The sequence below is a fragment of the Lepisma saccharinum genome, chromosome 10, assembly GCF_977018435.1.
Source record: "Lepisma saccharinum chromosome 10, izLepSacc3.1, whole genome shotgun sequence".
Taxonomy (NCBI): Eukaryota; Metazoa; Arthropoda; class Insecta; order Zygentoma; family Lepismatidae; genus Lepisma; species Lepisma saccharinum.
In genome coordinates, this window is record NC_139238.1 from 27,668,444 (window position 1) to 27,740,532 (window position 72,089).

Consider the following 72,089-nt stretch of genomic DNA (forward strand, 5'->3'; position numbering starts at 1 on the left):
TATTACCAAAATTAAAGAAGTGACAAAATATGATGAAACAATATACCGAATATTGTAAAAAATGACGGGTAAATGCCGAAAATCCGGGAAAATGACCTAAAACCTGACAAATGGCAACAAATGCAAAACAAATGCACTTTAAAATTACCTTTTTTGGGTTCTAGATGAAGTGTAATATTGTGTATATTTAATGGGCATCGTGTCCGAGATGTCAGAAAAAAGATGACATTTCATCAACTTCCGCTCCCTATTTATAAGCTGTATTAAGCGAAATTCTCCATTTTTATTCTTTCCATGTATGATATCAGTATCACATTTCAAACAGTTTTTAATGGTTTGAATGTCATTTGTTGGGAACAAAGTTTCGTATTACTTTAGATTCGAACATGCAAACGCAAGTATCAAAGTATTACTTTAGACAGCGCTCATGATTTTGAAACGTGGAAACGTAATCATTTTACGGGAAACGTGAAAGTTGGTGTGTGTTGACAGACTGCAGTTACTGCCATATTAGCACCGACAACTAGGAAGCGTTCTCAATGATCACGTGGCTGCATGTTTTTCGTTAATAAATAACTGCGTTTTTTCAACACATACACAAATACATCGTCGCTTCGAAACATCAAATTTTCATCTTTGATGCTTTCAGATTACCAACATACGAAGTGGCATGCAATTCAAAAGGTTTTGCAGATACTTTAGTTTTATAAATAAGGTTGGATGAAATTAGACAAAAAAAAAACTTGCCTTTCGCTGGGCTCGAACTCGGGTTGCCCGGATGCTAGTCCGACACGATAACCAACACTCCAAACGAGACAACACGAAACTCTTTCGCATGTAGTTGATTGAAACGCAAGTTAATTTTCAGATTGCTAATTCCCAAGGTATAACATGCCTAGGCAGATGTGTCTTGCATTTTCTGTACTTTTGTTATTTCAGTCGCTTTGGTCTCTCCCTAGGTTAATCACGGCAATAATGAGGAATATTTTTTTGACAAAGATGATAAACAGACACACAAGAATAATCACCCTCGCAAAAAAAAAAAAAGCCAGAACTCGAGTCTGGAACCTTCGACGCGAGGTGTGTTTCTTGTTCTAACTATATCTGTGCGTTTTCGTTAGATATGAAATGAAGTAAATAAATAAGACAAGTGGGTGTAAGGGACTGGAGAATCGCAGCTACGTAACCATTGAGAAGATATCCATCGCCTAGATAGAGAATCTCTATATCCCATTGCGATAGAGAACTTATTAGAATAATGAAAATACAGATTAAACGAACAAATTTGATGCGTATCCTTTCGTCAAAATGCCTAGAAAACAAGATTACATACTTCTTCACTAATAGAAAAGAATAAAAATAGATGTCCTTGGTGGGGATCGAACCTAGACCTCACTGATGAAAGCTCTGTACGCTAACCAACAGCCTATCAATAGCACCATGCTTTCTTTTTTCCAGTCAGTCTGTTTCCTTCCTCAGCACCTGAAGACGAAAATGCATGTTAATTTCTCTCATAATTGTTTCATTGCCTATTAATAGAAACCACAAATAGACGCATTCTTTCTGTGAAAAATCCCATGTTTCGCACATCGTGCTTCTCCATTTACTGTTATTTGGACATTCACTTGGAAGTTAAAACTTAGCTTTGTGTGTTTGTTTTCACGTGCATGTGTGTGAGAACAATGGTGTGAACGTGTGTTCGATTATTTTCGTTCAAAGCATTAATATAATTGTAAAATATGAAGATATGCAAGGATTGAAAATATAAACCTAGTCCGTCAGGTTCATTCCCAAACAACATTAAATAATGGAACGTAACGTGGACCGAGTATTATTCCATGTCGAGAACACGAGACATTACGATCGACAATCTTCATCTCGTATTTCTCTTTGGCATCACTACTCAATTTACAGAGATGTATACCCGTGACTGGTATACAAGCCGCAAAATTGCAATGCTGTTTGGGTTGTCTAGTCACAAGGCGCTTGGTGGTCAGACACCGAGGGCTTGCTTCACTGCTTCTTCAATAGGGTCGTTACAAGCCAGCTGTGTCCAAGACTGTACAAGAGGGCTCCACAAAGTACTTGATGTTGGCAAAAATATGATTATAAACTGAGTGCACACCCAAGGGTGCCCGCAGGATTTTTTCTCTGGAGGGCAGAGTCATAGAAACGTTAATTATTATTATTATTAGTTACTACTACTACTACTACTTTACAAATCATAAATTTCAAATTGAATTGATAATTCTTTGGCGTTGTACCTAGTCTGGTCATAAATACTGTTACAAACTTTCGGCTTGGACTGTACATCCAGTAGTCAGGCTCATGAACCATGCTTGTGCTGAAGTTCACTCCTGACTATTGTGTGTTCAGCTGTGAAAGAGCAAGCGTGTATCTTCTTGTGCTTAGCATGGAGTGGGGCGAATATGAAAACAGAGTAGCCGTAATTGCTCTGCATATGGTTGGGAAGTCACTCATTGAGATTTTCCAGCCCCTAAAAATCCCAAAGATCAGGAAAAAGTTTGTATATCAGACAATGCAGAGATTTATTGATACTGGTAGCATGAAAGATCGCCCAAGAGTTGGTCTACTTCACACCGTATGAACACTGTTAAAGCAGTGATGGATCGCATCTGCCGAAATCCCATCCGGAAGCAAGTGATAATGGCACAGGAGCTGAACATTTCACAACAATCAATGTTCATGGTACTTAATGAAGACCTTGGAATTGGAGCTTACCGGTGGAGTACTGCAAATTCCCTCACGACACAAGTGAAGAAGCAGAGGGAACTGAAATCTAGACGGCTCCTGCAGCGGTACGTTGCCAATGGGCATTGCAGGATTCTCTTCACTGATAAGAAATTGTTCACCACTGAATAAAGTTTTAACCGCCAAAATGAAAGGGTGTATGCTTCAAACTCTCAAGAAGTTTGTGAGAGAGTTCCCAAAAATCAGAGATGTCATAAGACAAGGATGACGTGACGGTGACGGTGTACTCGATTTCATCTCCACTTTTGATTGGCCATCTGATAGCCATGATCTCAGTACCTTGGACTACAAACTGTGCCAAGAGCTAGAGGAGACTGTCTGCAAGAAGAGACACGCTATGATTGAAAGTTAAAAGCGCTCCTTGATAGCAGCAGGGGCGGACTTTCCCATGAAGACCATCCGTGCTGCAATAGATGCCTGGCCAGGGAGTCTTCGAGCCTGTGTGAGTGCGAAAAGTGAACATTTTGAAAACTGATTGGTGCTATTTGTGTGCAATATATGTAAGTGTAACATACTAAAATATATAAAAAAAGGTGAAGTGCTCCCCTGTGCATAGCACCACGCCATGAAGGCGTATAGGGGGTGTGGGGGTAACGCCCCACACTTTCTTGATCCGGTCGTTGTTGGGGGTAATGTGATCGAACCCGGGACCTTGAGCATGGTAGTCAGAATCGTTACCGACTGAGCCACCGCGGCCAATACTAAAAGAACATTTAAAAATCTGAAACCAAAATCAATTCATTCACAAAATAATGTGTAACAGTATTTATGGCCAGACTAGGTTTACTATTTAGATAGAAACTGGATTCGCCTCGCTTCCTTTCCATAAACATCTCTCGCTTTGCTGATGAGCAGTTCTTTGTCTTTTTGTACATTTCACAATGAACGGATATCAATCAGTCAAAGACCACTTAATCTACTGCCCTTCATGGTACACCCAACGGCAATAGGAACAGTAGGCGAATTGTCCACCACCATTTTCATTCGGCCTGAATTACACAGTGTGCTGACAATGAATTGAAATAATGACGTCAAAGCAGAGAACAATGCCTGCTTCGAACCAACATACTTTCATTCCTCAAAACAAGAAAGGATATAGAATTTAAAGAGTAATGAAAATAGCGGTGGACAATTTGCTTACAATTATCTTTGCCGCTGACTGTACTGCTGCTCAATTTTTTTACGTCCCAAAGGGTACTTACGGTACCACAGAAAACAATAGCTTTTTGTTATAAAATATCGCTACAATTTCAGCATTCGAGTTACATTAACTCTGTGTAGATATCTCACGCGGGTCAAGTGCCCCCTTGCGAGCGTCCTTGTGCACACCCCTGCAAGTAATTCTGCCGGTGCCCCTGCTTATGGTCCCATGAAGTGTAATATCCTTAGGGGCCTCCCCCATGGCGCAGTGGTAGCGTCATTGCCTTGTAATCGAGGGGTCCCGGGTTCGATACCCGGTGGAGGCACAAGTGGTTCGGATCCCACTTTAAACTGTAGGTCCAGTCCCGATTAGACTTACTGTCCATAGAGTGGACTTAAAACAACAACTCTGTATTGATATGCATTCGTAGCGTTCCTCTGGACGCGGGGATCTTAAATAGGGATGTACTATTAGTACTAGTTGATGGTAGAGACAGCCCTGAACGGGCAGGTACAAATATCTAACTATTCATTAAAATAGACTCATGATTCGTTTCTAGACTGAAGTGAGCAATGCAAATGGCAGAATGGGTGTAGACTAGCTTACCCTGTTCGGTTTAGAAATAAGACCAGTAGTTCCTGCTTCTCCGATGATTCCAGATTAAAAGACCTCGTGTCGCTCTCATGCGCACGTATTTAAACCCTCGCTTGGCCTCTCGTCACCTCTTGCCAAAGGCCAGTGTTCTTACCATTTCCTGTAGAAAGCTTATCCATCACATTTCTGAACAGGAGCTGACAAGGTCTGCCAGGGTCAATATTTCTTAATCGAACAGGGTATGGTACGACACTCCCTCTTGCGAGACAATTTCCCAAAATTGAAATTGTAATCATTAAAAGTTTAAATTGAACCTTCTGCCATTCACCAAAATTTAAAAGGTTTTTGTTTATTACATGAGAAAAAGGTTACATAAAATAAAATAATAAAAAAAATGTCGGAGACCCTTCACCGAAAATTAAATGGAACAGAATTAAGCTCAAGCTTGAATGCTGAAAGAAAGTCTTTTGTTTTCATTAGCCACACGCTGGAAGAGTCTTTCGTAATCAACAATGCTGACGGTTGGTCAACATGCGATATAAAGTGTTGTTCGCAGGTCCGTGGAGTCAGCGGAAAGTTCAACACACTGCATCGTAACGCGATACATGCGAATGGCTTCTGAACAAGTGCTATCTAAGCACCGAACGTAATCCGTGAGAAAAATTAAGGCCGCATGCTCGCAATCTTCCGCCTCATCAGGATGACAGTTCGAGGCGAGAGCAAAAAGACCGTGGTAAACACCAAACTCCACTGGACTGCGCACAACCACACGAAGATTTAAAAAATAGTTGAAGATTATGTTTTCACTTGCCAGTGACGTTCGTAGCACACTATGTGTGCACACTATGACCTGAGAAATCAGAAGGCAGGGCAATCCAAATACACTCAAACCCCGGAGTCCTGGGGTACGAAGCACTGTTCCGGGACATACACGGACCTTGACCGATCACAATTGCACTGAGGGACCGGATTCGAATCCCGGTGTGGAAAGTTCCGGAATATTGTTCAGCAAAGGTCAGATGAAAAGACGTTGACCGTGGAGCGGGCGAACACAGGGTAGTCCATGGGAAGCCACTCCAAGTAGCGTTTCCAAGCCCCAAAATATGCGTTGTCCAATGGCGAACACACGGGGGGGTATTTATGATAGGCCCCCGAAAGTTCACAGCAGACGCCATTGCATATTTGCGGCACACATCGAATGCCGACACATTTCGTACGCTGGTTGCATGTGAAAACGGAAGGTGTACCGTGCTGCGAACACTCCAAGAAGGGGAACAGTAAATATGGCCACTGGTAGGATGAAACTGTTCACAGGTGGCCTGGCAGGTTGCTGATCCACAGGGGTCGGTCTCAACACATTTGGGTCGTTGACTGTACCCGGAAAGTTCCAATATGTGGTGAAGTACACTGCCTGGCCTTACAGAGCAAAAGGGTACGATGTACATGAAACATGTTCATGCTTCTTCTTAAGGGGGGTTAGAGTCGTGGGGGGGGGGGTTTGCTCTGTAAGATGACATTTCTTCTGATGTTTCTGACGCTGTTCCGATCCTGGGATGTCACTTGGAATAGGATTTTCGGTGCTGCTACGTGACATACACCGCTGAAAACCAAAGGAGGCTGGTGAGCTCCAAAGCCTTCAGGAATGCGTTCTTCTTCCGGCCTCAAAAAATCGCTGGACTACTTTCGAAATTCCTTGAACTCGTGGAATTCCCGAACAGGGGAGGAAACAGGTTGGACATGGGAAAAACTACATTGCTCTCAGTCATTCAATATTGAAAATATATAAAAAAAATTGTAAAGTAATCGTCTTCTATAGGCAAGTGAAAATCATGAGTAAAAATAAGTAAACTAAAATAAAATAAACTGCCCAATAAGTGATATAAAGTATAAAACAAAGTTTGAATGAAGGCTAAAGAAAATAAAAGGCGGAAAATGTCATTTGACGCCTTAACACTGGAACACCATTAAAATGAAAATCTGACTTCATCAAAAGTAATATATGTATATTTTGACTAAATTATATATATATATATAGGCCCTGGCTTCTCCCAAAATATAAAATAATGTGCAATATAAAACTAAAGTTATGACATGGCACTATAAAATAAACGAAAATATGTAGGATTAAATATTGATAAATATATAAAAGTAATATGTAGATGGTATCAAATATATCCCCTGGTATCAGAAAGTTAACCCGACGAAGTCCATTAATATCATGTCAGAAGTGTAAAAAATGAGGAACTGACGAAAAAAAATAATTAACCCAAAATTTGGTAACGTCACAGCTGTTAAAACGGACCTAGCCACAAGTAAATTCGGGATCACTAAGATATAATAAAAGAGTAAATGACATGGCTCCAATGACGTTAAGATCATTAATTACGAAAATACATAAAAATGGAGGAATAAATCAAGGCGACATAGTGACGCACTGTTAACGCTCACTAGTCAAGGTTGGTTTGCGCTTGCATACGCCTGACGTATAGCATAAATAAACAGTTAAAATGAAGTTCCAAATTAGTAATAGGATAATAGGAACGGGAAAATAGGACAAAAATATTTCATGAAATAAATTGATCTAAATAAACGGAGAAAAATGGAAAAAACGGTTTAGAATACTAACCAACTAAAAAAAAATCAAATTAAAATTGCTCAAAGCAAACCATAAACATCCCGGGTGTGACCCTAGGAGGTTGCCTTGACCTGTCTGAAACCGTCGGCAAAATAGGGGGAGGGGGCGCATTTGTCTCTCTTAGGTAAAAATGTAAATTCAAAACTGAAACTAATCTGGGTTATTGATTTAGAAAACATTTCGTGGCTATCACGTTCCTTTCGTATGATATTACTTCAACTAAAGTCTATGACATGTGGGAAATTAAGATATAAGCACAATTACTCGCTATTACCTACTTTACGAAGATTAACATGAAATTAATCTGTAAGAAGTAATTAAATTTCATTCGGGAAACTTTTGAAAATTCTGAAGAAACGAGAAAAAAAATCGCATAAATAAGCGCCCTTGAAGAGACTCTTATTCTCACCTCGTTGGGAGGCTAGGAATTTCAGTGTTAACGCCACCTGAGTGTAAAGGTCATTTACAACAAAGAAAGGTGTCATCAAATTCTCTCTCTCCGAGACTGAAATAAGATATGTTTCTTCCCCTAACTCGAATGTGAAAATTTCCGCACGGAAATCTGGCGACTTACATGGTAGGAAAATCCTGGACTTGAGTCTTGCGACTGCACATATCCTGAGTTCGAAGGAACAAAAGGAAAACAACGAATGAATCGTGCTTTCGGTGCAGAGATTAAACTTGCGTGTTTAAACCTATCGTAAGCTGACGGAATGTAAACGTGATTATACCTAAGGGGAGGGCTTGATTGATTATACTATTCGCAATACTTGATCGTTATTTAATGAAAAAAAAGACAACCAGTTTTGCCTTAATTTAAACAACCTTTTTAACTTTTATCGCTATTTAGTGATTTAGTGATTTGCGATGCGATTAAATAACCACACGAAATCTGTTGAATAATGCTGAAGAGTGTTTATTTAAACATTAAGGAATGCCGTAACTTGAAATATAAATATCATAATATAAATACACATGAAATTTAAGGTATTTAAAATTCAAAGCTAGAAAACGCAAAAGGAAGAATATTAAGCTATCCTTTAATAAATAGCTGAAGGAGACAATAAATATATGGATAATAACAAAAAAATCTCGTTAATATGTGAAATACTCCACGCCTTGAATACCGCTTACGTCTCGTTCTACTTTTCATTACAAGTTGGCTTACGCCTAACTATGGTGTTTTAACAAACTAACAGTCATGCAGACTAAGTCATTCTTATGTCATTGCGCTACAATGACAGTGTCATTCCTCTTGCAACGGGTACCTCTGTGTACACAATTAATTCGTAGGGGAAGACATAACCTTAAAACTAATGGAAGAGAGCGTCACACTTACTACCTTTAGTAGCGGACATCATTGCTCCTCTATTCCTTAAAACATATATATAAACACTTGCGCACTCTTTTATATTTCACTACCGGTATTTCTGCGCGTACAACTAAAAACACCTATTATTAATCCTTAGCTAGAACATTGAATCAACGAGCGGGTTATACTCTAACCGAATGGTAGCGTCACTCTTACTACTTACGCCAGCGTATAGTAGCGGACATATAATTGCTCCTCTATTCCTAGAAATATAATTAGCGTTTCGTTTTTTCACATATTAACTTTACTTTAGTAAAAAAAAAAATATTCCTTAAACAAGGTAAAAATAAAAATGCTCTGCGACTGACTCGTGTATTCTCTCGACTATCTCCTTATCAATTTGCACTACAATTATTAGTACCAAGGCTCCCATCTTCGGGGCGAGGAGATTTCAGTCATTTTAAATTACGAGTGAGTCGACCACTGATCCTTGTGCATTTCAAAACTATACGTGATAAAATTAAATATCCTCCTTGCGATAATCTTTAACGTAAAACACATAAACACAAACGGCGTTACTTTTCGGATCATTAACAAGTTACGGTCTGTTTTAAAAATATATATGAAATTGAAACTTTAAATGACTTTAATTAATTAAAAACACAATTAACTTCAGCAATACTCTCTGCTGTAACCCACTAAGTACACACACCATGGTGTGATTAAGTCGTATCGTTTATAGCCGAAATATCATAAGTTACGCACCAAATTTACGTTAAAAAAAATACCAAATTGTTCAAGAGACTACTGCAAAAACAAGGGTCATCAAAATCAAGTGCCACTTTCAAAATTTAGATAAAATCCTGGGAATTGATGAAAATTTCCCAGGTGGTAGTTTTGTCATAGCCATCAGGGCCTGACCGAAGGTACCGGGTTCGAGCGAACCACGGCGTTACTAGGAGCGGAATGACAAGGGCTCGTCGGTAGACGTGCCCGGGCTGGCCAAATTCTGGGCGGAATATGACACTCGAATGTCCGACATCGAACCTTCCGGCGCGCGGAATGACGGACGTACCTTATGCCACATCGCATCGACGCGGAAAACCGCGACGAAGCAAGGGCGCAGAGCTGTTGCCTCATTGCTCGTGGCTACCAAAGGAAACATTCTATTTTCGTTTTCTCCGCATTGTAATGTGCTTTAATGCAGCGGGTGATTAGCCTATTGGGTGGGTGTGGTGGGTAAGGACTGAATTAAAGCTGATTATCGACATTAACCATCATTAACATTAAAACTGCGTGCTACGCAGCTTGCCCCAAAAATAAAGATTCGCGGAGAAAAACAATTCTGACATGTCACTATTTAACAAATTTCAATTTTCATTTATTTCGAATGATATAAATGAAAAATTCCGCAACTCGAACACGTAGCTCTAAATTTCATCACATTTCCGTAAAATGGATGAAAAGCCCAAGCATCTCACCACGTAGCGATGCCTATCCTTTCAATTTTCATGTCTGTTTAGGAAAACAAGGCATGACGCTTTTCATTTCCAAAAGAAAATTAAAATGACCGCATCAATCCACCACGTAGCGTTCCTCTGGACGCGGGGATCTTAAATAGGGATGTACTATTAGTACTAGTTGATGGTAGAGACAGCCCTGAACGGGCAGGTACAAATATCTAACTATTCATTAAAATAGACTCATGATTCGTTTCTAGACTGAAGTGAGCAATGCAAATGGCAGAATGGGTGTAGACTAGCTTACCCTGTTCGGTTTAGAAATAAGACCAGTAGTTCCTGCTTCTCCGATGATTCCAGATTAAAAGACCTCGTGTCGCTCTCATGCGCACGTATTTAAACCCTCGCTTGGCCTCTCGTCACCTCTTGCCAAAGGCCAGTGTTCTTACCATTTCCTGTAGAAAGCTTATCCATCACATTTCTGAACAGGAGCTGACAAGGTCTGCAAGGGTCAATATTTCTTAATCGAACAGGGTATGGTACGCATTAAGCAAAAGCCTATCTAGGTTGAGTCTGCAACTTTCGAAACTTTAGTGTAATGTGAGACGTATACATACATACATCATACATACCACTAATGCAGAAATGGAAAATTTACTCCAAGCAGAGTAAATATTCTAGGGAGGGGCAACTCGGGCACTGGCCCAAGGCCCGCACTTCAGGGGGCCCCGCACCAGATACAATAATTGTTTGTGTACGACTTCTTACAAGTTGATTGGACACTGGTGCTTACAATTAAGCAACTAATTTGATTTTTACTGACTTTATGGATTATTTTCACATACTTATAAATATCCAAAATTAGTTAAATCATATACTACATATTTCAATCATAAATAGTTCATATGCACTATTCGTTTAATTGCAGAATGAAATCATGTAGGTTAGTGAAAATATCATATTATATGGAACAATGTAAATTCACTACAGTGTCAAAATTTAATTAAAGGAAAGAAGAGAGGAATTATGATAGAGAACGTTATAAATATACAAATTAATTATAATCTTGTTCAAATTGTGATGCTACAGAGAGCCTGTACTTCGTATTAAGGAAGAGAAATCTCTCTAATAATTTTTCTGACATCTGAAAAGGTTTGGTTACAGGCCCCGCATATATTATTTGCCTAACGAATCTAAACAAAATGCACGACTCTTCTTAAAATTTCACTACACAAACGTTTTGCGAATTAAATGCACATATATTTACAAGTACAGAATACAGTATGAGACACTGTCGATCGAATATTAAAATGAACTTCTGCAGTACAATGGTTTTAAACACCTTAACTTTTTCTTTGACATAAACCTCAAAACAACCCAAATATTAGGGTAGGACAACTGTTTCCCTTGCTCCCCGTATGTACGCCAATGATTTAAATACTAGTATGATCGCCTGATCGCCTGATCGCCTGCGCGAATTATTATTATCATTGTCCTCCTCTGTGGCCGTGCTGTTTAAGGCGCTGTGCTTGGGACTCCGACTGCAGGAAGGCATGGGTTCGAGTCCGCCTAGTTTCAGTCTCTGGGTTTTCGGCCCGTGTATAGGACCGGTGGCAACCCACCATCGTGAGGAAATTGGGAAGCTACGAGTGAGTAGCGTAACTCGGTCATAAAAATCTCCTATAATGGCTGGGGGTTCGACGTGCTGACCCCCACGTCACCCCATTACCAGTTGAAGAACTCCACACCTCTAGGTAGGATTGTGGGAGGGAGACTGGCAGTCGAGAGATAGGCCAAGGCCCTTTCTAGCTGTAGAGCCACGGGTTATTATTATTATTAATATTACTGCTATTATTATTGTTTTCTTTTTGTTGTTGCTATTATTATATTACTACTACTAATGTTTTTCTTAAAAAATTACATACATTTGTAATTCCCATACTCTGTATATCTATATACAATTTGCATAACTTTATACTTAGCATTAATTCATGTAGGACAAAAAAGCTGTCTTTTATAGTTAGATAATCAGTGTATAATAGACTGTAAGCTTAAATGTAACCCTACTTCAAATAATTATAATAATAGTTGCTGTAACTTACGGCCTATAAGTCAAAGAAAACAATACTTTTTGTTATAAAATATCTCTACAATTCACCATTCGAATTAAATTAACTCCTTCCAGAAATCTCATGGGGGCAAGAGCCCCCCTGGCCCATCCCTGCGGGTGCGCATGGCTACAGTCTCCTCTCAAATTGTAAGATAATCAAAATTTTGAAATGAAAGCAGTCTAGAATTCTTAACGTGGTGAAGCAAACTCCTTCCTTAAAAGGACCCCCATTTGCCAATTTTGTCTTTATACGAAGGTTAAAAAATTGAATTACGAAATTTTTAATTGTGCATCCACCTCTGGGATGAAGCTATGCAATATCCACCTTTACATTTACAGCCTCCTGCAAAAAAAATCTGCGCACGCTAGTGACTTCCATCTATTCCCAATTCAGAAACTAGGGAAATTCCAATGAAAACAGGGCCATTTCAGAAACTGTTCGATATCTGTGAAATGTCTTCCCAACTCAGGACGTCCTACTAATTGCCTGCGGGAGGATGAATTAGCGTTTGAAAGAGTTGACATTACGTACACCTGTGTAACTGCTAACCTAACATACAAGCAAAAGATCTGCAATATACTCAAAATATATTAGAGGAAAGAAGAGACTCTCCGTAAAGCACAACCCTTTTTTTTTACAAATGGATATATAGGTACGTGCTAGTTCCTGAATTGGGAACTTTCGTCATAGTTCCTGATTTGGAAACGTTCGTCATAGCTCCTGATTTGGGAACTTTCGTCATAGTTCCTGATTTGGGAACTTTCGTCATAGATCCTGAATTGGGAACTTTCGTCATAGTTCCTGATTTGGGAACTTTCGTCATAGATCCTGAATTGGGAACTTTCGTCATAGTTCCTGAATTGGGAACTTTCGTCATACTACCTGAATTGAGAACTTTCCTCGTAGTTTCTGAGTAGGGAACTTTCATCATTGTGCCTGAATTGAAAACTTCCGTCATAGTTCCTGAATTTGAAATTTTCGTCGTAGTTCCTGAATTTGAAACTTTCGTCATAGTTCCTTATTTGGGAACTTCCGTCATAGTTCCTGATTTGGGAACTTTCGTCATAGATCATGAATTGGGAACTTCCGTCACAGTTGAGACATCACCGTGCCTGCACGATGGCGCAATCTCAGAATATTTCCTAAGGGGGAGAGGGGCTCAAATTCGACATGTAAATATGTAAACAGGTGAGATAGTAAAGAAATTGTAAATAAAAAAGAACAAGAGAAGAGTTTTAATGGTGGAACATTACAGAACATTTACAATAACATGAAAATTAGTATGAGATTCCAATCGGAGGGTATCACCTCTAGTTACTTCCTCAGACCTAGCTTCAGTTCTTATCTTTGTAATACTTTCCTTAGATGGCAGAATGAATTTTAATCACTACACATGGGAACATGAAATGAGACGTCTGGCAGAATTTGCGATGTTGCCACATCGTTGCTTATGACTGGTTTTATTCAGAGTTCTTCGAGTGTATGTACGCTTTCTGCAGCCTATCTTTATGATAGACGACATAGGATACAAAAATAGCGCCAGAATTAGTGATGGGAAGAACTGTGATTGTTCCATCAGAGGTTATACTGTCATTGCTATTGTGATTTCTGTGATTTTGTTTTTTGTAACTGTCACGTCGTTTCTCGCACCTTGAATTGTTCGGAGGTTTACTACAATACATGTGCCCGTTCTCTTGTCCGTCTTTCTAATAGGCGTGGTATAAAAAATGGGATCAATATTGTTATTGGCATACGCCGAGAGGAGCTGATGGGGCTACAGCCCGCTCCAAAATTTTGAGAAAATCAAAATTTTCAAATGAAAACACTAACTCTTCTCAAGATGACACGTGATTACTATTTGTGTTTTTGAACCACTGTTAAAACGAATGTTAAAAATGGTAATTAATTAATATTTTATTGCGTATGCTGACCCCTTCCCTAAACATGTAATACCCATCTTTACAATTCAACCCCCTCCCAAAATATCCTGCGTACGCTAGTGAATAATAGTAATGGAATAAACTGTGATTTTTCTATCACAGGTTACTCTGTGATTGCATATCACAGTTGGATATCTGTGACTGGCATATCGTTGGTCACAACTGAATTTTTTTGGATGTTTTCGAGATCAGGTATGTTCAAGTCCTGCGTTAGGGGTTTGCAATATAATAAGTAATACAAAAATACCATTTCCTGGAAATATGAGGAACAACAACAGTTTCTTCCATAGAGATATCGCTAGGCAACACTGCGTTCTGAATCCTGTACGTAACGGAAGCGTATTTACAAGACCTATGTGGATATTGTGGCGTGTCTTATGGTAACAGCCAATAAGAGCATGTTCCTTACATGACGCAACGGTCCTCCAGCTACTGGTCTCACTTCTCGCACACCGTATTGAGCACATTCGTCTACTGACGTCACTATATATGACGATTATATAAATACACGATAAATACACTGTATATTTTTTTCGGGAATTGACCAAAAAGGCATTATTTATGCTATTGGCTCTAAAGCACCTAACCTAACAACGAGAACATTGATCGTGACGTCAGAAGACGAAGGTGCTCAATATCGTGTGCGATAAGCGAGACCCTCCAATTACTCGCCTGCTGCATGAAGGAAGTCAAATGAGAGAATAGGGGTCCCATGTTCAAATCCCGGCCTGGGCATGGATGCTTGTGAGTGTCCATTCATCAATTTCATCATGTCATTACTCATTGCCATCTTAGCAAAGTAGCCAAAAGTGACACAAGACCCGAAGTAAAATAAAGCAAATCAATCAATCAATCAAACAAACCAGGAAATAAATTACTCTCGCGACTGTAACATCTTTCTATCTTTCTATTTCCTTTATTTTACGTCGTTTTGTATCTCTTAGGTTCATCGCGACGAACAATAACAAACTCCCTAACCCACGAACACTTTTATGCAAGTGTTCTGTCCCGCTACAAGAATCAATCAGTTGATTACACGTTGCGTCGTGAAAGAAACGCGTTACCATTGGTTGTCGCCTGCAGCCACGCCTACGGTTGCTATTTCCACATACATTTTGTAAATATGCTGCCAGAAACCAGCGATTTCTGGTGTCAGCTCGCTTGGAACTTGACTGATGTGGCAACACCGCACTAGTGTGGGGTGATGTATGGCTATGAAAGGGAATCACAGTCCGGAAAACAACTTCTTGTAAGGAATTTGCTCAAACAGTCTCTTGGTGAGTCCTAAATGAAGCTGACTGAAGGTTTCCTCAATTGTTGGCCTCAGCTCACCAATCACGTCTTTGTTGTTCTCGTTTAAGAAGTTGTTCATTGTTGCCCCTGAAACAAAACGAACAAAAAGTAACAATGGGTAGAGAAATACCAAACTAAGCCAACAGAAATATTAAATAGTAACGAGCATTCAATATTCATAAATTCACAAAAATATCAATAGATGGCAGAGCATATAAGTAATAATCTAATTGTTTATCAACCCACAATGTAAGAAAGTTACAGCAATTGTAACATCTTCGTTTATGTGTCTGCAGTTTGCTAAATGAAATACCTATTACAATTCGGTTTTCCATGTTTTCCATGGACATGAATGTAAGTTGTTTGCTCTTACAATATTTTAAATTAATAGCTATTTTTTTCATTATATTGTGCACAGGTGCAATTAGAGCACGTTTAGTTCCTACCAAAGTATAATAAAGCAAAACCTTTTGAGATGTACCCTGAAAGTTCCCAAGATTTCTAGCTTAGGAAATATCCGGTAGAGATACATTGCACAGTGGTTAGGTTCCCACTTTAATCAGTAGGTCCTGTCCCGATTAACCTATCTGTGCATAATGTGGACTTAAGAAACATATTCAAATTCAAACGATCTCAGGTAATTTTTAATTTTCCGTAGTATATTCTGACATTGCTGTCTTTAAAAGAAAGCTTTGAATGGCGCCAAAGGCTTCAGCCAGTGATGTGCCGTAGACTATAAGTTTACGTCTACATGAGTTGTCTACACGTAATTTACGCGTAGGTTACATTGGGTTGTAGTTTACATAGACTACGTAGACAATCTAAAGTGTACTAAAATCAATTGTCAAGGGTTTCATGAAAGGAAAGTGGCATATTCAACAGGGACGGCGACAGGGGTGGGCACGGCTGGGCAATTGCCCACCCAAAAATTGCTGTGCCCACCCGATTGCCCACCCAATCAAATTCAATAAATATATACACTTGGGAAAATGTGAATGGTTCAATAAATAAATAAGTTTATTATGGTGTTCACTCCATGTATATTTTACTTGTGAATATTATCTATATTTCAGACAAGTTTACATATTATCATTCAATAGAAAGCTTTGTTGTCCTTTGCCGAAACACTGATTTAGTGAATAGGTTTACGAAAGTCAGAGTAAATAATAAGTTGAATGGAATTAATTTAAGCTTTTTCTTTCAACTTCCTTAACTTTAGCATTGGAAAGCGAAAGGGATTTTCCTAAGCTTTTGAAACAGAAACTGTCATCTAATGCCTTGTATGCTTAAGCAGCCAGTAAGTTTAGGAGGCTTTATGAGAGGCGCAAAATTGTGCAGAATATCACCAAGATTAGAACAGGATTATGGGCCAGGGGCTGCAGCTCCTGGCTTCACAGGAACGATGCATCAAATTGTTTTGAAAATGTGCTACGCAATGAAAATAAATAGATATTGAAATGTGGCAAAAATATAGAAATATAATACATAAAATGTTATTTATTTATTTATTACTTTTCGGTGATATTTTGCCAAAATGTCCTTCTTTAGCCTAGGTAAATATTATGCAGAATGAACTAAGAATTTGATTTATAACCAGGTTCTTGCTTTTTTAAAATTTTGCTAATAAGACATTATCCATACTTACGTCAAACGCTGAGCTGTATTGGGCGCTCGGAATGCACACGTGATGTAGTGACACTTTTACCTAGGTCTGATTGATTTTAGTTATTATGTATTAGTTTTAATGTGTGAATTAATTAATGTTTAAACAATGTTTTTCATTTTATTGCAAGAGCTTTTACTATTCATTCTTTTCAGTAAGGGGTTTACCCCCGTATTATGTGAGGGACTCGATTAGCCATTTAGAAATAAATAAATAACTGTCTGCGTGTGAAACAAGGTGGCGAACACACTATGTTTGCATTTCTCAGTTCGTCGATTTCATCAACATGTCGTACGTGAATCTCACGATTCACGATTATTGGTACTGCAAAACACGAAATACGATGGGGACATTTTAGAATGAAGAGTCTTGAATTTCAGTCCGCATTTGTTGGATTTGTTTGTCTTGGCCAGTTTGTAAATGCTTTAAATACTTCTTACAGCCATAGGTGTGCGCACGGGTGTGGCAAAGGTATCTGACTACCCCAAATGCCTTCTCAAAAAATAAAAAAATATGTTGAACTACCATTAAAATAATGAAAATAATATCCGTGGTAAAAATGTAAGGAATTTCATTTCATTTGAGATGCCACGCTCTCTTTCTCCCTCTCTACAAAACAATGTGATATTCCTTTACTATAGTAATCAGTAATCACGTAGTAAAGAAATTATTTTTACCTTTATAAATCGCAGAGCCTCTTCACATATCGGCCCGTACTTATTATTTTCCCGAGGACCGACTTGTTTGTTAATGCAGCCTTCCAACATTTCCAATAAGACTTTCATGTTCAGACTTTCATGAATGCTCTCTTTCCCTTCTCTTTCAATGACAAGCGTATCAAATTTCAGATTTTTGCTTGCATCTGAATTCTACGGTTTAAAATGATATAGGAACACATGGCATTAACTATCGAGTGACCAGGTACAGCAATATGAAGTAATGTGCATTATAAAACATGGTAGAACTGAACCTACAGATGTATTTCATGATAGTGATTCAGCTGATAGTACCTGTAGAAATATAGCCTTGTATTTATCATTTCAATTGTTTACTTTCATTACTATAAATATCGACACAGTGATAGTAAAACCTGTGCTAAAGTGATAACAAATGCTCATTCTATAATGTTAAAATTTCAAGTTCATATACCTAATAGTTTCTGTGAAAAGGAACGTGAAGTTACGACAATTAGGTTCGCCTTGTCCAGATAGGTAACTGAAACGTCCCTTAAGGCACCCCAAAATAAATTAGTCTGCGCACACCTATGCTTACAACATCGCAAGTATAAATATTATTTTGTATTTTGCCAGATAAGACTCAAAAGTTGTTTTCAATTCAAGTCCTTGCTACGCGTCCCTGGAAGTTTCGTCAGAGCGATCGTTTGGTGAGTTTATGTATATACAGGTTTGATTTTCAGTGCTCATAGATCAGAAACTAAGCACTTTCGAGGTTATGTGTATGAAAAAAGTGCCTTGTTATTTTTATATATCTATCAGCATCGAACCATTTTTGAAGTTGTTTTAGGACACCCTGTATATGTTGGAGGGGGATAGTTATGTGCATGTAAAACTCATATAAGATCTTACATGCCCACCGTAATTTATGAATATACTGCTTCTGCCCACCCGGTGGAAAATTTCTGGGGCCGCCCCTGATATTCAACAATATTGGTTCCTAACGAACTGAAAATAATCCTATTTAAAACAAAATTTCTCTTCTCTTCTATCATGAACTATGGAAGAAGATAAGTAGTATGCCAAAAACAACAACAGATGCCAGTCGTGAGGCAAAAGTGGTCTTTTCCCCATAAAACACTAGAATATTTCCTATATTAGGTTTCTTCCTAGGTGAGAAATTGTTCAAATTTAGAAGAAAGAGTATGAAAAGTTCCCTTCACACATCAGTAACTGATACGCAGTATAATTTTCTTTTAATTCCACGGCGCCCTTTGCAAAGTTATCACCTTTCGCCATGTTGTTTACATAGATTACGTCATCTACGTGTATAAAATAGTGTACGTGTAGAATGTAGACTATCGTTGTTTACGCGTAGACGCACATCACTGTGTTCAGCCCACCTAACCTACTCCTCGCTACTGGCTTAGGGTAGAGAGAAGTAAGTAAAAGGCAGAAAGAGTAAAGATAGATTCAAGGAAGCGACAGAGAGAGACAGAGAGCCTTGAAAAGAGAAGATAGATACAGAAAACTGAGTAACGGAGTGCGAGAAGAAGGCGAGCAGAGATAGAGAAAAAAGAGAAAAGTCAATGAAGAACACAGAGTGAAATAGAAATAGATTAAACTTATCAAGAGACAGAGAAATAGGGTAGTCAGAGGCGGCTTAGGAATGCACCAAAGCGATATGTGCTCCTTAAGTAACGCCAAAATCTTTAATTTGAATTTATTTCTAATAGTATTGTTACAAACCATATATTTATGTCAACATGAGATGGAAAGATAGAAGTCTCAAAAAAGGAACATAGATGGCAGCACGAGGTAAATGAATTTAAAGACATTGTTAAAGTATAAGTCCGGATTTAGTGAAATTGAAAATGTGACATAAATATGTAGAAAAAATGGAAGGATGTACAGAAAATAGATAATAGGTAGAAAGCAAAATGGAAGTGGTTTTCATTACTCAATAAGTTAAAGGGTAGAGTCAATTGTTAGGTATGCGCAAAGAAGTATTGAACGAATGAAAAATTCAGGAACTCCAGAAATATAATACAAAATTTTTGCTTTCATTGTTACTATCCTTCCAAAGGAAGAAGTTCTGCTGCATAACGTTATACATATATTGCAAAATTATGTAGCAATTCCAGCAAAGAGATTACTATATCATTAAGTAGGTATTAAATAAATGCATACATATAATAAAGGTATTCATATTCTTTAACAGCAGCAAATTTATGGTACCGAAACTACATTCTTTACTCTATTTTTCCACATATTCGCGTTTGCCCATTCAAGCAATTATTATAGAATCATACCATCATAATGATGATAACACATCACTGTCGTTTTTGTTTTATACCATGACGTTCCTTTTTTTCAGGATGGCCATCGTATTTAAAAACAAGCATATTATTTTTCTCATTTAATAAAGTAAATATGTAACATGGAAGGTTTTATTGGGAATGGAAAGTAGGAGAACCAGGGTGAAAAAGTTAAGGACGGCAGGTGGGAATGTAAGGGGGGGCGAAATATCCACCTCGCCCGGGTGAAAATTTTATATTGAGCTGCCACTATACATGGAGGAGAATAAATATCAGGAATGGAAAGAGAAAGAAGATAGAGAGAGAAAGGGGAGAGAGAGAGAAAGGAGAGAGAGAGAGAGAGAAAGGAGAGAGAGAGAGAGAGAGAGAGAGAGAAATAGAACTAACTTAGCAATAATTCTACCCTATTTCCACGACCAGGGAATTAGCAAACTTTAATATATTAAAATAGTAAGCAGCATAGTGAATCTCATCCAGAAATAAAGTCTATTGAATTCAATCTAATTGAATGTATGCCAGGTTGCGAAATCATTGAAGATTGATGGGGAAAGATGATCTTAATCTACACTCACACACATATATACAGGGTGATTCAGAACTCATGTTACACACTTCTAGGGGTTGTAGAGGGGACTTAGTGGATCAAGTTTTGGTAAGGTGCACATGTCCGGAAACGTACAGTTTTGGTACAACGCAGATAACAAGATCACATATTTTCACATCTCCCGCTACACGGTAGGCAACCAGCATTGACGGAGGGCGACGTCTTCAGTCACCTGATGTCATGTGTGCTGCTTCCAACGTCCTCTGTTTACAATCTGGTGTGTTTCGATCCTAACGTCAGTTGCTATTCAGTCGTTGCGGAAGACAGTACAGTATGGTTGAATACACGGTTGCCAAGAACACAGACATGTTAATTTACGGCTAAGCTGGACGTAACGGTAGAGCTGCGCAACGTCTGCATACAGAGCGCTTTCCGCATCGTGTTACTCCATCACATACCATTTTTGCCCAACTAGATGATGATGGAGATGTGAAATTATGTGATCTTGTCATCTGTGTAGTACCAAAAGGGTAAGTTTCCGGACATGGGTTCCTTATCAAAACTTGATATACTAAGTCCCTTCTACAACCCCTTGAAGTGTGTAAGAGGAATTCTGAATCACCCTGTATATGTATACATGTGTGTGTAAATTATTATATAATACACATATTTATAATGTTATGAAACACAACTAAGTTATTAAATATTCACAAATATATTATTATTACATACGCATAAAGGAATAAATTTGTTACTTGTATATGTATTAGATATTTATAAAGTATGAAACTAAGATTTTAATAGCTGGTTGAAGATGTCAATAAATTTAAAAAAACTGAAATTGTTTCATTATGCATAAGTTAATGCTTTCTGTTAATATAAATACATTAGATTTCATACTTACATTTCCTTGCATTCTTGTTTTACTTTCATTGTGAGTATATTGTTACTGGTGTAGATCTGTTCATGATCTCTTGAACGATAGATAGAGAGAGAGAGAGAGAGAGAGAGAGAGAGAGAGAGAGAGAGAGAGAGAGAAAGCATGCAACACAGGAACACACTACTTTGGAATTAAAAGAAAATTATACTGCGTATCAGTTGCTGATGTATGAGGATAACTTTTCATGCTCTATCTAAATTCGAACAATTTCTCACCTAGGAAGAAACCTAATATAGGAAATATTCTAGTGTTTTATTTGGAAAAGACCAATCTTGCCACACGACTGCCATCTGTTGTTGTTTTTTGCATACTATTTATCTTCTTCCATAGTTGATAATAGAAGAGAAGATAAACATTGTTGTAAATAGGATTCTTTTCATTTCGTTAGGAACCAATACAATTGAAAATGTCACTTTCCTTTCATGAAACCCTTGAAAATTAATTTTAATGCACTTTAGATTCTCTACCTTGTCTATGTAAACTACAACCCAATGTATCCTACGCGTAGATTACGTGTAGACAACGCATGTAGACGTAAACGTATAGTCTACGGCACTAATCGCTCATCTTTTATTGTTGGTTGAGGGGGAATTCCCCGTTTCCCCCCAGGATTTCGCGCTCTGATGTCTGCATGTGTGCGTGTATATGTATATGTAATTTCATGCTCACCCAGCAGTTGGTTTCCGTTGAACAAATTTTCAAACTTGAAGTAGGCTCTCTCGGCGTTTATGATGACCTTGAACTCGGTGAGGTCCATGTATAACTCCCCTTGCTTCGTCATGGGCTTCCCATCCAAAATCCACCTGGACTTGAGGTTATCTGTGGAGAGATTCCGAGCAATACAAGTTAGGAATACTTACTCGTTCAGTTGGACACTGCAAATGCATAATGTGAAAAAGTATTTATTTATTTTGCCTCGCAAAATAGGCGTCTGTCCTTTTACAGTGCACAGAAAATTTGCTACATTTTGAGATTTATGCATAAAAAAAATATAAATAAAAGTTACATATACGTTGTATAATCCTTGACACGTCCTTTCCTCTTGTACAAATGTTTATTGTTCTTTCATAATTACCTTTCTCGTTGTACAAATATTTATTGTTATCAATCTCAATCTCTGTTATTTATTTTGTGGTTCTTGTCGTATTTAATATTTAGACATATCACTGATAATGTTAGGATAGTGACTGACCTTTATGTACAGTGTCTCTCAAAAGTTTTAGGACAATGACATTTTAAACTAGGCAACCCAATTTACACAAGCCGTTGGTGGGTTGCGTGTAGAGTTAGGCTCAATTTCAGGGTTGCCACATGCACAATAGATATTTATAAAATACGCGAAAGAAATATAAACAAGTATTATTGTATAAAATTATTAAAAATATCACTATTATATCGCAAATGACAAAATTCTTTCTGAAAGAAAAAAATAGGTTTTCTAGTATTTCATCGCTGATGAGTCTACAGTAAGGAAAAGAGGTGAGAGGAAACGAAAGGTTACAAAAGAGAGGAGAAAGAGAAAGCGAAAGGAGAAGAGAAAAAGTAGAGGAGAGAAGAAAGATAGGATAGACTAGGAGAGGAGATGTAGTGAGGAGAATGGAAAAAGATTCGAGGAGAGATGAGGAAAAAAGAACAAAGAACAGAAAAGAGGAGGAAAACGAGAGGAGAGGAGAGGAGGAGACGAGAAGACGGAAGTGGAGAGTAGAGTAAAGGAGAGAAAAAGAGAAGAACGAAACAAGAGATAATAGTGCAGTGGAGTCGGAAATCTAAGACAGGAAAGGAGATAAGAGGAGTGGAGAAGAGTGGGATGGAGATAAGATGCGAGAAAAGTCGGGAAGGCGATATGAGATAAAAGCAGAACGGAAAGAGGGGAGAGAAGAAGGAGAAGGAACTGGAGAGAAGAGGTAGTTGCAGAAAATATCGTCTGAGCGTCAAGAATGGATGCATTGGTCAAATTATCGACATGAAACATTCAATAACATTTTGAAATGTACTGGAGAATATATTAGATCGGTGCGAAATGCCTTTTGGCTGAGTTCTGAGCAAATTAAAATCTTCCATGTAAGATCTTTGATTTTACCTGCGATTACACCACTAAAAAAATGAATGTAATTTTTAATATTTATAAGAATTATTCAATTTTTCTCCACTTCTCGGTCCGTTGAAATGGAGATTTTGTAATTCAATATTTCCCCTCCCCCCATCGTTAATTCCAAACTGAATCATTCCGTTTCACACGGCGTGGACAATGAACACAATGGGATATGTCTAAAACTTACGAAAATTTTCTGCCACCGGAAGGGTTTGAACCTACGACCATCAGATTGACAATCCTGAACGGTAGCCACTACCCTACAAGCTTTAGCTCCTTAACCAGGTAGAAGAACCACTACACCACGCCTTTACCTTCGAATGAAACAACAATTTTTTTAAAGTATTCTGTCCCTCCAATATTGTAAATGTCATTTGGTATACGTGTAGTTGAACTTTTACTTTAATTTTGATTTGCTTTCTTGTAGTATAACCGATATCTTCGAGAAATAATTTTCGAAGTGATTAAAAACGAGAATATTGGTAGTTGTGAAAATGCGAGTAATTTCTTCTAACTTATTATTGTGATTAGACATCATTACTAATGGAAAACAACTAGAGGCTTGAACATTACAGGACGATGTTCTTTTCCTGTGATACTGTAACAGACAAAATGCTTGTTTACTGATGCAAGTCTTGTGTCCAGAACAGTCTTATGAAATGTATTTGCTGTTGCGTAAGATAACACGAAATAATTACACCGTGTGCGAACTACCAAATCTGTGCAACGTTATACGTAAACAGGCGGAAAATTTTATTCATAAAATCACTTCACATTTGACAGTGTTAGTCAAGAGAGACTCGTGGGACACTGTGCTAAGGTGCTGGACTAAATCCTTCTAATTTTTCTTCCTGGAAGAACAACAATTTCTAAGGAAGAGCAACAGTGATGATCTTTCTTATTTCTTTTAAATGCTTACACTTTCCTTTAATTGGGTTAAAAATAAATAACAATATTGCTTGCATTTCTGTCATTGACGTAGATCAGAGAGAGAGAGAGAGACAGACAGACAGATATTACAAAATAGTTCATATAGTGCGAGCGCCATTAAAAAGTCATGATAATTCTATGTTGCGTACTTAGAATTATTCATACAATAAAGAACATGTCTAATTGTGAGTTAACAAAGAAAAACAATAATAAAGAGACATTTTCGCATCACTATTGCAGTTCGAAAAAGTCCGGACAGGAATTGAAAATAACGTACTGTCCTGACTAAATCGGTGAATCGGACGTCTGGTAGCCTTGCATCAATGGTTATAAAACTAAAACCACCCAATATTGCAGCTTGAAGACTTTTGGCCAAGAAACAGATTCATTTATACAAGAGCAAAATTGAAATTTTTACTCATTTTAAAAATCCACGATGTTATTTTCGTATTTATTTATTTATAGGTTCACATATAAATATTTTAGGGTTCGAGGGGGAAGCATGGCCCACATGTCCCCTCCCCTGGGTACTGACCTTACGTAGACAGTGGAAGAGAAATTTTGGAGAACCTTTCTATTAAATTTAGTATTTACATTCACCTTATGCTCAGATAGGTTAAACCGTTTTTTGACAATCGTGAACTTTTCGTTTAATAGATAATATTTGGTTTTAAACGACGGGAGGACATTGGTCGAATTTCCTTTCTTGCTCTTTTGAGAGAATACGAATACTCGTATATACTTCTACAATAGTAATCGCGTTCGGAAACCGTGAAAAAAATTACTTGGTTTTCAAAGGCAGACAAGCTTGGTAGTCTAGCTTGCTCGCGATCAAAGTGACTCACTCACGCTATTCAAGGCCGCTTCTTATCGCAAAACAATGTGCTTTCGATGCACAGTGTCTGCACCCAGAACGTTACAAGTGACCAGAGTCGAATTTTAAAGAGAATCTGAAGAATGGTAGATTTCATCAGAGGCGGCTAGGTAGGCACCAGCTCAACATGCAATATTTTAAGTGATAATTCCCGACAAACAAAAAACCGTATTGAATAATTATTGGGATAGTAATACGTGTATCCGCTCCTTTTTGACAATGTAACCTCGAAGACAATCTGTATTCCATTTATTTATATTGGCAACTTGGTCAACCGGAGGTTATTTTATCGCCTTCGATAATCGAATTGTCTGATCGATTATTTTTTGTTTACCCAGGAACATGCCCCATAGGAGATTTCCGAGACCGGGTTACGCTACTCACTCGTAGCTCCCCAATTTTTTCACGATGGTGGGTTGCCACCGGTCCCATACACAGGTCGAGAACCTAGAGAGTGAGCATAGGCGGACTCGAATCCATGCCGTCCTGCAGTCGGAGGCCACGGAGGAGGACTTTTCTTATTTTACCTTTGGATAATCGCGACGATGAGGATGAATAATGAATATAAAAATAAAGAAGGTCACGCACAAAGTAGAGGACGATCTTCAACCTCTTAAGTGACGAGTTCAAGCCCTAAATATGAGGATTTCAACCTTAGACGACCTCAATTTCAAAATTATAAACAAAATGCCTGCTTACACTAAACTTCTCATCAAGGTCAAAATAGTTTGTAACTGTGAAACTACCCCTGGATACAAATTGACATTTTTTTTCCATGTGAGTAAGAATTAAATGTGTGGTATACAGAGATAGATGATACCTTTTGTGAAACAATTAACTGTATCCTGTCCCAGCATCTCTGGAGCAAAGCCGCGCATAGCGGAAGAGAAGTGGAGAGAGGGGAGAGGGGATCGAGTGGACAGAGCGAATCAGTGCACGCTGCTGGGAAGGCTGGTAACTGCAGTGGCTTTCCTCCCTCCACGCAATCCCATTCCTCTCACGTGTTCATCGCTGCTCAGATACTTGTTTTCGTTCACCTGCTCCAGAGATAAGTGGGACAGAGTGTAGTTCGCATACGTGTAGCAAGTAAAGAAACTTATCCCAGAATGAAAATTCCACATAGTTTTAAAACGTTTGTTAAAGCAATGAATAACTGGAAACGGATCACACATAATTCCCTTGCCAAAATCTAGTGGTCGAAAATTAATTTCAAGACATTTCATATCTCTTCACCATATTCCAAGTTATAAGGAACTATTTCGTAGATGTTCATGAAACCGTTATAAAATTACAAATAAAATATATTCACAACCTTAGATATACTAATACGAAGAAAGAAATTCAGAGTTAAATTTCAAATGCATGTGTATAAAGTAATTCTAGAAGTACAGAGCTATATCTGAGTATTTAACTTCTTTTTTGCAGATAACGTTTACAATATTGAGGCGAAAGAATAATTAGGAACAGTAGCTCCAAGAAAACAAAGGGCGTAGTGTATTGGTTAGAGTTCTTGAAAGCATTGCGGTCCCACGTTCGATCCTCCATACTAGATCCCTTCTATTAAACAAGAGCATGGTAACATTATTTGTAATAGCAGTATATAGTGGCTACATTGTTCTGCATATGGAATTTATAAAAAAAACAAAAACAAATATGGTAGACCAGGGCATTACGGATCAATTTTTCTTTACAACAGTTTTTATTGGCCAAGGAATTATGCTAGAAACACAAAACTCTACCAAAAAATGAATTATAGTTTCTACTACATGTGCATATCATTGAAAGAACCAGAAGTTGAAAATACAATTCAGAAAAAAATATTTTGTGGGACACTGCAATTGATCCGTATTGCCCTGATAGCAGGGGTAAAACGGATCACTAACGGGGCAATATGGATCAGTTTAATTTTAAGTATATAACATAAGATTAAAAACATAAAAAACATAAAGACAAGTACCGTATACTGTATTACAGTTTTGGGATCTGACATATACCGCACACAAATTGTTTTCTTCCGACAGCATTTACGCAACGCTCATGATACCATTTACGACAGGACTGACATTGAATCCAATCTCCCATCTGTGCACATCTTGGATCATCATATGAAATCTTACAAAAACTACAAGAATTGCTAGCAATCATGTCTACATTCGACATGACATTTGTTCGTACGCCCTGACTAGTCCTTTTTCTTTATTAAAGGGATGCGGTATGTTCTCTTTCTCTGCAAACTTGAAAACGTATCTTCGCACAGCTTTGGGTGTTGGCCCGAATCCTCTTCGAGCTAAATCACACAATCTCGAAGAAAGAGCCTGCTCAAACTCATCACTAAACACTTGCTTTACACCAGGACGACCAACGTCATCTGATCCACCAGATGTTCTTCGTTGCAATGAAGTATATGGCACACCACAAAGTTCCGCAGCTTGTCAAATAGTCTTTTCTCCGGATGTCACCAAACGCACAGCTTCACCCATTCCTACTAAAAAAGGTAAAGTGCTCCCCTGTGCATAGCACCACGCCATGAAGGCGTATAGGGGGTGTGGGGGTAACGCCCCACACTTTCTTGATCCGGTCGTGAGTGGGGGTGATGTGATTAGCATCACGCCCCTGACCGCCTTTACCCCCCCCCCCAGGGTTTCCCCCAGGTACGCATGTTATTCGACGCTGGGTGGGCGCCGGGGCCGCTTCCATCGTTAGAAAAGTTCCCGGATTTGAACCGGCCGGGGATCGAACCCGGGACATTACCACAGACCACGAATTTCTGGTGGATTTCTTTTGATAATCGCGAACTAATTGGAAATTGAAAGCGTCGTGTTAGAAGAGATACTGTTAAGTAAAAGTACGTAAAACGTACTGAAAGTGGGAGATCCGTTTTGCCCCGTTTTGGCCGATCCGTAATGCCCTGATTTGCATATTCTCGACATATGTCCATTTAATTAATAACAAATAGGGTTAGTCATATCAAATACTGGCACATCGCAAAAACACACCCTACCTTATCACATGTTAAATTGTAGAGCACTTAAACCCCTACATTCTACAACGCAACCTTACCAAACGTCGAACAAAACTTACAATGGGTACTTTTTCTGCACCGTCTCCACCAACTTGCTTACAACAATCACTTGTCACAGACGCGCGCCAACTGCCACAGCGAACAAAGACAGGCAGCTAGTAAGCGGACAGATGGCAGCATGATCAGCTATATTTTTCAAGTTCGTGCCTGCAACAGTTTTCTTTGCAGGTCACGTGAACCTTACATTGATCCATAATGCCCTGTGATCCGTAATACCCTGGTCTACTCTAAATGAATTGACACGCGTTCAACGGGATATTTTTATATATAAGATCATGGATTATGATACTCTAACGATAATTGTGTACTGCTTCAAAGACATTGACAAATATTAATGAAATAACTACTTATATGTGTGGCAATTCAGGACATGCTAATTTTATCCCTTTTCCCACTTGAGTTCAATGCAAGGATGTGTAAAAATTTCAATTTTGCTCTTGTATAAATGAATCTGTTTCTTGGCCAAAAGTCTTCAAGCTGCAATATTGGGTGGTTTTAGTTTTATAACCATTGATGCAAGGCTACCAGACGTCCGATTCACCGATTTAGTCAGGACAGTACGTTATTTTCAATTCCTGTCCGGACTTTTTCGAACTGCAATAGTGATGCGAAAATGTCTCTTTATTATTGTTTTTCTTTGTTAACTCACAATTAGACATGTTCTTTATTGTATGAATAATTCTAAGTACGCAACATAGAATTATCATGACTTTTTAATGGCGCTCGCACTATATGAACTATTTTGTAATATCTGTCTGTCTGTCTCTCTCTCTCTCTCTGATCTACGTCAATGACAGAAATGCAAGCAATATTGTTATTTATTTTTAACCCAATTAAAGGAAAGTGTAAGCATTTAAAAGAAATAAGAAAGATCATCACTGTTGCTCTTCCTTAGAAATTGTTGTTCTTCCAGGAAGAAAAATTAGAAGGATTTAGTCCAGCACCTTAGCACAGTGTCCCACGAGTCTCTCTTGACTAACACTGTCAAATGTGAAGTGATTTTATGAATAAAATTTTCCGCCTGTTTACGTATAACGTTGCACAGATTTGGTAGTTCGCACACGGTGTAATTATTTCGTGTTATCTTACGCAACAGCAAATACATTTCATAAGACTGTTCTGGACACAAGACTTGCATCAGTAAACAAGCATTTTGTCTGTTACAGTATCACAGGAAAAGAACATCGTCCTGTAATGTTCAAGCCTCTAGTTGTTTTCCATTAGTAATGATGTCTAATCACAATAATAAGTTAGAAGAAATTACTCGCATTTTCACAACTACCAATATTCTCGTTTTTAATCACTTCGAAAATTATTTCTCGAAGATATCGGTTATACTACAAGAAAGCAAATCAAAATTAAAGTAAAAGTTCAACTACACGTATACCAAATGACATTTACAATATTGGAGGGACAGAATACTTTAAAAAAATTGTTGTTTCATTCGAAGGTAAAGGCGTGGTGTAGTGGTTCTTCTACCTGGTTTAAGGAGCTAAAGCTTGTAGGGTAGTGGCTACCGTTCAGGATTGTCAATCTGATGGTCGTAGGTTCAAACCCTTCCGGTGGCAGAAAATTTTCGTAAGTTTTAGACATATCCCATTGTGTTCATTGTCCACGCCGTGTGAAACGGAATGATTCAGTTTGGAATTAACGATGGGGGGAGGGGAAATATTGAATTACAAAATCTCCATTTCAACGGACCGAGAAGTGGAGAAAAATTGAATAATTCTTATAAATATTAAAAATTACATTCATTTTTTTAGTGGTGTAATCGCAGGTAAAATCAAAGATCTTACATGGAAGATTTTAATTTGCTCAGAACTCAGCCAAAAGGCATTTCGCACCGATCTAATATATTCTCCAGTACATTTCAAAATGTTATTGAATGTTTCATGTCGATAATTTGACCAATGCATCCATTCTTGACGCTCAGACGATATTTTCTGCAACTACCTCTTCTCTCCAGTTCCTTCTCCTTCTTCTCTCCCCTCTTTCCGTTCTGCTTTTATCTCATATCGCCTTCCCGACTTTTCTCGCATCTTATCTCCATCCCACTCTTCTCCACTCCTCTTATCTCCTTTCCTGTCTTAGATTTCCGACTCCACTGCACTATTATCTCTTGTTTCGTTCTTCTCTTTTTCTCTCCTTTACTCTACTCTCCACTTCCGTCTTCTCGTCTCCTCCTCTCCTCTCCTCTCGTTTTCCTCCTCTTTTCTGTTCTTTGTTCTTTTTTCCTCATCTCTCCTCGAATCTTTTTCCATTCTCCTCACTACATCTCCTCTCCTAGTCTATCCTATCTTTCTTCTCTCCTCTACTTTTCCTCTTCTCCTTTCGCTTTCTCTTTCTCCTCTCTTTTGTAACCTTTCGTTTCCTCTCACCTCTTTTCCTTACTGTAGACTCATCAGCGATGAAATACTAGAAAACCTATTTTTTTCTTTCAGAAAGAATTTTGTCATTTGCGATATAATAGTGATATTTTTAATAATTTTATACAATAATACTTGTTTATATTTCTTTCGCGTATTTTATAAATATCTATTGTGCATGTGGCAACCCTGAAATTGAGCCTAACTCTACACGCAACCCACCAACGGCTTGTGTAAATTGGGTTGCCTAGTTTAAAATGTCATTGTCCTAAAACTTTTGAGAGACACTGTACATATCTTGTATGAGCTGTTGCCATGGGAATTACGACTGTGTTTTGTCTCTACTTGGAGTACGGGCTTTGAGCCTAAAAGAGTGGTCAAGCTGAATTGTAAGAAGCTGCTATTTCTTTGACTGAAATGGATTTATGCACATAAGTATTTATTTTGCTAAGAAGTAAAATACATACTGCTTTTCTCGAAAACTTGACTTTGATTTCTTTTGACCAAAGAACGAACAGATATATTACCCATACCCTGAGAGGTGTCACGTGAATGCTGCGAGTATTCATGTGAACTTATTACTTGGTGATCCTCCTCCGTTGTCGCGCGGTCTAAGGCACCTTGCTTTGGACGGCGGCTACGGAACGGCATGGGTTCGATCCCGGGTTCAGTCTCCGGGAATTTTCGGCCTGTGTATAGGGCCGGTGGCAACCCACCATCGTGAGGAAATTGGGCTATTCCAATGCTGGTTGACGATCTCCACGCTTAGAGAAGATAACGAAGGAAAGTTCCAGTATAAACGTATTTCCATATTACAGTGGCGGCGATTAGGGGGCAGTCCCCCTCCCCCGCAATTTTGCCCATGCAATATGCCAAAGTTTACCAAAGAAAAGTAAACTGTCCTTGCCCCACTTCCTTTGGAACCCAATAGCCGTTATTATACGCTTACAACTTGTTTTCCCCTTCCAGAAAAAAAAATCCTATACACGCCTATGGCGATGACCCTTACTCAATACATAATACATCTTGAAAATGAGTGGTTTAGGAAAAGTGCACTAGATGGCAGTGGAAACTCTTTCTTCTTTCAAGTAGATTCTTTGCATACTAGTAACCTCCAGTTGGTCTCTACGTATTTTAAAGTTATTTTAAATAATTTTCAGTATTTCTACTTATATATTTAAAAATATAACTTTTCTTTGCGAACATATGAAATGAAAAAACGTCTCTCGTCAATAAAGCTGTCTGAAATTAAGTTATATGAGTTGAAGAATAATTTACGTACATATTCCTTTTTAACATTGGATACTACGTACATTCCTGATTAAAAATCGTCCCAGACTCCCAAGCCTTTAATTCCCATTCATCTGTAATGACGTCATCAAAATTTTGGTCACGCCAAAAGTTCTTTTCCTGAAACTGAAATCTCTTATTTCATTACAGTTATTTATATTTCGTGGTATTTGATTTTCACAAAATTTGCAGTTCAGGACTCCAAAATAAAAAAATTAGAAGATACAATTTATGATATATCATTAAATATGGCTGCCAATGTGGCCGCCAAAAGCTATAAATGAGCCTTGCAATTATATAATCATGTTTGGAATCAAACCCTGGCTTTCGAGTTTCCACAATTCAACTCTGACACCCAAAATAGTGTCAGACTAAGTGCATGAAATAATAACAATGGTCTTTTTGGCAATCTATATACATATAGGGTGATTCAAAAGACTGATACCATAGGATAACTCTATTACGTATTAGTGCAGATAACGGAAAATGGAAAGAGGGGAATGTTGAATTTTCAACATAGAATGCACCCATGACTCTATACACTGGTACAAGCCTAATTGAGAACAGATATTGCCTTGTTTGATTTGATTTGTGTTTTGTTATTTAGCGCCGCTTTTCTGACACCTTTGGCTAATCGCGACGATGACTATGAGTGAGGATATGATGAAATAGATGAAGGGACACCCACAAAGAATACCCATGCCGGGATTCGAACCCGGGAACCAGATGCTAATCAGGCAGGAAATTGCTTTGTTGCCATATGGTTTGTCTTAAAAGGAGCCACAAGGCCGATCTCAGTGGCGAAGTGATTACCGCAGCCCAATACGACGCCAGGGGTCCAGGGTTCGAATCCCGGCATGGGTGTTCTTTGTGAGTGTCTAGTAGTTTATCCATTAGTATTATAATTTGATACGTATGGCATTCCCCTTATGAAGTTCGATATCCCCCTCGGGAGGAATGAGGGTGGATTCAACACAGTACAGACATACACATACCCTCAAATACCAGGGTTGTTAAAAGTCCAGGAACCCATACATTCTAATAGATACTATTGGGTTCCATAACAGGACAGTTGATATTCCATCCAAGTTGCGTATTCTTTAATTTCAATACGGAACTTACACCCTATTAAAACTGATCCGGAAAGAAATGGGTTCGCGGGCAGTATTAAAATTAATCCGAAAAACAAAAAAAAGGTTCCAGGAACGAATTTGAAATCATGCGGAGAAAAGATTTTTGGACCGTGTTCAAAGGTTCCGAGATCATATTTAAATTGATTCGGAAAACAGTTTCTGGAATATATTTAAATTGATCCTGAAAGAAGGTTCCTGGACCACATTTAAACTGATCCGGGAAAAAGCTCCTAGACCATATTTAAATTCATCCGGAAAAAAGTTTCTGGACCATATTTAAATTCATCCGGAGAAAATGTTCCTAGACCATATTTAAATTCATCCGGAAAAAAGTTTCTGGACCATATTTAAATTCATCCGGAGAAAATGTTCCTAGACCATATTTAAATTCATCCGGAAAAAGTTTCTGGACCATATTTAAATTCATCCGGAGAAAATGTTCCTAGACCATATTTAAATTCATCCGGAAAAAGTTTCTGGACCATATTTAAATTCATCCGGAGAAAATGTTCCTAGACCATATTTAAATTCATCCGGAAAAAGTTTCTGGACCATATTTAAATTCATCCGGAGAAAATGTTCCTAGACCATATTTAAATTCATCCGGAAAAAAGTTTCTGGACCATATTTAAATTCATCCGGATAAATGTTTCTGGACCATATTTAAATTGATCCGGAAAAAATGTTCCTAGACCATATTTAAATTCATCCGGAAAAAGTTTCTGGACCATATTTAAATTCATCCGGAGAAATTGTTCCTAGACCATATTTAAATTCATCCGGAAAAAGTTTCTGGACCATATTTAAATTCATCCGGAGAAAATGTTCCTAGACCATATTTAAATTCATCCGGAAAAAGTTTCTGGACCATATTTAAATTCATCCGGATAAAAGTTTCTGGACCATATTTAAATTGATCCGGAAAAAATGTTCCTAGACCATATTTAAATTCATCCGGAAAAAGTTTCTGGACCATATTTAAATTCATCCGGAGAAAATGTTCCTAGACCATATTTAAATTCATCCGGAAAAAAGTTTCTGGACCATATTTAAATTCATCCGGAGAAATTGTTCCTAGACCATATTTTAATTCATCCGGGAAAAAGTTCCTGGATCATATATAAATTGTTCCGGAGAAAATGTTCCTAGACCATATTTAAATTGATCCGGAAAAAAGGTTCCTAGACCATATTTAAATTCATCCGGAAAAAGTTTCTGGACCATATTTAAATTCATCCGGAGAAAATGTTCCTAGACCATATTTAAATTCATCCGGAAAAAAGTTTCTGGACCATATTTAAATTCATCCGGAGAAATTGTTCCTAGACCATATTTTAATTCATCCGGGAAAAAGTTCCTGGATCACATATAAATTGTTCCGGAGAAAATGTTCCTAGACCATATTTAAATTCATCCGGAAAAAAGTTTCTGGACCATATTTAAATTCATCCGGTGAAAATGTTCCTAGACCATTTTTTAATTCATCCGGAAAAAAGTTTCTGGACCATATTTAAATTGATCCGGACCGAATTGAAATACTTTACAGATGAAAGGGCTTTCTACGGTGCAGAATACATTTACGCTTTGCTGATTTTCTCTCCTGAACCGAAATTGAATTTATTTAAAATTCCTGTACCTTTAACAAACAGTGATATAAATATACTCCCGTGAATTGTCTAATTAAAATTATTGATTGATTGATTTGCTTTACTTCGCTTTTTGTGCCACTTTTGGCTAATTTGCGAAGATGGGGATGAGTGATGACATGATGAAATTGATGAATAGACACTCACAAATATCCATGCCCAGGCCAGGATTCGAACCCGGACCCCTGGCGTCGTAGGGCGTTGTGCTAACCACTCCGCCACGGGAGCCGGCTCTTATTAAAATGAGTTGTACCGACTGTGTACTGATTTTAGAGTTTTAAATAACTACTCACACATTGTGAGGTTGCTGTACCCTGAGCCTGCTATGGGGAGAAGGAGTATCCTCCCTGTGATGTCGTAGTCCCCAACGATGCCATAGGCGTCGAATGTCAGGTCCAGCTCCAGGTGGTAGTTCTTGGGATCTGCCCTGCAAAAGTAAGAACATGCTGATACAAAGGGATCTAGGTTAACTTCAGTGAATCTTAGTTGATATTAGCTGAACACTTAGCTTTTGACTCAGGGTTTCGTTTGCTCTATGCTCAGATTGTTGCCAAATAGACTTCCTGTGGCTGAGTGGCAGTCTGGCTCGAGCAGTGGTCTGGGACGGTTGTGTTTGCGCATCTCTCTAATAGCTCGAAGTTACGTAGCGCGGTGGCGCAGTGGTAGCGTCTTTGCCTTGTAATCAAGGGGTCCCGGGTTCGATACCCGGTGGAGGCACAAGTGGTTCGGATCCGACTTTAAACTGTAGGTCCAGTCCCGATTAGCCTTACTGTGCATAAAGTGGACTTAAAACAGCAACTCAAACGTAGCGCGTATTAATCGCGAGTCCGGTTGAAGTGAAACACGGCGACGTTGACAATATAGTAATCAAGAGATTGAATAAACTCAAACTGAACTTCAGTCAAGTGCGAAGAAAACCGACTTAGACGGAAATACACAATTGGATTATCAAGACGATGAAATTGAAACCGGAACAAGTAGTAAGTATTGAAGTAGACAATTATAGACGTTGCATCTTTCTGAAACTACTATCGAAAGTAGTGTGTGAACAGTTGTTGCTGCAGTCAAACGGAGAGTATAAATATAGTGACGAAGACGGGGATTGTCCAGTGCTTGTTACGTGGGCGGATGAAAATTACGTGATAGAGTGCACGTTGTAACGAGTGAACTGTCCGATGACGATATTCGATCGGTGCTGAGTACGTACGGTCAGATAATATCCCTGGACGATTAACGGTATTCCAGTGATCATATTTATCCGGTAAGAACTGGCCGTAAAATCGCCAAAATGAATCTAACTCGTGCGATTCCATCGTACGTCACAATCAGTGGCGGATGATACTGGGTGACATATAGCGGGCAAGACCGTACTTGCAGTTACTGTGACCTTAGTGACCATTTTTACGTTACCTGTCCGTCCCGACGTCGTCAAATGGAGAAACCCGAAGATACGTCCTATGCCGGGGCGGCGCGTCCTGTCCCGAGGAATGTGCCGGCTGCTGAGAGAATGATAACCCCGACACCCACTATACTACCTGTGCAACTGAAACGCTTCGGAGACCAGGACAATGAGGGCAACGTACAAGCTTCACTACAGGATGTACCTAAAAATACCGTACCAGATTCCACTTTACCACCCAGTGTAGAAAACGAGACAACAGCAGACGTTCCTATCCACGTCAGTGTGGACCAAGTGAATGTCAACCAAGCAGCCCACGTAGCAGAGAAGAATGGGGAAGAAACAATGGACGTTACCCTAGAGGTGCCCCATATTCCGATGCAGCAGGCAGATGATGATCGTGCAGTTGAAGGTGGGAACTCCGAGACGGCGTCCCCCGCATCAGGCGCTCTGCCGAAAACAACGAAGGAACCAAAAAAGAAGAAGAAACGCAGTCTCCCTACGAACAATACGGCGTCGACACGGCGGCAAGATGGCCCTCATCGTTCGGTGTCTCCAGTGTCTCGGCGACTGCGTAGAACGATGAGTGCGACAAGAGAACAAAGTGAGAAATCTGGCGGCGGCTCTGATTGGTCGCTTCAAGTCAATGTGTGATATATATGTCTACCATATCATAGTTATTAAGTGTGTTGTCCTCGTGATAATGTCATTAGGGTTATGTTTGTCGCATGTCGTAGTGAAATTGAAAAATGTAAATAGTTTAACGTCAGTAACTGCACATAACATTCCCACCGGGTACAATAGCACAGAATCCCACATGACGACCCCCATATATCATTTTGCAACAAAAAACATTAACAAGATGAAATCTAGTATCAAGCATCATGCATTCTTAGATTATACTAAGCAAAGTCACCTGGATGTAATTTTCCTGCAAGAAGTCGGGACCGATATACCGTGTATAACAATTTAACTCGCAATTCTCTAGAAACCGCCATAGTTGTGAAAAAAGGGCTACATATATCGGAAGTTTACCATCACCCGTCTGGTCGTATTACATGTATCCAAATAGGAAACATATGGTTTTGTAATGTTTATGCACCATCAGGTACCAACGCTAGAAATACTCGGAACATATTTTGCGCTACAGAAGTGGCGAAGGCATTAGGTGGCTCCCGTCAAAACATTGTGCTGGTGGGTGATTTTAATTGTACTCTAAGAAGACAGAACCAACATCCAGGATTCCATACATCACCTAGCTTGCAGACGCTGGTTGAAGGGTTTAAACTGCACGATGTTTGAGTGGCTAAAGATCCGAATATAGACGGCTACACATACATACTTGCCGACACAGCGAGTCGGCTTGATCGTTTTTACGTTAGTGCACACATGATTGGCAAAATATCTGCGATTAGAATTTTCCCAACGTGCTTTAGTGATCATTTAAGTGTCCAACTCGACATGAGTTTGGATGTACCTTCAGTTGGACGAGGGCGGGGATTTTGGAAGTTCAATGTACGGCTATTGGAAGATGAACAAACTGACATTATTATGTGGTGGGACACTTTTCTAAAACCTTCCATTAAATATTTCTGTTTAGCATATAGTCGTGAAAAATACTCAGATTTCACTAAGAAATATAACTTTTACTACAGAGTGCTTCACGAACTAACAACACAGCTAATACAAGGAAAGCCAGTGCGTCAAGAATGAAACGAGTGCAAGCAGTGCTGCTGAACATGCACAGAGAGCGTATGCAAGGTTACAATGTTAGGAGTCGTCTTCCTATGTTTGACGCACAAGAAGAAGCCTCACTGGTGCAGGTGTTAGCAGAGAGACGCAGTGCACAGCGAAAGAGGATAATGTGTCTCGATACAGCCACGGGAAGACGAACAGAACCTAAGTTAATACGAAATTACTTACGGGACTTTTATGCAGATCAGTTTAAAGAGAAGGAAGATCAACGCTCCCATCGCACTCCACTGCAAGGGATGATGGACCTCCCCATGTTAACGGAAGATGAACGTCGCTATTTAGAACAGCCATTCTCAAAGAAAGAAGTGTACGAGTCTGTTCACAGTGGAAAAAGAGGTAAAGCTCCGGGAATCGATGGTGTCCCGATAGAATTGTTCCAAACCTTTTGGACAACGGTGGCTCCACTGTTCACACTCTGGCTCAATGCTGTGTTTACGAAGAAAAGCTTTGGAAGAACGAGTCTCACGGATGTTATGGTTTTGATTCCCAAAATATCTCAGCCCAGAAAGCCAGAAGACTTCAGACCAATGACATTACTATGTGCTGATTATAAAATCCTTGCACGTTTGATCACCCGAAGGTTGCAACATTTTGCGGATACTTTATTAGGGCCGTATCAATATGTATATGGTACAAGTGGTAAAATATTTCACATTCTAACTAGTGTACGTGACATCATCACTCCTATGCAAGATATTGAAGGTTCTCAAGCTGCTTTAGTGGCGTTAGATTTCAAAAGTGCCTTTGACTCCCTCAGACATGACTATCTTTTCCAATACTTTGGAAAAGTGGGATGTGGAGATTTCTTTGTACAATATATACAGAGCTTATACAGAGAAGCTTGAGTTCAGTTATTTATCGATGGTTTTCTGTTGCAAGTCTTTACTATTCAGCGTTCTATCCGTCAAGGATGTCCATGTTCCTTATTTGCATTCTGCGCAGCTCTGGCTCCATTTTTACGACTGATGCATGAAAAACTTCAGGGACTCAAGCTTCTTGGGAGAGATCACAAGTATGTGCGTACGCAGATGATGTGACCGTAATCGTGAAAGATCGGCTAGACTTGACTCGTATGGAGGCAGTACTTGAAACGTTACGAAAGCAGACGGAACCAGAAGAAATCTAAAATCTTACCCCTAGGGTGTAACCCCACTCTGTGGATTGAACCTTTAACTATACCCATTGTAGATAAAGTGACAATTTTGGAAATAAACTTCACTACGACCATCACAGAGACTGTCTCCAGAACCTTTACAACTATTCTCCCAAAAATTCAGGCAGTGTTGAACATGAATCGTTATAGACAATTATCCTTACGCTCTAGAATACAGTATGTGAACATGTTTGCATTATCGAAGTTGTGGTATGCTGCGCAAGTTTTGCCTGTCCCTGCGAAAGTCGCGGCGCAAGTACGAAAGACGATAACGCGCTTCATATGTCATGCACATTTGTTTCATGTCGCACATGAAACGTTATGCCTCCCAGCAAGTAAAGGAGGGCTGGACTTGCGCCAAGTGGAGAGACAAGCCTCAGCCTTGCTTCTACAACGGAACATTGAGTTGCTTCTGCACTACCCTGATAGTTTAACAGCAAGATTACTACGTACTCTGATAGATGAAGTGGAACTGCGAACACCCATTTATCCAGGGAAGATCCCTTCCCACTACAACTATATGAGGACAACTCTTGTCGAGTTTTGCTATCTCCTAATCGGTTCACCTCACAACCTCACATGGATGTCGATGGCATGACGGTGAAATTTTCCTATAACCAATTGACTTGCAGGTTACACCTCCAGCCACGAATTGTGCTTCTCCGAACTAATGTAGTGGTCAAACGTATAGAGAAATATATCTGCATCTCATCTTTCTAACAGCGTTCTATCTTTGTGGTACCTAGTAGTTCATGATGCCATTGCGACCGGTGCTCGAAAGTGGCGATACCAAATGACTGACAGTTCTGTATGTTCCAATTGTCATCAAGCTGAAGACACTTTAGGACATCGCCTCGTAACATGTCCCGCAACGGTAGATCAACGGAAGTATTTGTGTAAATGCCTTGGTACTATATGTAGAACATCGCCCGATACATTTACTGTAGATCATTTATTGTTACCAGATTTTGTGTTCTTCCCTCTTACTAAAGTAAGAGCAGTCCAGTTTTTAGTAGCTCAATATATTTATTATATTTTAGGACATAATTCAGTGTCAATGCAAATTTCGCTGCAATATCACTACAGTGAGAATTATTACCAGATGGACCAAGCTAACCGCAAAACACTCTATGCAAATTTCCTGCAGGCCGTTTTCTTGTAAGTACACCTAATTATGTAATCTAGATCTGATATATGTGTAATGTTATCATAGGATCATGTAAGTAGTCACTACTGCATAAAATAAAGAATATTAAAAAAAGAAAAGAAAGTGGTTAGCACATCGCGCTGCGACGCCAAGGGTCCCGGGTTCGAATCCCGCTCGGGTGGTTGCTTGTGAATGTCCATTAATCAATTTCATAATTTCATCACTCATCCCCATCTTCGCAAATTAGCAAAGGGGCGCAAAACGCGTAGTAAAATAAAATAAATAAAATCAAACGAAAGAGACTTCCGGTTTTACGTGTGAAATAAGCAGTGACGTCAATAGAGAATTTTGGCCGGTTGGGTTCCTGAACGGGCAGAATATTTTCAGGTACTTCTGTGACCATGCATGCTAAGAATCCTTCTTACTATCTTGCTACTTCTTTGCTTCTTCCTCTTTCTCACTCTTTCTTTTTCTACCCTCTTCTATACTTCTCTTTATCTTTCTCAATTTCTCTCTCCCTATCTCTTCGTTTCTTCCTCCCTTATCTCTTTTTGTTTCTACATTTCTTCTCTCTTTCTCTATATCTATCTTAATTTATCTCTTCATATCTCTTTCTTGTTTCTCTCTCTCTCTCTCTCTCTCTCTCTGTCTTTTCTTCAGTCTATCTTTAATCATTCTTTCTCTTTATCTTTCAATATTTCTCTCCTATCTTCCCCTGTAACTCAGTTTATTTTAAATGTAACTTTCCTAACAGTAATATTCATAAAATAAAGATACTCCTCCTTCGTGGGTATATTTGCAGGGATTTGAACACGATGCATTTCCTAATTATACCACTGACTTTGAGTAAAATATTTCTAAAAAAACATAAAAGATAAACAGTTCATATCTGATAAAGGATCGAGTGGGTTAAGTTTTGTTTCAATTAATTAAGATACATCGGGGCTTTTTTACAGGTAGATTAACATGTAGTTCAGGCTGGGTGGCTGGCCTCTCCAAGTAGTTCTCAAATATCGCGTGAGAGGCCGCCAGCTGAATCAGCGCACAGAGACATCTTACGTCGAAAGTAAGAACTAAGTGTGAAATGAACAGTATATGGTGTTTCCATGTTATCCTTACACGGGAACCATTTACTCAGAAGGGTTTGAGTGGTAAACTGCTTATATACTTAGAGTGTATCAGATTATGATCGAGCCTACAAAGAGTTCCCAAGTTCGAGTCCTGGTTTGAACATGAGTGATCATTTGTAAACAAAGAAATACAAATATGATATACCAACTCCTCGATAGCGTATAGGCGTCGTCACCTTATAATCAATGAGTCCTGGGTTCGATACCCTCTGAATATGTATATGTATTTTAAATATATCACTTAAAATAAGGCAATAATAATGATAAATACCGAAACTCGGTACATAAACTGATCTCTAGCGGTAAACAAAATTTATAAGAGTGTAATGCAACTAATATACTAACTAACTTTGCACTCCTGAATTTCGCAATCCCCAGCCCATAATGCTTGGATTTGAGGAGCGTCAAAACTAGTCCCACGGGCCCTATTCCATGGTCCATCACCATCTTTGGAACCTCCAGCGGCTCCAGGCGGGGAATCCCATACTCTGGAATACCTGGAAAAACAAAAGGTAAATATACCAACAGAGTCAAGATTTCAATTCTATTTGTGTTAAGAGTTTGTTTTAAAATTCACTTTGTACACTGAAAGGCTAATTGGGACTGAATCTACAGTATAAAGTGGGATCAGAGTGGGTGAAAATCATGATTTTTATTTTTCACAACCATTTTTGATGTTTTTTTTAAATTTTTTGACTGTTAAAAAGAACAAGCTTAAAATTGCTTGTATGGTTCTTGACACCATACATACGTATTATATAAAGCGTCAATACTTTTGGAACTGGTAGTATGGGTGATTCTAAGCAAAAAAGTTCATATGGACATGAGTCCGATTTTGAACTATAACGGAGATATGAACAGAAATAAAAATGATGTAGGAAAACGTAAAAAAAAATAGTAACAAGTAAACCATGGCAATGCAATGGTAATTGTGTAAGGAAATACCAGAAGGAACATGCTGATACTAATTTTTATTGCATGAATTTGTGGTGTAGCAGTAATTAGTACACGATAATTAAGTAATGAAGCAAGCAATAAATGTAGAACTGCTCATTCCAGTCGGTTGATCATTCAACATCTGAATTCCACCTACCCTAATCGATCGATTGGTCGTTGTCGTCGTCGTGGTAGTGGTCTGGTTCCGTGGCCACCTCGTTCTCCCGACCTAATGCCTCTTGATTTCTGTTTATGGGGGTGGATGAAGCAGGAGGTTTACCGGGAAAGGGTGAATACAAGGGATGAACTGCACATTGGCATTATGGATGCTGCTGCGTTAATCAGGGAACATCACCGGGATCTTTGTAGTGTAACACAAGATGTCGTCCTGCGCGCTCAGAAGTGCATTGATGTTGGTGGTGGTATTCTTGAGAATCTGCTGTGACTGCTATCATTTCTGTGGCCTTTTCCCTCCTTACATTCGTTCATGTGAGTGCTGACCAGCAGGTGTTAACATTTCATTTTTCTACATTTATTGCTTGCTTCATTACTTAATTATCGTGTACTAATTACTGCTACACCACAAATTCATGCAATATAGATCAGTATCAGCATGTCCCTTCTCGTATTTACTTACACAATTACCATTACATTGCAATGTTTTATTTGTTACTGTTTTTGTTTACGTTTTCCTACATCATTTTTATTTCTGTTCATATATCCGTAATCGTTCGGACCCATGTTCACATGAACTTTTTTGCTTAGAATCACCCATTCTACCAGTTCCCAAAGTATTTCCGCTTTCTCCCGGAACACCCTGTATGTGTTTGTGCGTGTTTTATGGAAAGGCTTATTCTGGTAAGTGCCCCTGTAAAATATTTGAATAGTTTGATTAAAGCTAATTTAAAAAAATATAAGAAATATACATTTTTCAGCTTCTGATACTGCATATCTTTTCTTCCAGTTAAAATAAAACATTCTGGGTGTACTATAAAATAGTAACTTAAAATATTTTTTATTGTATTTGTAGCTGAATTTTGGAATTGTTTTTAATGATGGTTTGCAAAATATCAGCTGCCATGTTTATTTACAGTTTAATGATATTGACACTATTTACAGTTTTACATGATTAGTATTTTGTATATTATTCTACACAATATGTTTGCTATTTTTGCCTTAAAAAATATTGAATTTTAAATCAAGATAAATTCAAATGTGTTTACACTTTACTTAGAGCCTAATAAACGCCATTACGAGATTAATGTACTTTCACCAAAGTGATTCTGATATCTACAAAATCCTTATGTACATTGTTCTATAAATTATTTCTTCAAAGCGTTTTAAATCAATGGCTTTTTAAAAAAAAAGATCACCTGATTTAAATCTTGATCCAAATGAAAATGATTTGAATGAATCAACCTTAGATTCGAACCACTGTGTGCCTCCACTGGGTAATGAACCGGGGAACCTCTTGATTACAAGGCGACAACGTTACCGCTACGCCGGGAGGCATTCAATTAATTTAAATTCTTATTTGAAGGACGCGGTTCAGCCTGAGCTATTCTGCTCCCTAAGCCAACTGGAGAGATACGAATAATGCATAAAGGAAATTAAAAAACAACATAAAGACTACAAGAAATTTGAGAACAATGACTTACCCAACAAGCTTACATAAATAGGATATACCCAGGAATAGACGCGATTGCTGTTTCCATCACAACTGGATTAAGTTCTAAAATGCATTATCCCACTTCAAAAACTATAGGCCCAGTCCAGATTAGCTTTTTTGTGCTTAAACTGTACTAAAAAACGAACTCAAAGAAACTATTCACTACTTAATAAGCAATGTTTCCACATTCGAGGGGAAGGGGGCAAGTGATCCTCCTTCACCCCCCTCCTTGACGCCCAAGAACGTCAATCGAGAGCTGAAATAAGCAAGTCACCATAGTTAGTGAAACGGATATTGGTAAACTACATATATATCGAGACTTATCGATAAGAGTTAAAATTTAATCTCAGCGTATCTGTAGGACATTCGCGGTACAGGAATCAGTAGAAGCATTAAATACTACATTGTGTACCTCAAAAAACTACCAGTCCAATGCAGATTATGGCTACGATTTATATATTAAGAATCTAGCAGTTTTAAATTGTGTTCAAAGTTTTTACTAATTCATGGTTCGAAGTTTAAGAAACTTGTATGAAGTTCCTCATAAATTGAATGAAATTTTACTTCGTATAAGCATACAACCTTACCTTTATTCTCCAGTACGTTATCGAAAATATCCTGCGTGGCTTTCCTGACACATTCGTTGAGTCCTGGATCGTTGACGTCACAAAGGGAGACATAATCCGCTGAAATAGACCAATATACATATATTATATATATATATATATATATATATATATATATATATATATATATATAATGGTTTAATTGTATACGGTTTAACACTTACCACAAATTATGATTACATATATAATCTTGATAACGTTCAATTCCATGGGCGATTCTAAGATCAGATTTTTCCGGCCTTGTCCACGCATAAATCGGCTCACCCAGCCTCAAGTCAATGGGTAATGGGATCACCTCACCTCCAAAATGACCGTGATCGAGAACATGTTTGGCCCTAACCCCACATCCCCCAAATATGCCTTCATGTCACGGTGCTATATGCACGGGGAACTCTTTTTCTTTACATTCCGCTAGTAACGTCTATTTGGGATACTGGAATAATAAAAATATTGGAATGGGAGTCATATCGGGGTCATTCTGTATGAAATCAACCAAATACTCTGAACCTTGACGTCTCAGAGATTGATATATTTTTTTTAAAAAAAAATGGCTATACAGTAAAACCTGTCTATTCCGGAACATTTTGGTTCCGACCAAATTTTCCGTCTAAACAGTTTTCCTTCTTATACAGGGTTCACTTTAGATACAGTATAGAGCGCTGCAGGGAATAATGGAAAGACAGATTTACATTTCGAATTACTTATAATGTAGAGTACTAATGCATGTACGTACATGAATAAAAATGCGATACATTCATCAATTTCATCATATCATCACTCATCCCCATCTTCGCAAATTAGCCAAAAGTGGCACAAAAAGCGAAGTAAAATGGACACACGAAACATCCATGCCCATGCCAGGATTCGAACCCGGGACCCCTGGCGTCGTAGCGCAATGTGCATAGAGGGAAAGAGAAAGATTGAAAGAAGAGAGGTGAAGAAAGATTGAGATAAAAGTGAAGAAAAAAGAAAGAAACAAAGAGAGATGACAAGAAAAATATAAAGATGACGAAAGAACAGAAGAGAAATAGACAAAGAAAGGTGGAGAAAGAGGGTAAGAGATGAAAGAAAGAAACGGAATCGTAACAGCTATGAGTATTGTAGCGCATTCTTTCATATCGACAATGTTACCGATATCGAGTGGCAACAGAGGCGTGATCCACTTACAGTATTGCATTGTTTTCTTGCGTGGGAAAAAATAAAGGAAGAAATTTCCGTCTTACCGAGAATAAAAACATCTCGTTGGTCTTTAAATGGTATTCCGTTTCCGCGTTAAGGAGGTTTCCGCCTTAAGCAGGTCATTTTCAGGTATAAAATCGGTCCGTTCTGGGAACTTTTTTTTCCGTATTTACAGGTTTCCTTCTTATAGAGGTTCCGGGATATGCAGTTTTTACTGTATCCTTAAACTTTACGTCATTTGTAAAATTTCAGATTCTTGTATATTTTACATGTTTGTAACGATTGAAAAATTTTTGGCAAATCTTTTTAATATTTAATAGCCCTCGTATAAATTCATTTGAAGTTTTAATCTTTTGAATGTACATTTTTATCTTTTATCTTTGTTAACATTGTAACGCAGTTTCGGCCCAACGAGAAAGAACGCAAAGCAAGTAGAAGCTTGCGTTGTTTTTCTTCCTTAACAACAATGAGTTCTTTTCGTTCGGCGCTGCGTGGGTTTGTAAATAAGTTTAGCTTGCATTGTGTTTCTGGATATGTCTTTTGGAAAGGGTAATTGTTAGATGCTAAAAATAACTTTTCAGTTTGTCGAAATCTTTTGTTGAGAAATAGGATTGCGCAATCTCGCAAGTATAAATATCAGCGTTCTCGCTGTCAGAGGAAATCAGTATAGCAGTAGATTCCGGAATCGTTAGGTGATTAAATCGCTTGTCGAGGTCCAGGGCTGGGAGAACACAGGCGTTGTGAGGGGAGTGGCTGGTCAGCTCTCCCTTCTACAATGTCCTGCGTTTTCCGTAAGCCACCTTTCTGGATTTGTGCTGGTCAGCATGATCCTTAAAGGGGATTTTGGCGGGCTTATAAATAATTTGATTCATACATATTTAATCTTAATAATTTAAAATTTTGATTCTTAAATTCTATCGAAGTTGGCACTGGTCAGTGTGACTCCGGTATAAATTCAAGTTATACTTCCTTCTCGTCGAGTTCATTGTTTTAATTCTTAAATCATTTTGAATTCTCCTGGTCAGGAGGTTCATTTAAATAAATTTGTTTCTTTGATACTTAAATCCGAGAGCATACCTCTGGTCAGAGGATGTCTCTTAAATCTAATAACTTATATAGTTTCACGTCCGTTTCTAAAGTCTGAATATCCGGAACGTTTATTGGTTTTTCTTATTTTGGTTTTATGTTAGATATAATTTTGAAGCAGTTATAATAGGTGACCGGTCGAGTAAATGTTTTTATAGAAATTCGTTTTATGTAAAAGTCTATTGTTTTGCTTTTGCAATGTAAGTAGCCAAAGAGGGTAGACAGTGTCCCCTGTTATGTTATGGAATTCCAAGCGAACATTTGTAGTTTGTGGCCGAGAGATGGCTTTGGTAATTGGGTAGAGACAGGCTCCCCTTATCTTTAGTTATGAATGTTATTGGAGGTTGGCCCCGAAGAGGGTAGTATACCTCGAGAGTTCTAAAGAACATAATACTGAAGTGAAAATATGACAGAAGCACAAATAGATATTTACGGATAAGAAGTTTATGTAATTTTCTTTTGGTTTTGGTTAATGGAAATTGTCGATCATTGCTGTTAATTTGTCACCTGTTTATTGAAACCAAGCTAAGCTGGGATATGGACGATATATATATATATATATATATATATATATATATATATATATATATATATATATAAGAGAGAGCTCTCTGGATTGTATTTTATGAGAAAGCAAGTTTCAGTCTATGTTTTTCGGAAGTTATTTGAACAAAAATTAAATTTTGGCATTGTAATTTTTCTCGATCTGAAGATTGTATACTTTCTTTTATCCTAACATATATATGGATTAGTAAATAAATTTATAATCGTTATTTGGTATTTCCTTGTAGTAAATTTGTCTAATAAGTATAAATTAACTGGCTTCCTTTTGGTTGGTGAGGTGTCCCGCCGTCACTGGTCAGTGAGGCGGAGGCTTTATCAATCTAAAGGACGTCAGATTCGATTATGCTGATTTCGCTCGCGACTCGCATGCGTGTCCTCACTGGTCAGTGGGATGCGGGTGCGATCACGATGGAGTTCAAGCATGAGAAAGGTTACCTTATTTTGAAGTCTTAGTTAAGTAAGCATAAATTTAATTTTAATTATATTATTATTCAAAAGCAGACCTTTACCCGAACTTTGGGATGCGGGGTCTCCTGCCCCGCAGGAACTGAGCGTAGTCGTGGCATTTATATATTTATAACAGAAAGATATTTGGTAGGCAGCGACGCCCGGTCTTGGTCTTTCGAGGGGACCGAGCCGGTGTGTCGTGTGTCTTGGCAACGGGCTATCCGCCCACTTGTTGCATGTTGTTACAGGTTTAACTAAAAATATGGAATATTTTGCACCTTTACATCTTTACAGCGTTCATACTGTATGACGTCAAATGGTCATCACGCAAGTTGCAGTTGCCATTTAGGTCGTAATTCGATTGTTGATTCCTTGGTAACCCCTTTCTCAGGCATCTTATATGTTATTTATAACAGTGGGTTAAATAAAATTGTTTATTATGTTTATCTGTTATCGTGTTTAATAAGTAGAATCTATTCGGCACGGTACAATGTATGTTCTGTACAGCTTAAGTAAAAATGATGTTCCCGATTTCGTTCATTTCTTATACGAAAGGTAAGGAGCTTTTCTTGCATATGTAATTTTTTTCATGGAATATAATCTCAATAAGTTTTTTTGCTTTCTATTGCTGACTCGTAGTTGCGCTGTCGGCCACCAGGAGGCAGTTCAGTCGCAGTGAGGTAAAGGGCAGCAGAAAGCGCTCTGTTCTCGGTTTCCATACCAATAAGTCTATCGTGCTTGTTCAGCGGCATTTCAGAACAAGATTTGGGGTTGAACTACCTTCTGGCAAGTCAATTAGAAGATGGTATGCGACATTTGAAGAAACTGGTTGCACCTATAAGGGAAAATCCACCGCCGGCCTTCAGTTTTCTGACTGTGATTAAACTGCCTCCTGGTGGCCGACAGCGCAACTACGAGTCTGCAATAGAAAGCAAAAAAAAAATCACTTTTTGAGATTATATTCCATAAAAAATTACATATGCAGGAATAGCTCTTTACCTTTCGTATAATAAATGAACGAAATCGGGAACATCGTTTTGACTCCGAGACATATGTTAACTTTTTTTAAGAGGAAGAAAGAATTATGTGTGTTTCTTGCTCCTTCATTCACTCTCTCCTTCACTTTCCTCATTTCTTTCCCTCTCTCTCTTACTATCTCTCCTTCTCTCTCTTTCTTTATCATTTTCTTTGACTTTCTCTATCATCTGTTTCTTTCTTCTTTTTCCTTCCCTCTCTCTATTACTTTCCTATTTTCTTTCTCCCTCTTTCTCTCTTTCTCGATCTTTATCATTTTTCTCTGGCTTCTCTATCTTATTTCCTCCGTTTCATTCTTCTTCTTGTCTGTTTTTCCCTCTCTTCCCCTCTCTTTCTCATTTTCCTCTTTCCTTTTGTTCATCTTCTCTATTTATTTTTCTCTCTCCTCCTCTTACTTTCTCCAATCTCTGTCTATCTCTTTTATATTTTCCTTCTCCCATTCTTACTATTTCTCCATCTTTTTTCTCCTTTTTTCTATCTTCCTTCCTCCGTTTCTTTCTTCTTTTCTCTTTTTCTTTCTCTCCCCTCTCATTCTGACTTTCCTATTTCCTTTTGTTCATCTCTCTCTGTTTTCTCTCTCTCCTTTTACTATCTCTCTCTTTTCTATTTTCTTTCTCCCTCTCTTACTATCTCTCCTCCTCTTTTTCACCCTATCCCCTTTATCTCTCTCTCTTTCTTTCAGATGAGATTGATTCTTTACATTCCATACCAAAACGAGAACAGAAAATTTATTTGCAACTCCAGACGAGAACGACAACAGCTTCTTTCTTCATTCACAGACTGAGAAGCAAGCTGACTTCTTTTTAATACACTCATTAATACCTGGCAGCGAGAGTTGACCTACAGTATTATGATTTCCTTGAGAAACACAATTTAATAAAAACGCCCTAAAGGATTTAAAAGAACTAGATCCACGAACAAAAGAAATCAGAGCCTGCATTTAAAATCTCCCGTTCCACTTTTGATATTAATAATCGAACAGCAATGTTTTTCTTGTCTTTATGATCCTGTCATTCAACAATATGACCTAGTTCTCCTATGATACAAATTCAGACAACTCGTTGCGACTTGTAGGCAGCCTCATAATTATTATTGCAAAATAAATGTAGAATAAGGGCAATGATATATGGGTGTCGCCAGAATTCTTTTAGGGGGTCAGGCCATTTATAATACTTGAATAGTAGAAATACTAATAGTTATAATTATCATGCTTAGATTTTTATTATGAAATAATAACTATTAAAATCTAATACAAATGAACGAATTTTGTTTCAAATTGTTATAACTATTATTATATCCTTGAGGGAGACTTCTCATAGATTCAGCAGATGAGTGAAAATCCAGCACATCTGTTCTTCATCTTTCTTGACGAGCACAGTTACACTATTTTGTTATTAACGTTTACACACATCGTTCAAGTAGAAGCTTTGGTGGGTAATTTTAGTTGATCCCTCACTTAAAACTCTAATTTTTAAAATCTTGAAGACTGTGGAATCATTAAATGATAAAAAATGAAAATATGGCCTAGAGAAGATTAAGTTTGAGTTCATGTTTTACGTCTACTTTATGCTGCCCAAATGGGCTAATCGGGACTGCACGTACAGTTTAAATTGGGATCCGAATCCTATGTGTCTCCACCGTGTATCGAACCCTGGACCTCTGGATTTGAAGGCCACGGCGTTATCTCTACTCCATCAGGATGTAGAGAGAAGGACTTTCATTAAATACATAAATACAGGTACGTACATATATTAAAAAATAAAATTGAAGTTTACTGAGGTGACAACAAACATAAGAATGTTGTTAAGATTACGCACTCACAAGGAGAGTTTACGAACATAGTTTATTGTCTATTTTAGAGGAAAGTTTAACAAAATAAATATTGATAGAAGCAGCACACGTGAAAAAAGTGACATCGATTTTGGGTGATAATAATACCGTAAGATTCAAGGTCCCTACTTGCAACAATTTGGCAAGACTTTCATTTTTGATAAATCTTGAAGACCAAGACTTTCTCTAAAGATATCCCGAAGGAATTTCGTCTGCTATATAATCAAGAAGGACTAGTAAGACAGGTTTCGACTCGAGCGCCCCAGTGGCGTACCCAGGCACTATTTTAAGTGTATAAATCAGTTGACACTTGCAGTGAATCAGTGACTACAATGAAATCTCAGAGGGTTGATAACAGTTTCTATTTCGGATGGCGGATTACTTAGTACTTGAGCAGAAGTACATTCTGAAGGTAATAATTGGTTCCAACTAGGATCGATGTGTATAAAGTCTAAGTAAATACCAAGAGGCAGGTAGAATGTGCGGGCCCGCTTAAAAGTGAGGAAAATTTAGTACAGCACTCGCAGATTTCAATTTCGACGGCTACCTGTGTTCAATTCCCAATTTTTGACCAAAGGTAAGTTCTTGATTTTTACAGAAAAAAAGTATATAGATTTTCCTAAATATTTCGCTTCTGTATTGTTCTCTATTTAGTATCTCATGTGGTTAGGAGAGTTGTTTTTAATTGTGTGGGAAAAATTGTTCTTCCGCAACCGAGATTTGCATATCAACTGAGATGTGATATACCAAATAGGGATTATATTTACATTTACAAAAATGATGATGATTTTTTAATGAATTGTCAGCGAAGGATCTTTTTTTTCTGTCTGTCTCTGTACTTGAGTCTTTCTATCTTTCTCTCTATCTCTCAATTACTGTATCTTACTTTCTCTCCCTTCCCCTGTTTCTCTACACTTCTTCTCTTTCTGTTTCTTTTCTTCTCTGTCTCTCTTTCTCTTCCTAGCTCTCTCTTTCTTACTATATATTTCTTTCAATTTCTTTATCACCCTTTCCTCTTTATTTCCCTATTTTTCTTCTTTATCACTTTATTTATCTTTCTTTTCTCTCCCTTTCTCAGTGTCTCTCGCTTTTCCTATTTTTATTTCTCTCTCCCTTTCTCACCTTATCTACCTTCCAATTTCTGAGTTTCTTCTCATCCTTTCCTCTTTGTTTCCCTATTTTCTTTTTCTCCCATTATCACTTTCTCTATCTTTCCTTTCTGTCCCTATATCATCTTCTCTTTCTCTTTCCGTTTCCCTATTTTTCTTTCTCTCTCTCTCTTCCTTACATTGTGTTTCTTTCTTCCCATCCCATTCTTTCTCTACACTCTCCATCTTGCGCCCACTGCTTGTGCCTTAGAGCTCCCCATAGCGTAATGGCTAAAGCTGTCGCCTTGTATTCAAGATATCCTCGGCGGAGGTATATTTAACAGTGGTTCCCTTTAAACCATAAGTACCAAGGACGTCCGCAGGGGGTGTCAGGGGGTTGCACTTGCCTCCCTGAGATTTCTGGAAAGAGTAAATGTAATTCGAATGTTGAAATTGTAGCTATATTTTATTACGAAAAATATTATTTTCTGTGAGGCCGTAACTTACAGCAACTATTATTATTATTATTATTTTACAGTACCCTTCGGCATGTAAAAACAGTGGTATCTGACACTGATTGATATCTGTGCATTGTGAAAAAGTACAAAAAGAAAATTTGTTCGTTCATCAACAAAGTGATAGGCTAGATGCTTATTGAAAGGAAGAGAAGTGAAGTGGATCCTGTTTCTATCTAAATAGTAGACTTGAGTCTGAACTTGTATACAACGCCACAGTATTCTCAATCCAATTTGAAATTTATGATTTCTAAAGTAGTAGTAGTAACTAATAATAATAACAATGATTGTTATTATTATTATAAGTATAATAATAGCAATAATAATAATGAACTTTTCTATGACTGCCCCCCCGAGAAAATATCCTGCTGGCGCCCTCGAATAGCCAATCCGAGCACGTACAATCATATAACAAAACGAGAAAACACCAACACAAAGATGTTCTTACCCGAACAAAGCCTTAGAGGTACAGGATATCGTGTCCACAAAGTTCTGGCAACAAACAAAGGCGTACGCCTTGCAAAAACTTGGCAACAATCAAGCAACAATGAGAAACATGGCGATGACAGCCGGTACTTACTTAGATTGACGCCTTCAGCCACTGAGATCACGAACAGGATGATCGACCTTAGCAGGAGAGATTCCATGGTAGGCTTCGCGTGAGGATGTCTTGGTCCGAACTATCTCCAGCTTCTGCAAGAAGCAATCTTTTTTTTCAAGACGTCCTACTTTCGATTTTTCCTTTTCCCACCGGGGCGTTACAAAATAGTTGGGTAACAGAGCATATGCCCCGGGTGATATGTTCCTGTGCCCTCTTTTAACGTGGGTGATCTATGATTTGCTAATTTTCCACAAGCATATATCCGGAGCTATACTCGGCAGAACTAAGAGGCGGTTGTGTTTTTATGGCATAAATGTGGCTATAAGGAACTCACGTGCTGGTCTGGGCTCTCTATTGTGATTGGCCTTCAATTCTCTGAGGTAATAGGGTTCAGAATCTAGGTCAGCCTTGTTTGAACAGTCTTCCTAGACATAAATTCTAATATGCTTTTGCCTTAGGTAATATAAAGTATATTACACATACTACTCCCTGTTCCCTCACTTGTATCTTCTTTGTATGAGGCGTTCTTGCTTCTCCTTTTTTTGCTCTCTTTATCCATTTCATTTGCTTTCATTTGTTTTATCTGTTTTCAGCTCTTTCTCATGTACACTTTTCTTGAACATCCTATCCACTTTTGTCCATTTCGATTCTTCCTGTCCTTATGTGCTTAGTTCTTTCATTTTCTTCTTCCTGTCCTTATGTGCTTAGGTCTTTCATTTTCTATCTATTGTGTGTCCTATCTCTGTTTTATTCACTTACATGTTTGTATATCCTCTCTTATCTCTGTGTTATTTATCAAGGGGTCCCGGGTTCGATACCCGATGGAAGCACATATTGGTTCGGATCCCACATTAAACTGTAGGTTCAGTCCCGATTAGCCTTACTGTACATAAAGTGCACTTAAAACACCATATCAATCAATCAATCAATCAATCAATCTGTGTTATTTTTGTTTCTACTTGTTTATATATATCCTCTCTTCTCTCTGTGTTATATTTTATTCTACTTGTTTATACGTATATCCTCTCTTATCTCTGTGTAATTTTTGATTCTACTTGTTTATACGTATATCTTCTCTTAACTATGTGTTATTTTTGATTCTACTTTTTTCGTATGCTCTTTCAATTATAATCATTTTCACTTTCCTGGGTAGCTGAGGCATGGGTGTTCTTCGTGTGTCCTTTCGTCTAGTCATCAAATTCTCAATGTCGCGATTAGCCAAAAGGGGAAGATAAGCGACGTTAAAAAACAAAAATGAAATCAAATGGAATTTTCAATAGTCTTTGAACTAAGGCTATACATATTTTCCTTCTACATTTTTACACTTGTTCAAGGATGAGTGTACCTAGAACAATAAAACTTGGTATACGTCTTGGTAGAAGTCATAAATTAGTAACTTCAAATTATTCTGGTTTATTTTGATATTTATTTTTATACTGTTGGAAGCAAGCACATGCATTGAAGTACAGAAATGTCAGCAGCACTAGCTCCTAGCACTGCAGCTAAAAATATTATCTTTTTAAAATGATTTCTTTCATAATTAGTTTCCATCACCCTACACGAGTGAACTTGTAGTTCTCGCAGTATGTTCGTTTTCAAAATTGGAATCCTTAGCGCCATCTTGTACCGACTTGGCAAATCATCTGTGTATTTCGCCCAACACACTGTGTCTAGTGCATGCGGGACAAAAATGGGATCAGGTGACTTTGAACAGCTACCCCTTTAAACTTTCCGCGTTCGAATCCCTGCCAAGGACACGGATGGTCTAGACATCCAACGTGTATTCAGTCCCATCGTCGCTGTTATTCGAATATGGTAGTTAAATGGCCAAATTTAAACAACTAAAGAAAAGTAAAAAAGTGGGTAAAACTGTAGCCTAAGAGAAGCGTATAAATGCATCAGTTATTTATTGTAAACGAAAATTCATTCGTTTTTTAAAAAATATTATTAATCAAATTACACGACCCGCTACAATGGATAGAATATTTTATAATCATATTTTCGAACTATTGTATTTTGAATTCTGAAAATAGAATTAGTTCATTAAGATTCTAATGCGGTGAATGATGTTACACCTTTTGCATATCGTAATGAATGATTTGTCATTTCAAACTTGCTTTGCTAAGAACACCCATGGGAAGGTCGGTATCCGAACCTGCGATCACTAGTGTCGTGATTACTAAGCCACTTAGGTCCGCATTTCTCACAGCTTTATGAACAAATTAGTAAGAATAATATTTATGCGAATAACAGAAGAATGCATTGAAAGTATCAGAAGTTTCAATCAACGACAAACCACGAAGGCAACATTTACAAGCACGATTGTATTATCTGATGCACAGGAATACATTAAATTATGCATTTTCTTCTCTCGAATTTAGTTACTCTAATCTTTCCGATTAATTGATTGATGAATATAGTTCATTTTAGTTCGCTTTTCTGTCACTTATGGCTAATCGCGAAGGTGATGATGAGTGATGGTATGATGAAAATTATCAAATAATGCCCAGGACTGGATTTGAAACCGGGACCCCTGGTGTCGTACTGCCTAATCTTATCGAACAACGGTGCATTGTTGTGAGATGGTCTAATCGGGACTGGACCTACAGTTTAAACGGGAATGTGAAGCACCGTGTAACGAAGCTCTAGGAATCAAACCGGCGATCGATTGGTTACAAGTAAATATTGTTATTCGTACGTCATTGGCCGATCTCCCTGGTGGAGTAGTTATCACAGCACGATACGACGCCAGGGGGTCCTGGGTTCGAATCCCGACCTGGGCATTGGTGTTCTTAGTCGGCGTCCTTTCATCAATTTCATCATATCATCACCAATTCCCATCTTCTCGTTTAGCCAATCGTGGCAGAAAAGCGAGGTAATTTAATCAAATCGATATGTAGGAAAGCCTCCTTAAGTATATTCATTGTGTCTGCTTCGGCAATTCGAGGGAATTCACTTTCAAGAGGGGCGGATCCAGAAAGCGCGCGAGTGGTAAAAGTGCTGAGAAGTCCCTGAAGGCACAGACAACGAGAGGAAAGACTGGATTTGCAGGTGAAAAGAGGAGAAAGTTTTTTTCCTTCAAGGCCAAAAAAAAAAAAGGAAGTAGAAATTCTTGTTCTGAGAGACTCGTTTCTTTTAAATCAATGTAGTCTGTAATGTACTCGAAAGAGGGAGCTAGAATTTCATAATAGCTACTTCTTTGTTTATTCATTCCTGTATTATATCTGCAGCACAGTACAGTAATTTTATCGTGATAAAAATACAAGATATTTGTTTACTTCCCGGTTAGGGGCTAGTTTTGAAATGTGAATCGCACACACGCTGAAACAAATCTCCCTTCTGGTAACGTTTCTTTGTTATAGCAAGGTAAGTTATTAGTTTTGACCAAACTGTATACCACCAGTGTTGCCAACCATTTTTTGGCAATGTCCCCTACAACTGACCAAATGACCTCATGAGCATGCAAAACAGAAGATAAAATATACTCATTTATTTACCAAACCTTTCTGCTCGATTTTTCCACAATTTATGAATAACGCTGAGTCGTTTACTGTCATACATGCTGCTGCTGTGAAGAGATAGATGTTCGTTGGTGATGCTGTATTTCCTGCAGTCTTCTTCACGTGCCTTAAGGGAAGAATTTATCACTAGCAAAGAATTTAACAATTCTGGTTCCATTTTTTTGTATCACAGTTTCAGCGTTAAAATGTGGTACCACATAACCGATAACATGTTCCAAAATTCTCATGGAGATTTCTTAGTTCTTTTTTTCTCCTCGCTAAAGGATAAATGAATTCATTCATTTTCTAATAATACGACGTTGGGCAGCAAGTGAGAATATTTACAAACGAATGTTCAGCAAAAGCAGTGTCTAAACTTATTTCCGCTGTTTTTGTATCCTTCTCAAGTTGTGCACTTGTGTTGCTTCGAAGGTTCCTTAGTCCATAACGTGAGCAATGACTGCCTCTGAAGTTGAGATACACGTTTCTTGTGAATATCACGACTTGAATGTCTTGTTAATTCACTACGGCCAGTCAATAATTTCATATCACATGCTTTACACGAAGCGTTAAAAGGATTACCAGGTGCAAGGTGAACGAAGTTAGTACACTTGTTGATACACTTGTATTTTGAATTGTTTTTTCTGCAAATATGCTGACGGTTCTGGGAACAGTTTCTTTCTTGATTACTATTTTTCTGTTTTATCGAGTTCACCACGAACTTGTGTATTCTTTTTAGTTGTAGAAGCAACTTACAGCTATGAACTTTAGATGCTAGAAACACGCCCAGAAACACCAATCACCCGCTGCTTACAAGGGAGGTTATTTAAGTGTCCCCCTCCGATTTCCATGTGTTTTCTTGTTTCAGCTAAAAAAAATGTTTTAGGGGGCAAAACCCCCCTCAAATGTCAAGATGAAGACAAATTGACGCGGAGATCTGACCCCTGTGTCCCACTCCGATGTCCATGGAAATGGAAAGCACAGTGGTTCCGATCGCACTTTAAACTGCGGGACCTGTCAGGCCCGTACCGGGGGAGGGGGTAAAGGAGGCCATGCACTCCCTCGAGCCATGAAATATTTTGATGCAAATCTACAAAAATAACATGGATAATTTTTAAGATTTTGCAAGAATTTATATTAAATTTATATATAAATGGGTTGTCTCTGGAGAGAGGCAGACTCCAGAAGTCTGCAGTCTACTAAATTTAGTAATTTTAGTTTTATAACCATTTATGCGAAGCTACTAAATGTTCCAATTTGGTCGGGACAGTTCACCATATTTAGTCCCTGTTTTGACCTTTTTCGAACTGCAGTCTTGATGAGAAAATGTTCTCTTTTTGTGATTAATTTACATTCAGACATGTTCTTCATTATAAGGATAATTCCATAGCGTTGGTGGTCACATTCAGGGTACGAATTCCAATGGTGGAAGGGGGATCTCCCACCTTCCCACCAACGATCTTGTTCTATTAAAAATTTTCCCCCATTAAAAGTTTCCTAAGGTAATGGTTTGTATTATAACAACAAAGACAAGCAATTAGTTTGGACTTCAAACATACTCTACTAAGAATAACATCATAAACACACACAAAGAAGGAATAACGAAGAATGATGTCAGCCTGTGTGTGAATGTTGTATACATCTTTTTTTCTCTCTCTCTTTAGGGCTGGTAACGGCATGGCGTAAAAACGTACTTCTGCAGTCATAGATAAGATTTTAAAATTATATCAAATTGGACTAGTAAGAAATGGAGCCGTAGCTCCGAAGGTGGTTGTCATTGTCACCCTAGGCCCCTGAAACATAGAAATTAGACCGACCTGTCATTTCTCCTCCATTTCTCACCTCCTTTCGTCGGAAATAAAACATAGCATTTACATGTTAATTTAATAGAAAACTAATGTCTTCTTAAAGTTTCTTATTTTTTGTCCCTCCATCTAGTTATCTTTGCAATCGATTTTGCAGAAGTGAACAATAACACACACTGCTTCAATGAAGATGGTGTGGGATTCATAACCAACTGTCTTATTAGCCACATTTCTTGAATGCTAAGTTTTCGTTTCATCGTATTCAACGGAAAAGAGTAAGTACATAAAATTTCAACAATGTTCAAGTATGCCAGCTACATCTAGGTAGGGGGAAGGTTCAAATTCGGTGCAGGGAGTGTGAAAATCATTCTCGTCCTGGACGCTGAAATCTCTAGCTACAGCTCTGACGAGGAAATGTTTCCCTTCGAGAGACCATTAATAGATTAACACCATTATAAAAACATAACACAATAAAAGTATGAAAATTTAATTATCATTTTTAATAAAAAGCAATAATTAAATAATATTTAACACTTATTAAAAACATTTCACCTATCTTCTAATTTCTTGACATTTTGAACCAGTCGTTAAAGGAATTAATTTGCTAGTTTATATATGTAGCAAATTAATTTGTTTATAAACAATAAATAATTTAATTATTGACATACATTTCATGACAATTATATGTAGCTATATATAATTGTCATGAAATATATATATATATATATATATAACCAACGTTTCGGGGTTGTCCCCCCAACAAAATCCTGAGTACGGGCCTGGGTCCAGTCCCGATTAGCCTATCCGTGCATGAAATGGACTTAAAACAAAAACTCAAACTCTGTCATCTGCATCAACTTCATCGTCGCGATCACTTGTACAATGCTCCACTGAGGAAGAGTTCAGACCGAAGCGACAAATGACATACATGCGACAATGTGGTTTTACACGAAAGCTTCGTCGCATTTTGAACGTACTTAGTTTTGTAACACCTATACTTTTTCTTCTTTGTCAGAAAACACCATTAACGTTTATATATTCATACTTATGTCACTCATCACTCATCATATACTGTTAATCGTATTTCTTCTTAAATTAAACATCTCCCTCTTCTAATCACCCACTCCAAATAAATTAAGGCAAACGCCCCCTCACCCCTCCCAAGAGTCGGCGTTGTCGTCACTTGTTACATTTAACCTATTCTCTTGTTTCTGGAATCTGTTGAGCGAGGTCGCTCATAACGGTAGAGAGGGGAAGAAAGCAAATGGGCTGAACAAAGCAGTGCGTGCTGCTGCAAACAGCTGGTAGCTGCACTCCACTCATTTTCCCTCTTGCTAGGACTTGTTTTCGTCGCTAAGCGTGTAGGTGGCAGCACCTACACAGATCAATGAAATATACAAAAACTGCCGAAGCAAGTCTTAAAACTCGAAACTACAGCGCCTTGAATAACGTAATGTGGAAAACGACCCAAGAAACTGGTTCCACAGACGGATGAGAAACGTAGATGGCAGTGCGATCAATGTCGGTGCTAATTTTCTTATGAAAGTAATGCGGCTTTGTTAGTTTTTGGAATATATTATGTAGATTTGTTTGTCTTGAAAAGGCGGTAAGTGAATTGATGGAAACAGTTATATTTGTGGAGTGATTTGCAGTCACGAAATGATATTAATTTGGAAAGAAAAGTAAAATAAAATTAATAAATAAATAGCAGGCGTAACACAAGAAGAAACATCGCAAAGTGATTCCGGACGTCAGGTGTTGGATTGTGTACTAGAGTTTTATTTTTCTATGTTATTAGAATATAAATAGTATCCTGAGAGATATTTGTAACGACCGCCATGTTAGGTAGATTTCAGTTGTATATTGGCATTTATTTTATTCGTATACTTTCAAGTTAAAAACTTGGATTAAATTATTTATACTTAATTGTTTTTATAACACATGTATATATTTACGTTTTTTTTATATGTTATAATATTATTCGCGTATTTTTGCAACATTTATTCAGAATTTGTAGGCTAATAATTATCCCAAATAATATATGCAACGTTTTCATTGTTTTTCAAATCCAAAATGGCTAGGATTATTACTCTCTTTCATGCAGAATTTGTTGTTTAAACACAAGTTAATGTACAAGATTGAAGTAATTTGTCTTCGTTATAAACTAAATCTTTATTTAATCATTTTTATGTGAAAGGGCAAATATGATTTATTTGATAAAATCAGTTTAGTTATTTCTATATAGTTTAACATTGTAATATTATAGCAAAGTATTTCTCCCTCGTTTTCAATAAAATAACGTTTTCCTATTGGTTGTTTATGTTAGTGGGAAACCACGCTTCGTGTTCTTGGCGATGTAAAAACATCCACGTTGGCATTTTTAATTGTTGCCAACCTGAACTTTAGCTTACTATCGCTAATTAACATTGATGTGTTATATAAATTATCAGTTTTTCTTGTGTTATGAGTTTGTATTTTAAGTTAGAACAATCTGTTATGCTGCGCCTCGCGCTTGAGGTAGCAGTTGAGGTCTTGCTATTAACTGTGAAGGCGGTGCGCGGACTCTCGTGTAAAATAAGTTGCTTATCACTGCCTACGAGCGTGCATGACCCAACAAAATACAATTTTTAACTTGTGTGAATCAGTATATACGCGCGCGATTCGTGATTAAAGATTTTGGACATTTTAATTATAAAGTTTTTGGAATTTTATTTACTGTCACGTGTCGCAATTCGATGGTTTCCTTCCTGGAGGAAGGGTGGATCGTCTTAATCCCGATCCCTGGGTGAGAACTGGTGCTCCCAACTGACCAGCCGGAGCAAGGAGCGGTGTGTTGCCAATTCGGATCTCCATACCCTGGAGTTACGGAAACGAGCCAATCAAGAGCAACAGGCCAGCGTTCGGTTGGTGAAATCCTCAAGCGATAAGTGTCGCGTGCCGCTTGTCGCTTTGGTGCGCAATCTCCCTAAAGTAAGACACTCATTGCATCGCGCATGCGCGAACAACAAACCACGGCAACATATTGAGGAAATGGCCCAGTTCGAGCGACGCTTAAGCGACAAAGCGACACGTGTGACTTATCGTGTCGCCGAGATCTGTTGTTGTAATGTGCGGTTTTTCGTGTCGCCTATCTGTTGTTCGCACAATTAGCAGCGAACGCTTGCCAATAGACTGAAGGCACCATGTCGCTTGTCACTTAGTTGGGAACTCCCCCTGTAGCAAGTCGCTTCGGTCTCAGCACCCTTCCTTTAAGGAGCTTTCCGACCGAAGTAACAAGTAGCACGCGAATACGCCGTATGAACGTGTCGTTTGCTGTTTGGACCCTCATGTGCAATGAATGCTATTTTACAGTCTGGAAGTGTGTGTCACTAGTGTGACAGTGTGAACATCCTGTGTCGCTTGTCCCATTGGTTTAAAAGTTCCCTTACACTCATGTCGATGGCACTAAGGAAGTTTTGTCGTTTCATGGAATCATCATTATCATCATCGCCGCGATTAGTTTAAAGCGGAAGAAAAGGGACAGTAAATATCAAAAATACAAATGCTTCAGTGTGTATATCTTGAAAAGAAATGATGATGATGATAATAATAATAATGAACCTAAATCATACACAAAAATTTAGTTGCCAAGAGCATTCCACGCGTATTTTTTCTCCCGTATTATTAACGAAATTATGACGATAACAGGACGTGGTCGACTGTCTAGATTGTTCGTTAATATCTTCGCGACCACTGTACCAAATATCATAGCAATTATCACATTCATAGAAATGCTTCATGTAAAATAATCAGACGTTGCAGCGAAAACTCCATTTACTTCCATTATAAGCAGACGAATACCTAGTACCGGGTTCAACACCAGCGCCTCTAGCGGATCATTTTCGAGTGGAACCGGCCAGAGCGCGCAGAACTGTGCCGTTTTCCACACTACGTTATTCAAGGCGCTGTAGTCGAAAGTAAATTCATTGGACACCAAAACTAAACTTATTGAGGATATTATTGTGGGCATACATTACATTTTTACACCATTCCGAGCTGGTATCACACAACTTAAACTTCACAACATTAGAAAAAGAATCCAACAGTATTCTTTATTTTATATAGTTCATATAAGAAACCGTCATAATACTTTCTATCATTTGGCGATTTGAAATTAGTCCCATCTATCTTTCACCTGCACACGAGCGTCTTCATTTATCACTAAGTCATGCTTCTTCGCTGTTCAGGGTGTCGTCTGCTCACACTGCTCTTGGTAGACCTTGCAAGCTTTGTTATCATCGTCTTCATTCCTTTTTTCTCAGCTCCAATGAAGGACCTTCTGGTTCTCCGACCCTTGGCAGTCCTGTCGTGACCTGTCGTTTCTCCGCACCCATCATCACTTGATACAATGGCCACTTTGTTGGTCAGGGAGCTCGGATCGCTTTGGGAGTCAAGTTGAAACGTGTCCTGGATCTCAGGACAGTTGGAAACAACTCCTAGATCTTCCTCAACTTCCTGAACCGATTCGCAACTCTCTACTTGCTCTGTACTCTGCAGGGCGTTGATCCACTGTCCCCTCAACCTGGCGTTGATGTCGTCGATGCTGGAAGACATGGTGTCCAGCTCCAGCTCCATGAATTCCAGTATCTTCTCGCTCTTCTCCTGCTCGCACTTGATGTCCATGGCGCTCACTCCTCGGATGCGGTCATCAAACTTGTCAGCGAGGTCTCTGAGCTCGCAGCATGATCTTTGTATCTCCTCCAGCTGCTGGGTGACCAACAGGAGTTTCTTCTCCTGTTCTGGACTAAGCTGGGAGTCGCTCTTCCTCGTGGCGATTTGCAGGAAGTGGAGGATGACCAAGAAGAAGAAGAGTGTCGTGAAGATGAGGGATTCGAAGTTCGCAGAGACTGCTTGCACCAAGTTCTCGCTGTGAAGGAAGTCCAGCATGGTCGGAGATATGGGTCCCAAGCGACGTAGATCCTGCTGCTATGATTGTTACTACATTTTTGGGACTGCGTTTTCCGCGCTTCAACAATGGGCCAAGAGGAGCTTTGTTGAGAGTAGCGTACCTAAGCGAAAGCTTCAACTGAGAGTTTGTAAGTTAACAATGTAGATTTTGGCTCTGTTGGTGAGGGATAAAAGGTTAAAGCAATTTTATACAGTAAAGCCTGGTAACGTCGAAATATAATTTTGTTTTAGTGGGCTCAAAATATTTTGACATGGTTCCACTTCAGTAGCCATATCTTCATAAATTCTTTCCCGCTTTCTCTCTCGCTTTCAATCTATCTTTATTCTACTTCCTTACTCTTCTTTCTTACTCGGTTTCTTTCCCTGTTTCCATCTTCCTTACTACTTTTCTGTTAATTCCTGTCTCTCTAGTTCATTTTCTTTCTTCCATCTTCTGTTCCTTTACGTCTTTCCTCTTGTTCCTTCTTCCTCATATTTTTATTCCTGTTCTTCCTTCCTCTCTATCTTCCTTCGCCTGTTTCTTTACCTCTTCACATCTTTCGTTCTTCCTCTCTTCCGATGAGCGTATCCATCAGGGGACAAGAGACCATTCCTCATCCTCGCTTGAGAGGTGTAAGGGGTGACCTTTTGAGAAGGCACCTCATTTCTTGCAGGCCAACGAGACACTAGCGTCTTGGCCTATGGCCAGTATAATCAACTCTAGGGCTGTGTGTTGTCCTGTGTTTTGTCCATAGATATGTGCTGAGTGCCCCTCTACAGCCTCAGCTTAGGTAAGAAGATGTTATTCTTCAGAAATATATGTGACAGGTGCAAAATAGCCAAAGTGCTGATGCACCCCCAATTTCAATTCCAATCAATCAATCAGCCTTCCTCCCTTTGAAAAAGGGTGATTCATTGTGCTTTTTTGCGTGGAAAGTAAAACAAATGTTATTCCCTTTTCTAGTAATTCAAAATAATGTCACCATTTCGAAGTATACTTTGCTCTTCCTGGTAAAGTGTTGTTTGTCTCGCGAGAAATATTTTGTATGCTCCCCTTGGAAAATAATCTGGGTACGCAGATGTATCTTCTTCTTATATCTTCCTACCTTTTTTCTTCATCTTCTGCGTATCCATCAGTTGATTATTCTTTCTATAGATTCGTTACTATTCCTTTCCTCTGTGTGTGTGTGGGGGGGGGGGGTGTGACTGTCTCTGTGTGTGCATGTGTGCTTTTGCACTTGTACACACACACACACTCTCTCTCTCTCTCTCTCTCTCTCTCTCTCTCTCTCTCTCTCTCTTTCTAACACAAACGCACACACACACACACACACACATATGCTTTGGTTGATTTGCTTTATTTTACTTCGCTTTTGTGCCAGTTTTGACTAATTTGCGAAGATGGGGATGAGTGATGACATGATGAAATTGATGAATGGACATTCGCAAACACCCATGCCCAGGCCGGTATTCGAACCCGGGGCCCCCTGCGTCGTAGCGCGATGTGCTAACCATTCCGCCACACACCCATGCATGTGCATGTATAGTGTGTATGAGGAAAACCAGAAGGCGAGAATAATACTTTTGTTTTGGGTTCAAGGTTCAGAATAGCTTTCAGAAGCTCTTGGAAGTGGAAGATGGAGGATGCCCCTATGGTTAAAAATTGTGGCAATGAAACAGCTGCTAGAAGGGGGATACCATCCACTGCATCCTCCACTTCCATCACTGATTTAAAATGCAAAATATAGTTCAGTGCACAACAGTAGTGGCGGCGCCTGAGGAGGGACAGGGTAGCCATTGCCCTCTCCCACCGGTCCAAAAGTTTGCCCGCAAACAAAAGAAGTAAATAAATGAATACTCTGTTACCTCTGCATTATTTACATGGACTAATGAGCATAATGTTCTCTGCTAATGCGTTTGTATTGACAAAGAAATCGACGCTTTGAACACAAAGATTACAATGCGTTTTAGGGTATTGGTCAGGAAAGAAGATGCGTTACCTGCGGAGGGGGAAGGGGTCTTGCTTTTCTTGAAATGGTCACATCCCAAAATAGCCAGCGTTAGGAATTACCAGAATCATAGATCAATGATTAGCAACAAAGAGAGGGAGGGACTGAGACCAAAACACATTAGAAATGGGCTCCATGACAGGATAAAGCACTACTGAGAGGTTCCAGGTTCGAATCTTGAGTAGGGCATGGATATATATGTTGGTCGTCATATAAATCACTCCATTCCATCACTTCATTATTCAGACACGGTTTCGCGTTTTAGCCAAGATTATAAAAACAATAAACCCAATAGAAAAAATAGATCGAATGATTTGGTTTACTTTAGGCGTACTTTCACTTTTCCGCCACTTTCTGCTAATCGCGAAGATGAGGATGCGTGATGATATGAAATCGATGAAAGAACACTCACAAGGAGCATCCAGGCCTAGATTCGAACACGGGACACTTGGCGTCGTAGCGCGCTGTGCAAAAAGTATATAGAATAGAAATAAAAAGAAATAAGAAGGAAGGAAGGAAGGAAATCAAGGCAGAGAAATATAAGAAGAAAAAAGGATAAAAAGAAAATGAAAGAAATAAAAACAAAGAAAAGGTAGAAAGGAAGAGATACATTGAGAATTAGATATAGAAATTAACAAAGAAGGTTAGAATGAGAGAGTGAGAAAGAGAGAAAAAGGAAAATATAAATTCATAGAAAGAGAGAAAGAGATGGAGAGAGAGAGAGAGAGAGAGAGAGAGAGAGAGTGAAACTAAAGAGTAAAAGAGATATATAGATAGAAGGAGTTAGAGAGAGGTATAGAGAGAAAGAGTTAGAGAAAGGTATAGAGAGAAAGAGTTAGAGAAAGGTATAGAGAGAAAGAGCTAGAGAGAAGTATAGAGAGATAGAGTTAGAGAAAGGTATAGAGAGAAAGAGTTAGAGAGATGTATAGAGAAAAAGAGATTGAGAAAGGTATAGAGAGAAAGAGCTAGAGAGAAGTATAGAGAGATAGAGTTAGAGAAAGGTATAGAGAGATAGAGTTAGAGAGATGTATAGAGAAAAAGAGTTAGAGAAAGGTATAGAGAGAAAGAGTTAGAGAAAGTTATAGAGAGAAAGAGTTAGAGAGAGGTATAGAGAGAAAGAGTTAGAGAAAGTTATAGAGAGAAAGAGTTAGAGAGAGGTATAGAGAGAAAGAGTTAGAAAGAGGTATAGAGAGAAACAGTTAGAGGTATAGAGAGAAAGAGTTAGACAAAGGTATAGAGAGAAAGAGGTATAGAGAGAAAGAGTTAGACAAAGGTATAGAGAGAAAGAGGTATAGAGAGAAAGAGTTAGAGAGAGGTATAGAGAGAGGTATAGAGGGAAAGAGTTAGAGGTAGAGAGAGAAAGAGTTAGAAAGAGGTATAGATAGAAAGAGTTAAAGAGAGTTATAGAGAGAATGAGTTAGAGAAAGGTATAGAAAGACTGAGTTAGATAGAGAGAGAAAGGAAGAGATAGAGAAAAACAAAGAAACCGAGAAATTTGCCTTCCACGAAAATATTTCGTGAACCCTTGAATTCAATGAAACGAAATCCCACTCCTCGTTCATATCTATCTTGATTTTCAATTGTTTACCTACCATAGAAAGACGAACGCAACGAATACGATTATTTACGTCGCAATAAGACAGTACTCATCAGATATTTGAGTAGAGTTAAGTACATTTATATCTCGAACAGTTTCTGAGTATTCGATTATTATTCGTTTATTTATATTTCGATTGTTTCATTGTTGATTATTCGATTATTGAATAGAACAGACAAGTGGGCAGATCAATCGAGAAGATGGATATCGCGTCATTCGACATATTCCCCTTGAGAACGCACCAACCGACAGCAACGTTATACACCGTACTGGCATGACAGGCTGCACAAGCATGTATTCATCTGCTGCAATCCTAAAGTAACACGTCATCATGTGTCCCTTGGAAAATGAACTTCAGAAGGAAATGCTTCCTTTTGAACCGAAGCGACACGAACAACTTGGCGTGTCATTTGTCGCTTGTTACTTCATTCTGAAAGCTACCTAAGGGAGCTTACAGACCAAGGCTGCAACCGACATGAGGGTTTCACACCGAAGTGACAACTGGCAAGCGACAAGAGACATTGATCCCACCCAATCCTTAGAAAAGCGTTTACTGCGCATGCACTATCAACAGACCGAGGCGACACGATGCACGCCATTGAGAAAATAGCCCAGTCCGAGCTATACTAGTGTTGCCCACAAAACGAGACATGTTCCGTCTCATCTCGTGTCTCGTCTCGAAAACGAGGCGAGACACGAGACGGGACAGGCTTTTAAAAAATGGAGACGTGCCGAAACTGACCATCTGTCCCGTCTCGTTTTCGGGACGAGACACGAGACGGGACGAGACGGCTCATGAAAAGTCTCGTCCCGTCTCGGAAGTCTCGAAAAAATACAAACAAAATAATTAATCAGTTGCAAATAATTATTTACTCGGGAATAAAGTATTTTTGTTTGAAACCCAAATCAGCGTGTAATAGATCGAAAAAAAAACGGGCCTCGATGGCGTAGTGGTAACGTCGTCGCCTTGTAACCAAGGAATCCCAGGTTCGATACCAGGTGGAGGCACATGACATAGTGGTTCGGATTACACTTTAAACTGTAGGTCAGTCCCGATTAGTCTTTCTGTGCATAAAGTGGACTTGAAATAACAATTCAACAATAATACATCGAAAAATAGGCTATCCTACTTATTTTTAACACTCTTTCGAAATCCAGCATTACTTCCATTTTTCAATGTATTAATAATTTTGTTTTAATAGTGCTCCAGATTCAAGTACATTACTAAAATACTGATTCAGATATCTATTTCTTAAAATATTGTAATAAAGAGAACTGTTTTCGATAATTTCTTTTAGTGAGAAATTTATGAAAATACTGTAAACCTTACGAAGAAAATTGCGGGCTTTGTTTGCTTTTTCCATATTAATGAAATTATTTATTTATTCTTAAAACAGCTGGCAGGGCCGCCGTTAGGAATCGCGAGGCACTGTACAAACTATACCCGCGAGGCTCTTACGTTTTGAAAAATTGTAATGTATACACCTTCAATACCCCGTAAAATTCTACACTAATACCAACATGGTTATACATGGTTATTAATATTGCATAATTTTTACTACACCCTCAACACAAGGATTTTCCTTGAGCCACCAATGAAATTTGGCAGCGTGTCAAGGACATCAAGACAAATGACTTTCTTTAATAACTTCTTGCTCCTTAAGGATCTGTTTCGAACATCTATCAGCCTTCGAAAAATATATTTTATCCTGTATGTATGTAGCCATGCTCTACAGATTCGTCGTTACAAACATACATAGGAGCCGCGGTAGTATAGTCGGTACGGTAGAGCATCTGACTGAAAAGAGGGAGACCCGGTTTAGATTCCCGGGGAGGGGTGTTCTAAGATTGGTACGAGAGAATGGTGTTCCCAGTAAAGTTCCTTTGCTTATGCAGATAATCCCTCCAGCTACTCCGAAGACTGGAAGAACATTCCCCACCTAACACATTCCACTACGAACGCTATTCTTTACACGTGTGTTGTGAAAGTATAAATATTTGGTATGGTATAGTTGAGGGAAATTCTTTTAGAGAGCACAATGTAGCTTATTTCTCACATAAAATGTGTCCCTCACCTTTCGTGTAGCAGTCGTCAATTCTAAGGGTGGCCGTTCCCTCCTATCAAAGCCAATGGCGTTCAGCCACATAATGCATAATCCTCATAAAACATTTAAAGAATAAATGAAATCACTTTTATTAACTTCACACTTTAATTGATCTACCTTCCCCCGAAATTCTTCATTCTCTTCACAAAACGGTCTAAATATGGTGCATCGGGTAGTCAAAGTGTCTTGAAACCAGCTAAAGTTAATAGATTACTAAGGATATATATAAATATTCTGATTTCCCCCTACCTCATTGCACATACTGCAACATGATGCAGATGTGTAAACTTTTCTTTTACACATTACAATATTATATATACTCAAGAAAAATGTATACATGTTGAATTTTACCTATATTATTTTGAGAAAAAAATCACCTCCAAATATTTGATGATGCTGTTAACCCATAATCGAAGTGAAATTTTGAAGCCACATAAGTTTCTGCAAATCTGTGAAAAATTTCCAACGTGAAGAATTTCAGTTAACAGCTCCTGAAGCATTGGGACATTATAAAAATTAGGACATACATTTGCTCCCCTAAGAGCAACACATTAGCAACCATAGGTCAAGGTTCTTCGACCTATACTTTCCCCCGATGCGGGCGCATATCAGGTCAACTTTTTTACCACTGGGTGATGGAGATTCCAGAGGGACAATTCACCCTCATCCGCTCTTCAAATACCACCCCTGAGTTAACCTTCTTGGGTTGACTGGCATAGTGGTAAAATCCGCGAAATCTGCCCCGCCCCTTCTCTGGGTTTCAAGGAAGTAAAAATAAAAGTATCTCTAAATCTTTAATAAATTTAGCTGCGGATCCGTTTCACACAAAAGGCAACATGCCGAGCGGGAAAGTTTCCCTTCCACGGTCTATCCTCTTCTTGACATCTGCTCTCAATTTACCTACATCGTAAATTCCCCATCCTCAAATTTGGGGCCTGGGAGCTCGGTTTCAACGCAAAGAACCACAAGGATGCCTGCACTCTACCGAACAATAGAGTTTACGACAGGGCATCGGTAGAAGGTTGGGATCACAAACAAGAAACTCCACTGTGTTAGTGGTGAAATTTTCTTTTCACAGCAGGCTTCCTTTCTCTGTCTCCGATTTTGTTTTCCTTTTCTATAGTATGTATGCTGATTGCAAATGAAGCTGTATTGCTAATGTAGGCTTCTTTTCTTTTCATTTATATATTCTAATGTGATCAATTTTTTCATGAGAAATGAATATGAACAAAAGAGTCAATAATATTAAATATCTCGAAGTACAAGGCCCTGTGCGGTGGCACGCGTCGCACACCCATAACGACGGTCCTGACAGCTGGAATGTTTTTAACGCTTTTAAAGTAAAAAAACAAACTGAGGCTACAAGGCGTAAGCTATAGAAAGGCAGGCATACAATAATTGTTATCGTCACAACATTATATATTCCCACATATGGAATTAGAGAAATTCCACATAAAATCGTGTCATTTTTAAGGAACTGACCAAAAGCAAGGTCTGTAATCTGCCTTGCTGTTTGTAATCCCTCCCACACACCTCGCGGTCAGGAACTGAAGATGGAGCAAAAGAACGCCTGAATCCAGTGAAGAGATATATAATCAATTAAAAGTAAGGGACTGATTTGTGGCATAACTTCACCGGGTGATCGATATCCTCTCATGCTTCTCGCGTCGCTTCGGTTGGAAAGATTGTATTCATCACTGTAGGTTTGTTGCTAAGCGACACTTTTCGCTTTTTGCCTGTTGCTTGTCGCATAGGTCAGACCAAAGTAAGAAGTGACCAGACCAAAGCAACAATCTATGTCGCTTAGAAACGAACCTCCGTTAATAAATGCCACATTCTGAACCGAAGAAACACGACAAGCTGCACGTGTCGCTCGTCGCTTCCGTGTTGCTGGAAACAGTTCTTTTCTATGACTGTCCATATCAATATCTCACTTTCATGTAATTTCTTTCATCGGTTAAGCATTCTCTCATTTCTCTATATTTCTCAAAGTTCCAACATATCTTCGATTTCTTAGCAAGCTCTTGGTAGTTATATTCTGTAAGATTCCCCCTCGAAAATTCGAATTCGTCACACGTTGTCCGTAACGAATCTGCCCCGATCTTAACCTCGTGTTCCTACTTCCAAAGATCACAATCTTCCTGCTGAAATTTCCTCCGAATACCTTAAATCTGCCAACCATCTGCTACCCCACGCGCTTCCTTCCATTCATCCTTGCGCAAAGCGATGTGGAGGTAATCACTACCATTGTTTACTGTAGGTCTTCGTCCAGCCATGCTGGGGACAATCGTCATAAAATACTTGCTCGTACAAACAGTTCTTTCATTGCAACCCATCTTCTCAAAATTAACACACTCGCACCCCTCATGTATACTGATTGCAAACTCCAAAGATTTCGCACTAAGACTCTTTGATTGGTTCATTGAATTGGTGTTTGAAGTCCACTTTATGCACTAAGGCCAATCGGGACTGGACCTACAGTTTAAAGTAGGATCCGAACCACTAGGTGCCTCCACCGGGTACTGAACCCATGACCCTTGCTACGACACTACCACCATGCCATCGGGTAGGACCTAGTAATACACAAATGGTTAAGGCCGAATCACACGGAACTGGATTTCCAGTTAGTTGGCGCTAAACTGGCTACCTGCCCGGATGTGATGTCTGCCTGACTGGCTGTTTGACTGGGTTGGAGGAATAGGACATGTTCTAATTGCTACTGGCTTTCCTCGACTGGATTCTGTGGAACAGCCAATCAGAGCAAAGTTTGTCCATGTGAAGATAATCTGTGAGTTTCAAAGGGGAGTTTTTTGTCTGTGGTTTTCGAGTGTGTCTGTTTTGGTTATCAATTTCTTAAACACTGCATGACTTTGTTACTTCCAAACGAAGTTGATAATTCTTTGTAAATGTAAAAACAGAATAGGATGTTATATTTTACGTTAGGCATAATCCTTATAACTACCGTTGTGAGATAACTACTATAGTATAAAATATACGTAGGTTAATATAGATTATATATACTCTATTTTCATTCCCGTAAGTTAATTTCCAAACCTAGGAAACTCGTGCTATTCACATGCACAACATCGGAATGTTTATTACAAATCAGTAGTTTGTTTAAATGTTTTTTACTTTGCCCTTGTACATGGTTGAAACGAGTACTTTCTGACCTGTTTT

The 72,089-nt window shown here is 38.5% G+C and overlaps 1 protein-coding gene across 1 annotated transcript; it reads right to left on the reverse strand.

Annotated features, from left to right (window-relative positions):
• Nucleotides 1-13,362: 13,362 nt before the first annotated feature.
• Nucleotides 13,363-53,054, reverse strand: LOC145994273 (protein takeout-like). Its single transcript, XM_083130377.1, has 6 exons — nt 52,950-53,054; nt 44,587-44,685; nt 41,744-41,891; nt 35,104-35,237; nt 22,067-22,216; nt 13,363-15,345 (listed from the first exon to the last, which is right to left on the reverse strand). The coding sequence occupies exons 1-6, from the start codon at nt 53,014-53,016 to the stop codon at nt 15,191-15,193; spliced, it is 753 nt and encodes a 250-aa protein (XP_082986503.1). The 5' UTR covers nt 53,017-53,054; the 3' UTR covers nt 13,363-15,190.
• Nucleotides 53,055-72,089: the final 19,035 nt, after the last annotated feature.

Bases quoted from the DNA above. Each gene is read 5' to 3' on its own strand.
- LOC145994273 (XM_083130377.1), bottom strand. From the start codon at position 53,016: ATGGAATCTCTCCTGCTAAGGTCGATCATCCTGTTCGTGATCTCAGTG. The intron at 35,238-41,743 runs GTTAGTTAGTAT...TTACTTTTGCAG, and splicing joins GCGAAATTCAGGAGTGCAAA to GGCAGATCCCAAGAACTACC. The intron at 22,217-35,103 runs GTGAGTAGTTAT...ATCTCTCCACAG, and splicing joins GTACAGCAACCTCACAATGT to ATAACCTCAAGTCCAGGTGG.